At 48.3% G+C, this 72089-nt stretch overlaps 2 protein-coding genes across 2 annotated transcripts; both read right to left on the reverse strand.

Moving 5' to 3' along the window:
• Positions 1–26885: 26885 nt before the first annotated feature.
• Positions 26886–28413, reverse strand: LOC142571263 (uncharacterized). Its single transcript, XM_075679504.1, has one exon. It carries the CDS (start codon positions 28404–28406, stop codon positions 27159–27161), a length of 1248 nt encoding a protein of 415 aa, XP_075535619.1. The 5' UTR covers positions 28407–28413; the 3' UTR covers positions 26886–27158.
• Positions 28414–45069: 16656 nt separating this feature from the next.
• LOC142570786 (uncharacterized) lies at positions 45070–46585 on the reverse strand. The gene is made up of 2 exons (XM_075679117.1): positions 45850–46585; positions 45070–45794 (listed from the first exon to the last, which is right to left on the reverse strand). The coding sequence occupies exons 1-2, from the start codon at positions 46583–46585 to the stop codon at positions 45070–45072; spliced, it is 1461 nt and encodes a 486-aa protein (XP_075535232.1).
• Between the last annotated feature and the right edge of the window lie 25504 nt (positions 46586–72089).

The following is a 72089-nucleotide window of genomic DNA, read 5'->3' on the forward strand; positions in this document are numbered from 1 at the left end:
AAAGATAGGAGGCTCCCGCTGGCGAACGGTGCCAGCGCAAGGGGCGAGTGGCGATGGAAGAGTCTGCTGGTCGGCGTCCGGCATGGCGGAGGGTAGCGTCCGAGAACGGAGTTCCAGGATGATAGAATGGAACGTTACCCAGCACCTCCACCACTTATAAAGGAGGTTTATTGGGGTTCGTAGCGACCGCCGGCCCTGAGATGCATCGAGCAGTTCCCGAGCTCGAGCCTCTGCTGCGCGCTTGATGCTGCCGATGCTGCTGACTCTGTGCGCACGTTCGTCATCTTCCTTACAATATGTGTAAATAAGTACAGTGTACATGCCTTGGGGTTTTCCTTACTAATACTTACTAACAACTAATCACTAAATATAAGGGAGGGAGTATTTTGTATTTAGTTTCGTTATTCATTTCAGTTCTTTATTCCCCAGGGGGCGCTTCTGTTCTTCGATATATAGGTTCGGATTTGGATTTTGTGGCGGATGGACGTGCTTTTCGGGTCTCTGTGGCGACGACGAAATCATAAGTTTTTGTGCATGCTTTGAGCTTGCTTCTGTTTTTTATTTGCTGGTATTTCGTATTTAAATAGTAATTGGGGGGTTTTTCCTTTTATTTCCTTTTTTTGTCTCTCGTATTTCGGGTGTGCGGGTGTGCTTCGTGTACATTTGTTTTGCAGGATGACTAGAGCGTCCTGTCGTGCCACGTGTTCCAGCACGTGCAGCCGGGTGGGACGTTGAGTGTTTGTAGTCTTTACATAGTACCTTGGAAGTGGCAAGACAAATAGCTTTTAGCGGTTTAACTGTGCGTGCTTGGTAGAAAAGTGAGAGCGTGGCCGAGGTCTCCGCGAAATTGATTGTTTTTGAAACAGTGTTGAGAGTTGCTTTGCGGCATTTTGAGGATTTGGATCCTGTACGTATCGTCTTTTTTTTTAATAGGCACGTGCTCTGAATTGGTATAGTATTACAGTAAATTCAAAAAGCCGTGCAATACATGGCGAGAAAGCCGGTAAAGCAGGCAGTACGGGGGGGGGGGGGGGGGTGCCCTCAAGGCAGATGAGGAGACGGGCGAGAAAAGAGAGGGCGTAGAAACAACCGGCACACAATGTGATGTCGATAATAGGCTGCAGAAAATGGAGGCTTGCCTCTCAAACAGGTGCAAGAGCTCAAAAATGAGCTAAACAGGGAGCGTGAGGCACGCAAGGTAGCTGAAAAAAGACGAAGCAGCCGAGAAAAAGCTGAACAGGGCCGCCATTGTGAACGAGAATGTGCGTGACAATGGAACGCAGACACCCGTCGCGACACGCGAAGGAGGGTCAGAGAAATACGTCGAACGCAGGCAGGGTGATGAAGGGTTAGCTGGAAAGAGCAGCACCTACCTTGAGGCTGCTACGCGGAAAAAGCGGGAGCCCAGGGGACAATGCCCCTTGTCGAGTCCGAATCACGCGCAAAATGACAAAGGGAAGCAGGGAGAGGTAGGAGAAAGTGAAAGGGTGATTATCGCTGGCGATTCAAACCTGGCTGGGTGCTCAAAAGCAATTGTGGAGAGGGTGAAAGGCGACAAAAGAGTGGCGGTAGGGACATTTCCAGGGCGCACACTGGGTTCTGTCATGGAGCGAGAAAAGAAAAGCTCGCGGAAAATGCCCACGTGCGCAACCTCGTCATAGTAGCAGGTGGGCTAAATGACGTCCTAAACAGGAAAGGGCCAGGACTAGACCAGCGCTTGGCGAAGGGGGGGGGGGGGGGGTGACGACTTGCGTGAGCTATCCCCTCAGGTGCAGATCGTGGTGTGCACGGTGCCGGAGGTGCCTGTGCGTGACAGTCACGTACAAAGAGCCGTAGTGGCTGCTAATGAGGCAATATGGAAAATGAGCCGAGAGAAAGGCTTCGAAGTTGTCGAAGTAAACAGGGAAGTGAGAAGTTGTGGTGGTTTTAAACGAGACAGGATCCACTTCAATTACAGGTTAGCACGAGAAGTGGGCTGGCGACTTGGTGGTCGCGCTGTTGCTTTATTAGGGGGCCTGCGGGCGCTCAGGAGGTCAGAGTAGATAGTAATGAAGAAGGTCCCCTAGGGGAACATCAGAAGAGCATCGCCGTCGATGAACCTTGGAGTGATTCAGAGAACAAAATTCTAGACCTATGCAAAAATAATCTTGGTTTAACATTGAACGCCAGCGATATTGAGCGTGCACACCGACTTGGAAGATTCTCTGAAACAAAAAAACGCCCTATAGTAGTAAAACTGGCCCACTTCAAGACGAGAGAAAACATAATGGCATGTGGGCGTAAGCTAAAAGGTACATGTTTTGCCGTCAGAGAAGATTTTGCCCCAAGTACGCGCCTTGCACGCTCAAAATTGTTAAAATTTATCAAGCCCCAAAAATGCGCGTTTAAGCTCAGCCCGGACAAGCTGCATGTAGGCAGCAGATGCTATTTTTATGATACTACATCCGATAGAGTCATTGAACATACCACAACACCTAACAGCAATCAAATGCCAGCTCCGACTGATACCTTATATGACCAACCGCAGTGACAAACAAGAAATTCCGTGCCTGCTTCATTCAAAAACCGCCCTGATTCATTTTTTAACATAAGCGTGGTTTTCACTAACATCCGCAGTATAATTCCAAAACGTGACGAACTCGAAAGCTTCATAGACGACACCACAGCCGATATGATTTTACTAACGGAAACGTGGTTAAATAAGGACGTCGGCGACCACGAAGTTTTTCCATCCTACCCTAACTTAACAGTTTACCGACGCGATCGGCATGATAGGTGAGGCGGAGGTGTACTAATCGCCGTTAAAGACAGCTTACCGTCATCCCTGATAAATCACGACGACAACATCGAACTAACATAGGTAAGCCTGCACAGTACAATTGGCAAAATAGTGTTTGGAATCTGTTACCCTCCACCAGATAGTAACCCCTCATTTTGCAATTTCTTACGCCTCTCTTTAGAACAAATAAAAAAAGATATGCCCGCTACACCTATCTTCCTTTTCGGAGACTTTAATCATCCCAGCATCAATTGGCCACTACTTTCAGTACCCAACAGGACACCCTGTAGTGAACCCAAACAGTTTCTTGAATTAACACTAGACTTCAACCTCCACCAAATAATAACATGCCCAACTAGGGGCGACAACACCCTGGATCTCTTATTAACATCTAGCCCGGAAAACATAAAAAATTTGACTTCGCTCCCTGGCATTAGCGACCACAACGTACTTCATATCGGCATTTCATCGCCATTAAAAAAGAAAGGCCCAACGCAAAAATTAATCACTGATTACAAGAAAGCTAACTTCGACGCATTTAACCGCGAACTTGCACACTTCTACGAAGATTTTCGACAGTCATACTCTGCTCGCTCGGTCAACGCCAATTGGGAATTATATAAAAACACTATGCTAAACTTAAAAAACATATATATCCCTACTATCCTTATAAATACCGACAAAAATAACCAGTGGTTCACGCAGCACCTAAAACGTCTACTTAATAAGAAAAAACGCCATTATCGGAAAGCAAAGTTAACTAATAACCACAGAGCTTGGGATAGGTGCGAACTAAGCGTCAAAAAATACATCAAGGAATTGAAAGCTTCCAAAAACAAATTTTTTTCAACTGACCTCTTATCAATCCTTCAGTCGAACCCTCGTAAATTCTTTCAGATTATCTCCCCGCCTAAGCGCCAAACTCAGCTGCAACTATCAGACGACGACAATGTACTAATTGACACTGAAAAATGTGCTACAGCCCTTAACAATTTCTTCACGTCAGTATTTTCTCCTGCTATAAACTTCAGTTCTGACGAATTAGCATGCCACTCGCTGTCCACAATGCCCGATATCCAGATTAACACTGATGGAATAGCTGGGCTAATACAGGCTCTAAAATTATCCTCCTCGGCTGGTTGCGATCAAATCAGCAGCAAATTACTTAAAAACACCAGTTCCCTGTCAAGCGCAATACTTAGCTTACTTTTCCAACAATCAATCAGTACTGGTGAAGTTCCCCACGATTGGAAAAAGGCTCAAATCATTCCCGTCCATAAATCTGGTGATCAAACAAAAGCATGTAACTATCGTCCAATTTCTCTAACCAGTATCCCCTCTAAACTGCTGGAACATATCATAGCAACAATCTAATGCACTACCTTGAATCAATTAACTTCTTCTATTCATATCAGCACGGTTTTAGAAAACTATTATCCTGCGAAACTCAGCTCTCTGAATTCACCGATGAAATCTTACAACACATGGACAATCACCTACAAATTGACGCCATCTTCTTAGACTTTTCGAAGGCCTTCGACCGCGTCCCTCACAATCACCTACTTGCCAAATTATCTACTCTTGGAATCCCCCCATCACTGATTACTTGGATCGAACATTTCTTAAAAGGACGCGTACAATACACATCCGCTAACTCTCATGACTCGCACCTTTCTGATGTTACATCCGGTGTCCCCCAGGGAGCAGGCTTATCCCCGCTGTTATTTTTAATCTATGTCAATGACCTGCCATGTAACACAAAAACTAGACTGCGTCTTTTTGCTGATGACTGCGTCATCTACAACGCCATCCATAACCCTGGTGATTCCATTGACCTACAAGAAGACATAGACACTATCGTTTCATGGTGTGAAAAATGGTTCATGCCTCTTAACCTTAATATGTGCCAATTTATGTCCTTTTCACGTAAGCGCAGTGCTACAAATTACGCGTACCACATAAGCTCAACTACAATACCACGAACAGACTGCTATAAGTATCTAGGTGTTCACTTGACATCATCGTTATCATGGGTTACTCACATTGAAACAATATGCGCAAACGCCTCGCGCACACTTGGTTTCTTGCGTCGCAATCTGAAATCTGCATCGCCCGCTATAAAAAAACTTGCATATCAGACATACGTTCGGCCGAAACTGGAGTACGCATCATCTATCTGGCACCCCTCGCAAGCATATCTCACCTACGAATTAGAAGCCATTCAGAATCGTGCTGCACGCTTTATCATGTCAAACTACTCAAGTAAAACCAGCATAACTGAACTAAAACGCACACTCGGTCTTCCCAGTCTCCAATCACGTCGTATCATATCGCGTCTATGCATGCTTCACTCTTACTACTATCACCCAATAGCCAGACACCCTCGACTACAACCCCCGCCTAGAATCTCTCCCCGCCTCAACCACAGCTGTCCAATCGCGCACATTCAGTGCCGTACGTCTTCGATGAGGGATTCTTTTTTTCCAAATGCAATAGCGCTGTGGAACACTCTGCCCGACAGTATTGTTTCTTCCGCCGACCACACGACTTTCCGTGAGAAACTAACAATCCACTACACCTAGCATGGTTCGTCTCAAATGCATTTGCTTATTGACCCCTTCTAAGTAAATAATTGATAGTGATTCGTTCTCACGCATAATATCTTTTTAATAGTATTTATGTACTATATATTTTGTTGTATATTATGGTTTCCTTTACAGTGATTTTGATGATCTACTGCTTGCTCGGTTCCCTCCTGAGCGTTGTTTCCTTTTCTATTCTTCGTCTATCTTTTCTTCCTCTTTTCCCTCTTTAGCGTGATGAAGAGTACCTGATACTTTGTTTGCCCCCGCCTTATGTAATGCCTCCGGGCCTTTAAGGCTTCAATAAATGAAAAAATGAAATGATAATAGAAAAAGGAGGAAAACAAGAAAGAGAGCTCGCCATGCTACATAAACATGCAGGGCTGCAGAAGAAAGGAAAAGTGGGCAGAGATTGAGGAGCAGTTACACAGAGAACAAATAGGGGTGTATGCGGTTACAGAAACGCACCTTAGAGACTCAGAAGAGCCGCCAGTTCTTGAGAATTATGTTTGGGAAGGGTGCAACAGAACTAAGTCGGGAAAAAGGGAGGGGGAGTCGGAACGCTCATCCATTAAGGAGCCAAATGGAAAAGAGTAGATTCACAATGTCAAGAGCATCTTTGGTTATCAGGTACAATGAGTGTGAAAGAAACTTGGCTGGGCGTTACGTATTTGTGGACCGGAAAAATTGCACAGAGAAGTATAAAGAGTTAGTGGAATGCATAAGCACTGATATTAAGGGTTTCGGGAGTGGTGCTGAAATTGTCCTATTAGGTGACATGAATGCCCCTATACAGGATTTAGATGGCTATACCGACACGGGAAGTCAATGCTGGACCTTTCTGAGCAACATAACCTCGTGCTCGTGAATACAGGGCGTAAGTGTGAAGGACAGATCACGTGAGAAGTAAGAAACCGGTAATCGACCATGGATTACTGTCTGATGACAGAAGGAATTCATGATAAGTTGAGAGAAATGGTCATCGACGAGGAAGGGTTTCACAGCATAGGGAGTGACCATAAACGCATCATATTGAAAATGGGGTATGTAGTTGGGAAAGAGAGCAAGGGGAGCAAAATGGCAAGTCCAAATTTGAACGCTGAACAAATAGCAAATACAGCCACTAGAGTTGAGGAAGAACTTGGCAAATGGCCAAGTAAAGCGTGGGAATATGGTGAGCTTCTAAGTGTAATAACGACAGAAATACGGAAAGAGAAACATGTTCATTGGAAAGGAAAAAAGAAACCGAAAAGCTGGTGGAACAAGGAGATACGAGAAGCGATCGCCTAACGAAATAAAGCATCTCGAGAGCACAGGCAGGCAAAGAAGGCGCAGTTGCCACAGGATGAAGTAACTAGTAAATGGGTAATATAGCAGGAGAAAAAGGCTATGGTTCAAATACTCGTGCAAGCAAAATTAAAAGGTGAAAGTGAACGTTGGTTGTCAGAAATACGTGAGAAAAAGAAGGCCGCACCTAGAATATTTTGGAACCACATAAAATTATAAGGCAGGAAGTCAACAACAATACAACAACATATCCTAGACGAAGATGAAAACAGACGGGAAGGAATTGTAACAGCGCAAACACATGCAACCACAAAGTACCAAGGACGAGACACAAGCGCTGATGTCAGCGCTTTTGTCTCGTCCTTGGTACTTTGTGGTTGCATGTGTTTGCACTGTTACAATTCCTATGTCAAGTATGCACCAACTCGCCCAGAAAGAAGTTTTAACGAAGACTGGGAGGAGAAGCGGCAATGAATTACATCCGAAAAGCAACAGCCGAATCTTTCCAAGGCAATGACGGGGTCATACTTAAGGAAAAAAAGAGCATGAAAGAGACCCAAGGGGGAAAGCAGCTGGTGCTGACCAATTTAAACTGGAAGAAAGCGGAAGAGAAAATTCCTAAGCGCACAGCCACAGGGCTAGACGAGGTTCTCGTTAGGCTGATGAATGAACTAGGACCAAAAAGTAAGGAAGCTCTGGTGTAAGCAATGGAAAAAGCTTTAAAAGATAGACGAATTCCAGACAGTTGGCGACAAAGTAGAATGAATTTAATTTATAAAGGTAAGGGTGAGAAAGACAGAATTCACTCGTATAGACCGTTGACATTACATCGGTAATATACAGGCTAGCAATGCAGGCAATCAAATTAAAGCTTGAAGCATGGACAGAGAATAATGGCATTTTGGGAGAGCTTCAGAATGGCTTCGGAATAGGTAGGCGTTTGGATGATAACTTGTTTGGTCTTACTCAGTGTATTTAAATATCAAAAGCAGAAAGCAGACCGATGTATGTGGCCTTTTTATACATTACAGGAGCCTACGACAACGTAGACCGCAACATTTTGTGGGATATTCTGGAAAGGGAAGGCTTGTGTAACGATTGTATACAGCTATTGAGAGAGTTTTACCTAGAAAATACCGTTTGCTTTGAACGGGAAGGGATGAGGAGCGAGGAGAAAGTTCATATCAACAAGGGACTGAGGCAGGGGTGCCCTTTATCCCCGCTGCTGTTTATGATGTACATGGTAAGGATGGAGAGGGCGCTAGAAGGAAGTAATATCGGGTTTAATCTCTCATACAAACAGGCGGGTACAGTAATAGAGCAGCAACTCCCAGGTTTATTTTATGCGGACGGCATTGTGTTGCTAGCTAACAAGCAAAGTGATTTGCAACGTCTGGCTAATATCTGTGGGCAGGAAGGCACGAATTTAGGTTTGAAATATAGTGTTAGAAAATCAGGTGTTATGGTATTCAATGAAAACAGTGAACAGACAGTGGAGATACAGGACCAAGAAATTCCTCGGGTAACAGAATATAAATACCTTGGTATATAGATAAACGAAGCGAATGGATATATGGAAACACAGTAAAAAACCATAACAGTAAAGAGGAAGAGAAATGCAGCCATAATGAAGCACAGAGAGCTATGGGGATACAATAGGTACGACGTCCTCCGAGGTATGTGGAAAGGTGTAATGGTTCCAGGACTTACTTTTGGAAATGCGGTTGTTTGCTATAAATCGGGGGTACAATCAGGACTCGACGGGAACCAAATGTCATTGGGTCGCCTCGCATTGGGCGCTCACGGGAAGACTACAAATGAAGCTGTGCAGGGTGATATGGGCTGGACTAGTTTTGAAGTGAGGGAAGCTCGCCGTAAAATTGAGTATGAAGTACGGCTGAGGAACGTGGAAGAAAGTAAATGGGCTGAGAGAGTGTTCAGGTATCTGTACAGGAAAAACATTGATTCACAGTGGAGGAAAAGAACTAGGAAGCTTACCAGCAAGTATGCGGCCTGTAGGGTGGACAACACAGCAACAAAGAAGGTCAAGCGGAAAGTCAGAGAGGCTGAATTAATCTCATGGGTGGCGGCAGTGGAAAAGAAACCTGCCATGAGTAACTACTTAAGAGGAAAAAACGAAATCGGGAAAGAAACCATTTATGATACCTGAAAGGGAAGCTCATTAATTTTCGAAGCGAGATCGGGATGCCTTAGAACACGCACCTATAAAGCGAAATATAAGAAGGAAGAAGAAGCATGCGCTTGCTGTGGTAAAGCTAGGAAAACTACGGAGCATGTTTTATTAGATTGTGAAGACGTCTACCCAGCGGTCGATTTAGGCACCACTGGCCTCCTTGAAGCTCTTGGGTTCAGACGGAGCAGTGGTAAAGCAAATAAGTCCGCAGTAGACATTAGTAAGAGGCGACTGGAGGATTGGTGGAAGAAAAGTAGGGAAACGACAAAAGACGGAGACGTACAAAACCGCAGTTCGCAATAGGGGATCAGAAAATTTGGGCGTGGTAGTTCATAGTGTTCTTTTTTTCTTTCTTCCTTGTTTAACCTAGGTAGGATGTTAGGCAGTACAGTAGCAAGAGCTTGGTGGCGCAACCCACCGCCCCGTTCCAGAGGGGACACTCATAATATCCATCGATCCATCCATATATATTGTTGTATATGTTGAATAAACGGCTTTTTACATCGGGACGGCTGGAGCCTGACTTCCACTTTCGGTCACTACCACATACTGGACGGCCGCAATTGTGGAGAACCGACGTGTGCGCACCGTCGATAGGCGCCCCCTCTGTTTTCACTGCGGAGGCGCCGGCCACATTTCGCGTCATTGCTGACATCGTGACACATCATTTCGACCTTTTCGCCCGTGGTCCTGTGGTCGACGTGCAAATGACGACTCCATGCTACGCAGCAACGACGCTGCTTTTCAGGGACCTCCAACCGCGCACCCGAGTGACGAATCCGTGCTTAATGATCGGTCCGATTTCGGCCGTCGGTCGTGGTCTCAGTGGCGTAGCAGGGGTGGGGGGGGGGCGTGGGCCCCTGGTGCAAGGGGCCAGTAGGGGGGGGGGGGTGTCACATACGTCTGAAGACACCCCTCTTTTCACCGGCTACACCCGGGGAAGGGGGGAGTGCCAGAAGACCTATGGGTTCTGGGTGCTAGACGACCTAGCTACGCCCCTGCGCGGTCTCCAACTCCACGTCAGATGCCTTCCCCTACTGGACGTACTTTTGCTGACCTCCGAGGACAAAGGTCGCCAAGCCCACGCCGGGGAAACTGAAAGCGGCGACCTCTGCGGGTAAGGTCGCAGGTCCGCCGCAAGACGATAAAAAGCCCCCAACGTTCTCACCGCAGAACGACGTGCAGCCGATAAACACCGACACCGAAGAAATTGTGAGCGCCGACATCGATGTTTTCGTGGATGGGTGGCCGGTGATACCGTTAGTCGACTCTGGTGCCGACGTCGCTACAATGAGCCAGGAACTCGTCCTCCGCCTGAAGAAAGTAAAGACGCCATGGACGGGACCTCACATAAGGACGGCATCTCATTACTGATGTCCACTGGAAGATGTACTGCTAGAATTAACACCGGGGATTCTTCTTTCGTGACCGCTTTCATCGTTCTTCCTGTGTGCTGTAAAGATTTGATTACTGGAATGGATTTCCTGGAAGAATATGGCGCCGTAATTAACATCCCGGACCGCATGGTGACGTTTGATAACAGCCCTGGTTTAGTCCATTGCTTATCGCCGCAGCGCAACTCTTTTCATCTAGCAGAAGACGTCGTCGTCATCCCACCTCGATCATGTATCCTTGTTTCTGCAGCATGTGACGCACCGTTTCATTGCGAGGGAGTTACCGACCAAATAACCACGTTGTTGCTTACTCACGGTATCTTGGTCGCACAAGGAATAGTAAATCTCACCGACGGGCGCACGAACCTGTTGCTTACCAGTTTTAGCACAGAGCGACGGTACCTTCTGAAGGGCACGGTTGTGGCTTATTTTGATGGTATTTCGGATGTTCGTGGCTGCGGCTGCTTTTCACTACTGGAAGAAGCGCCTACGCAAGACCCAGCTCCTGCACTTGACGTCAGCCCTGCTTTGTCGCAACACGAACGAGAACGGCTGCTCACGCTAGTGTCCAAGTTCAAGGATTCCTTTGCGTCGACATCCAGCGTCAAAGCATCGACGAAGCATCGAATAATTACAGAGAATACGGCAAGACCAATTCACCAAAATTCTTATTGTGTTGCTTCCAGAGAACGTGAAGCCATACAACAAGTGTCAAAAATGCTGGAAGACGACGTGATCCAACCGTCAACGAGTCCCTGAGCACCTCCTGTAGTTCCAGTCAAGAAAAAAGACTGTAGCTTGCGTTTCTGTGTGGACTACCGAAATTTGAATCAGGTAACAAACAAAGACGTGTACCCGCTTCCCCGTAAAGACGATTCCCTGGACAGGCTTCGTCACGCGCGTTACTTCTCCTCAATGGACTTAAAAAGGGGATATTGGCAAATCGAGGTAGATCCGAGAGACCGTGAAAAAAGCTGCTTTTGTGACACCAGATGCCCTATACGAATTTAAAGTCTTGCCTTTTGGATTGTGCTCTGCCCCTGCAACGTTCCAACGCCTCATGGATACTGTGGTTCGGGTCTGAAGTGGAAAACCTGCTTAGTGTACCTAGACGACCTCATCGTGTTCTCCGCCACGTTCGAAGAACACCTCGAACGGCTTGAAGCCATTCTGCAGCCCATACGATCCGCCTGTCCCACCCTTAAGCCGGAGAAGGCCTTGCGGAACTACAGTTTCTTGGTCACGTCGTCAGCCACGCAGGTGTTCGCCCGGATTCTGAGAAAATTGCCGCCGTAGCACAGTTTCCCCTACCATCTGATAAAAGGGCTGTCAGGCGTTTCCTAGGCCTCTGTGCCTATTACCGGAGGTTTATTGCGGACTTTGCTCGCATTGAGTCGCCGTTAACTCGCCTGACGAGAGACGGCATCGATTTCCTATGCGGCGACGAAGAGCAAGATACATTCAACAACTTGCGGGAACGTCTCCAGAAACCTCCAGTGCTTGCTCACTTTGATGAGACCGCTCCTACATTGCTTCACACTGATGCCAGCAATGTTGGCTTAGGAGCTGTTCTTGTGCAGCGGCAGGAGGGCACAGAAAGAGTGCTTGCCTATGCAAGTAGAACACTCTCACGCACAGAGGTTAATCACTCGACAACTGAGAAAGAATGCCTCGCAGTAGTATGGGCGGTTATGACATTTCGCCCATATTTATATGGCCGCCACTTCACAGTTATCAGCGACCACCATTCACTGTGTTGGTTGGCAAATCTTAAAGATCCTTCGGCACGATTGGCGCGTTGGAGCCTACGGCTGCAAGAGATTGACATGACTGTCATGTACAAGTCGGAGAAACGACATGCGGATGCTCACTGCCTGTCTCGATCGGCGATAGAGTCGTCTGCTCCACCCGAAGAAGACTCGGCAATTCATTGTGTTCTGGACACATCCACGATCGCGCAACAACAACGGGAAGAGCTTGAGTTGCTTGAACTCATCAATTACTTAGAGGGCAGATCTGCGAAACCACCTAGAGTTTTCGCAAGAGGACTGTTGTCGTTTTTCTTGAGGGCCAAAGTCAATTCTTCGATCGGATCCCCCCATCTGCTCGTCATCCTGCCGCTCTTCGCACGAAAATACTTCAAGCCTGTCACAACGAAGTGACTTCTCGTCACTTAGGCTACGCGAGAACGTTGGCCAGAGTGCAGCATAGATACTACTGGCCGAGACTTACCACCGCCGTGAAACATTCGCACTTTCCTCGACTGCCCGAGGCGGAAGACGCCTCCGTCGACGCCAACCGGCCTCCTAAAACCCGACCAGATTCCTCGGAGACCATTTGATCAAATCAGAATGGATATATTGAGCCCACTTCCTACTTCTACTGCAGAAAATCGCTTTGTTATCCAACCGGCCTCCTAAAACCCGTCCAGATTCCTCGGAGACCATTTGATCAAATCAGAATGGATATATTGAGCCCACTTCCTACTTCTACTGCAGCAAATCGCTTTGTTATCGTCGCAACCGACTATCTCACACGTTACGCTGAAACAAAGGCAATTCAGAGAAGCACAGCAGCCGAGGCGGCACGCTTTTTCATTGAGCATGTTGTGTTGCGACACGGCGCACCAACCGTCGTAATAACAGACCGAGGAACCGCCTCCACGGCTGCACCTTTACATCACGTCTTGCTGCTAAGTGGAACGGCTCATCGGAAGTCAACCGCCTACCATCCACAAACCAACGGAGTAACAGAACGTGGATGCTGAACATAAGAGTTGGGATAACATCCTACCTTATATCACCTTTGCATACAACATGGCCAAACAAGAGACGACGCGCATGACTCCGTTCACCCTTGTCCACGGACGGGATGTACGAACGATGTTGGATGCGATGCTTCCAAACGACTTTGACGACACTGACATGGACGCCGATGTGTTTACGCAACGTGCAGAAGAGGCTTGGCAGCTCGCACGCTTACGGATCTGCCAGCAGCAAGACTACGACGCAGGGCGCTATGACCTTCACCGTAGAATGGTAACCTATGACGTCGGCGACAGAGTGTGGGTTTGGACACGCATACGAAAACGAGGCGTCTCCGAGAAGCTGTTAAGACGATACTTCGGACCATATCGAGTATTGCGCCGACTCAATGATGTCACGTACGAGGTCGTTCCCGATAGTCCGAGTTGTACGCGGCGCCGCACGCACCGTACTGAACTTGTGCACGTTGTCCGCATGAAGCCATATGTGAACGAATAACTATGCCAGAGGCCCTTAATTCCGCAAGTGACACTTCTGGTCTAGCATCCGCGCGATGCCCTCTTAGGTAAGGACAAGTGACGCCTGTATTCTGTACAGACGACGACGACGACGAGGAAGATATGAACATTAACAGACTTCGTCTAGTGGGTCAGTGGGTTTGGCGAGGACGAAGAAGACGTGTCTCTGTCCTGTTTGTTTTTCAACAGGTTGCCCTGCCGTTATTGAACAACGTCTCGCGGAAACACAAGAAAAAGCAATAACAGTAAATGGGAAGAGAAATGCAGCCATAATGAAGCACAGAGCGCTATGGGGATACAATAGGTACAAGGTGCTCCGGGGTATGTGGAAAGGTCTAAAGATTCCAGGACTTATTTTTGTAAATGCAGTTGTTTGCTTGGAATAAGGGGTACAATCAGGACTCGATGGGAACCAAAGGTCAGTGGGTCGCCTCGCATTGGGCGCTCAGAGGAAGACTACAAATGAAGCTGTGCAGGGTGATATGGGCTGGACTAGTTTTCAAGTGAGGGAAGCCCACAGTAATATTGATTGTGAAGAATGACTGAGGAATATGGAACAAAGTAAATGCGCTGGGAGAGTGTTTAGGTATCTGTACAGGAAAAACATTGATTCACAGTGAAGGAAAAGAACTAGGAAGCTTACCAGTAAGTATGCGGCATGTAAGGTGGGCAACACAGCAGCAAAGAAGGTCTAGCGGAAAGCCGGAGAGGCTGAAATAATGTCGTGGTTGGCGGCAATGGAAAAGAAACCTGCCATGAGTAACTATATACTTAAGTGGAAGAAACGAAATCAGGAAAGAAAGAATTTATGATAACTCAAAGGGAAGCTCATTACTTTTCGAAGCGCGATCGAGATGCCTTAGAACACGCGCCTATAAAGCAAGATATAAGAAGGAAGAAGAAGCATGTGCTTGCTGCGGTAAAGCTAGGGAAACGATGGAGCATGTTTTATTAGAATGTGAAGACATCTGCCCAGCGGTCGATTTAGGCACCACTGGCCTCCTTGAAGCCATTGGGCTCAGCGAAAGCAGTGGAAAAGTAAACATGTCCGCAATAGAGATAACTAGGAGGCGATTGGAAGATGGGTGGAAGAAAAGTAGGGAAACGACAGAAAACGGAGACGTACAAAAGAGTACTTCGCAATAGGTGGTCAGAAAATTTCGTTGTGGGAGTTCATATTGGATTTGTTATTTATTTCTTCTTCAACCTAGGTAGGACATTATAGGCATTAAAGTAATGTTACGGGGATGCTACGGGGAGAGGGAACTTCAATTGGATGGAGTCGTACGACAGGTGGCAGGGGAGTTTTCTTCCAGCGCTGACACAATTCGCAAGTTGCGACATAACGACGCACAGAGCGGTAGAGACCCGGCCAGAAGAACCGGGGCGTCGTACGCAGTCGTATGTACGCAAAACTCCAAGGTATCCTACCGTCGGTGCATCGTGAAGTTGTTCGAGAGCGATGAATCGCAGATGACGAGGAAGTACAAGGAGGAACTCAGGGCCGTCAGCGTTGATATTGCGGCGGTAGAGGGTGCCCTCCTGCAGCACGAACATGCGGCACGTGCCCTCAGTGATGCCAGATTACACTCCGGCGATGAGGGACTGTAAGGAGGCGTCGCGTTGTTGTTCAGCGCGCACGTTGGTCATGTCAGCAAAAACCATCACGCAGGTCACCGGATCATGCGCAGCAGGATCAGGGGGATCCACAACGTAACGAGAGAGGCAGTCGGCGTCCTTGTAGAGGCGTCGTCTTGTGACTGACAATAAATGAAAATTCCTGGAGTCGCAAAGCCCAGTGACCAAACCGTCCTGTCGGGTCCCGCAGAGAAGGCAGCCAGCAGAGTGCGTGGTGGTCTGTAACGACCGAAAACGTGCGGCCGTACAAATATGGCCGCATCTTAGTGACAGCCCAAACTAAAACGAAGCGCTCCCATTCGGTGGTGGAGTAATTTTTCCAGGCAGGTGACAACAGACGGCTGGCGTAAGCTATCACGCAATCGGTGCCATTCTCTTGTTGGACGAGAACAGCGCCGATGCCACGGCCGCTTGCGTCAGTGTGGACTTCGGTCGGTGGAGATGGATCAAAGTGGGCAAGTATGGCAGAGGTGGTCAGAAACCCGATGAGAGCGGCGAACGCGTGAGCTTGCTCAGGGCCCCATGAGAATGGCGTGTTCTTCTTTATAAGATCTGTCAAAGGCCGAGCAACATCGGCGAAGTTTTTGCGAAACGGCGAAAGTAAGAACACAAGCCGACGAAGCAGCGCACGTCAAAAGCAGAACCTGGCATAGGGAAACTGCGTACGGCGCGAACTTTTTCCGGGTCTGGTTGAACACCGGATGCGTCAACCAGGTGTCGCAACACGGTAATCTGATGGCGCCCGACTTGACACTTCGTGGAGTTCAGATGGAGACCAGCTTTTCGGCAAGATCGCAAGAATGGCAGCGAGTCGGGTAATGTGGCTGCCGAACGTGGGAGAAAAAAAATAACGTCGTCAAAGTAACAAAAATAGGTGGTCCATTTGTAGCCTCGAAGAAGGGAGCCCGTCATACGTTCAAATGTTGCTGGGGCATTGCATAGGCCAAATGGCATGACTTTGAACTGATATAAGCCATCAGGCGTGATGAAGGCCGTCTTCTCGCGGTGCATTTCATCAACTGAAATCTGCCAGTAGCGGATCGGAGATCGATGGACGAGAAGTATTTAGCTCTGTGCAAGCAGTCCAAGGCGTCATCTATGTGTGGTAGTGGGTAGACGTCTTTTAGCGTGACCTTGTTTAAGTGGCGATAATCAACACAAAAACGCCAAGTACCATCTTTCTTTTTCACGAGGACGACAGGCGAAGCCCAAGGGCTGGCTGATAGCTCGATGACCCCTTTGCGGAGCATTTTGTCCACTTCTGATTGGATGACTCGATGTTCAGCATGCGATACCCGATAGGGATGCCCACGAATAGGATTCGTGTCTCCAGTGTTTATAGGGCGGTGAACAACAGATGTTTGGCCTAAAAGTCTGTCACCGAAATCAAAGATGTCACTGTACGATACAAGCAGGAGACGTTTGTCCGTGGCCTGTCAATCGTTTGCACAAAGTCATCCATTAAGGAACCAGAACTGTGAGCTGCAATTGGCGCTAATAAGCCATTCTCGGCATTCAGACTCTCAATGTGAAATTCGGACCCACTAGAAACGCTGGCCAAGAACAGGCCGGCCGGAATCACTTGATTGCACATGCTTAAATTCAGAAGTGGTAGAAAGACGTCATTATTAGTAACCCTGACCAATTTATGCAGAACAGCAACGTTCAGGTTCAAAAAACACGTCGTTGATGGGGCGAAGCACGTATTCATCGTCAGGAACCTGTGGCTGGGCGATCAAAGTGACTTGAGTATCGGGTGACAGACCTACATCGTGAAGCAAGCACAAGTGCGGTGGGGCGGTGCTCAGAGCATCGGTAAATTGAGGCAGTTCTAACTGAAGAACGCTGGTCGCGCAGTTCATGAGAGCAGAATAAATAGATAATAAGTCCAATCCAAGGATAACATCGTGAGGGCAATTGTCGATCACAGCAAAGAGAACAGAAGTAGACGGCTGGCTGTACTTAACCACGCAGTACACATTCCAAGAACAACCAGTACGCTGCCGTTGGCCACACGAAACACTCGGGCAGCTGCTGCGGTGAGGAATTTCTTTAAATGTGTACGTAGGCTAGCACTCGTCACATACACGTGGATTCCAGTGTCGATGAGTGCTTGGATAGGTGTGCCGTCTATTTTAACGTCAATTACACTTCTCCTTGTGGGTACAGACAAAGGATTTGCTGCAGTAGTCAGCAATATACAGCCCCACCTCCGAGGGCTGCATTTCCTAGTTTTCCGATAGGGTGCGGCCAAAAGCTACAGGGGACGAAAGGGGACGTGGCTGCGGCGAACGGGAAGATGGGCGACGTGTTTGCGGTGAACAAGACTGGTGTCCGCGAGGTGATGGTGAGCGGCTGTACCACGTGTTCCTAGCAGAGTTGTCGCGCTGTTAGACTCGGCGCGGGCGAAACATTGCGGGCATTTCCACCATTACGGCTTAGGCTGGTCATTGTGTGATGCGTTGAGGGCCACAAGTTGCGGCAGCATCGGGCGACATGACCAATGCGGCTACAGGTGAAACATATCGGCTGGTAATCCGCAGTTCTCCCCTCAGTCGGGTTGCGATAACGTGGAGAGAAGCGTCAGGATGGAGCAAAAATAGTAGAACGGCGTTCGTTAGCTCTGGGATTGGCAACAGCACAGACCGAACGTAAACCGATGTTTTCAAGTTCCTGGTAAACGATGGCTTGTACGAGGGGAACTGAAAATGTGGTAGCATCAGGGCTACGCAAACAGAAAGCTGCGGGCGCCATAGCATCCAGTTCACGTCCAACGATTCGCACCACGTCCTCTGATGGCAACGTATGCTACTGTGCCGGTTGATCTTCACATGTCGACGTAGCGGCAATATTGGGAAGTCGGGCGACTGGTTGCAAGACCTGTTGGCTTTTGGCCTGTTTGGATTGTCAGCACTCTTTAACGATTGCATCAACTGTAGAGCAGCTTGTACACATGAGCAGCTTAAACGCATCGTCAGCAGTGCCCTTAAGTACGTGCCCGACCTTCTCAGCTTCTGTCATGTCGTGATCGGCTTTACGACAAAGTTCCAGCACGTCCTGGATGTACAAGACATAGAACTCCGTGGGGGATTGGGGATTGGGGGATCCTGTGGTTATTCTAGATAACATGTGGTATATCTGGTTTAGTTGTCGGATCGTCTTTCCACCCATACTTCAGCTCTACCGTCATCCTGAAGGATGAAGCCCAGTATTTTGATGTTAGATCGGCGCGGTATTTCAGTGTGTTCGATATGGAGACTGATGCTTTGGCGCTGCTCTTCCGCGCGGCGGCCTATTTGATTAGTTACTACTATGTACTCAGATTTTGTTGGAGAACACTTAAGCCCAATACCGTTAACGTATTCGTGAATGGTATCTAAGCCTGACTGGATGGTGTGCTCCTGTTCACCTAGGGACCCCTTGCAACACCATATAGTAATATCGTCTGCATAAATATTGTGTTCGAGTAGTGCGATGGAAGAGAGCCGGGCAGGCAGATCGAGCAAAGCAATATTGAAGAGAGTGGGTGATAGGATTGAGCCTTGAGGGACTCCTGTACTCAGAGGGTATGGCGCTGACAGCTCTCCATTGATTTGAATTTGTATAGAGCGACCGGTAAGAAAATCTTTAATATAATTGTAGAGGCGGGCGCCGGTTCGTAAGGTCAAGAGGTTCTTGAGGATAGCGGAGTGTTTCACGTGGTCGAACGCCTTGTGTATATCTACACCTGCGATTACTCTGGTTTGTACGAGACTGTGATTTTGATACACATCTTCCGAGATACGAAGCATGGTATCCTGAGTGCTAACATGTGATCTAAAGCCTGTCATTGTGTAAGGAAAAGCACTGCTGTTTTCTAAGTGCCAGTTGAGACGGTTAAGGGTCATGCGTTCCATCAGTTTGCTTACACACGACGCTAAAGATATAGGACGTAGGTTTGTGATACAGTTGGCCGGTTTGCCGGGTTTCGGGATTGGTATTATTATTGCCGTTTTCCATTCCTCTGGAAGGATTCCGGATTCCCAAATATTGTTGATGTATTTTAAAAGTAGTTCTAACTGAGAAGAGGGTAAGTTACGAAGTGTACTATAAGTAATCCCATCTTTGCCAGGCGTTGTGTTTCGTTTCAGCGAAGAGAAAGCCGTATGTAGCTCAGCTAAAGTAAACAGGCTGTTTATGCCTGTTGTACTCTCTTCGAGTGACTCAGTTGGGTAATCCGTAAGTTGTTCTGCATTTTGGTCCAAGGGATAGAACGTCTGACGAATTTCATCAGTTATTTCTTCGCGTGTCTGACCAGAGCTCATCATTATCTTGTCCATGGTGTGTCGTGGTTTTCCTTGGCCCAAAAGTGATCTTAAGATATTCCACACTCTCGCAGTATGTAGGCGGCCGTTGAGCTTGTCACATGTTTCTAACCAGTTCTCGGTGCAAAGTTTTTGCGCGTATTCTTGTGCTTCTACTGTTATTTGCTCAATAAGTTTGCGAAGGCTATGATTCTGTTTATGTTTCTTCCAGTTCTGCACTATCCTGTGTCTTTTATCCCATAAGTTAGGCAGATGAGAGTCTATGTGTGGGTTTTCAGCAGTACGCGCAATCATTTTGGTGTACTTTTTCCTCGTCTCGCTAATATTCTTCACCCATGAATGTAGGTCCGGCTGTTCGTCGGCCCTGTCTAGGTCTGATCGGAATCGGTGCCAGTCAGTAAGTTGTGTACTAGAAGCTGCGTTAGCAAGGCGAGCCTTAGAGCGAGGAATGCTTAGAGTAACTTCAATGATGTAATGGTCACTTCCAAGACTTTCGTGAAGATTCGCCCAAGTTACATTCCCGATTCCGCGGTACCAGCTTAAGTCCGGGTTAGAGTCACGTTCGACACTGTTTCCTTGGCGCGTGGGCTCGGTTGTGTCATTAAGAAACGTATACTTGTTATCTTGCATTTTTCTTTCGAGGCGCTGCCCTGCTTTAGTTGTGCGCTGGTAGCCCCATGATATGTTATGTGTATTGAAATCCCCAGCTATAATGATGTCTTTGTCTTTATGTAGCTTTGTGTACGTGTCCAACCATTTCAGAAAAGAAGGACAGTCGAGCCTTGGGACCCAGTATGCATTGATAATTAGAACGTCACGGCTGCCGAAGCGGCATTGGACAGTAACGTGATCCTGAGTCGAATTGTTTATGGAATCAGTATCGATTTGTATAGCTGGAATATGTTTGGCCACGTATGTTACAGTGGTAATGGGAACAGTCACACCCTGTGGAGCTCTTTTGTCTCGTTTAGTAATACTTCCTTGGGTAAAGTGTTCATATCCCGGTAATGATATAAGTCCGCAAGCTTCTTGAATTAAAATGATATCTGGTTTCTGCGCTTCTCGGCAGATGAATTGTTGTAAGAGAGCCTTCTTCCTTCGAAGGCTCCTGCAATTCCATTGCCATATTACTAAAGGTAGATTAGGGCCTGCCATATTACAGATTTGCCGAGCCGGAGGGCTCATCGACCTTGGACTGCGTGGATGTCTGTGCACGCGCGAATATTTGCGCGTTCGCTACTAGCTGTTGAACGACGACATCAGTGCGTGCAATTTCTTGTTTTAGATATTGCATTTCTGCCTGTATCGTGCGAATCACTGCAACCTCATTCGCGAGGCTGTCTACTTTAGCCGTTAAAACCTGGACCGCTCGTTCAAGGCGCTGCATGCTTGTTTGGTCCGGCATGTGCGATGGTGTTGTAGATGGTGTCATAGGGCGCTGAAGAGCTTGAGTACGAGTAATGAAGGACTGGAGTCCGTAAAATAGAACGGGTTGACTGTGAAGTGTTAGGTGAGGATTGTGAGGAATTAGTAGGTTGGTTTGGACGGACTGGCTCACCGTTATCAGAGGCTAGCTGACTCTTGTCATTTCTGGGACGTTTCGGCTCCGGAGTGGTAGATCGCTTGGCGGCCTTAGACGGCGGGCTTCCATTTGGAGATTTTTTTGTGATGGTTTGGTTGGCACTGCGACTTCGGCTGCGGTTGCGGCCGCGACTGCGGCTGCGACTGCGGTTGCGGCTGCGGCTGCGACTCCGGCTGCGACTGCGACTCCGGCTGCGACTCGTCTGGCGAAGCACAGATAACCGGTTGGAAGTAGCGATGGAGGTGTCTAGGGTCTTGTTACTTATAGTGACTCTTGTGTCCTGTTGACGGGGGCGGTGTGTCCCCTGTGGCAATTCAGGGAAATCTGATGTATACTGGAAGGGCTTCGTGTTGCATATCCGTCGGTGACCGTGCTTGGATGCCCGCGAACGCGCCGCGCGGTCCGCTTCTTTTCTTGCTGGGCAGTCTTTCGAAGTCGGCGAATGTTCACCGCCGCAGGGGAAGCACTCATGGGAGGGTATGCTTTGCGCACTGGGAAATCTTCTACTGCATTGATGGCACATGCAATACGTCGAACGATTTGGGCATACGTCGGTGGCGTGACCGAGCGTGAAGCAGTGCGAGCACAGCGAACTTCTGTGTCGAAATGGGTAGAGGCGCTGGACAACGCGATTAATAAGGGCAAATCTGGGTAAACGTGGGCCTTCCACCGTCACCATCACGGTGTTGGACGTGCCTATTCGGCGGATGGTCTGGAGTTTCGCTTGTTCTACTTCCACAATACTCTGCAGCTCTCTGTCGGAGACCGAGGTGGGTATTCCATGTATCACGCCGCGTGCGTTCATAGGATCAACGGCCACGTAGGTGTTTGTCTCGTAAGCTGCATGGTTGATAGTGATGCTCTTTAGTTCCGCGAGCTTGTCGGCAGCAGATCGACGATAGGTGTCAACGGCCACCAGGTTTTGTGTGGTGCGGATTTTGAAGTATGTGTCGCTGCGTTCCACTGTGTTGAGTCCTGCCGCCGAGCGGATAGCGTTGCCGAGGGTACCGACGTCGATTGCAGCAAGGTTCAGGCATGCCGTGAATTTAACAATCACAGTGGTGGCTTGTTGGTGGCGCGGCGTTGTCCCTACGGTGCGCCAGTGGCCGAGTGTCGAAGCGGACGCCGCTGCTTGCTCGATTTCCATGCTTCAGAAGCCCACGAACGCGCGTGGCGTCGGTGGTGTCGAGGTGGCGTCCAGCCAAGGACTAGGCTTTGTGACCGGCGGCCGGCTAAGCCGGCCAAGTTCTTCCATTAATTGCGGAGAAACGATGAAAAGTTCGTCTCACCGGGAGGTGGGTACCTTAAGACGTCTTCCTAGCACAAGTTTGGAGTCCTATCGAAGAAGGTTCCGTTGATAGGGTGAAAACTTCGAGGAACAGATGTGGATCCGTGCTGACTCGGCGAGCGCGTCTCGGCGTTCCGCTTTCAAGAGTTGTAAAGGAGACACTCGAAGCGGGGAAATTTCGCCACTAAATGAGGACCGCAGCGTACGAGGGAATTGAAACTCGTTTTCAGCTCGCTTCGGCGCTCCCGAAGCAGCCGACGCGGCCGCTATGTCTACGTGATCCCTCCTTGCACGTCACGCCGACGGTGGCGCCAGCTTTTCCACTGGTGGAGCTCGAGGCCAATACCCGAACTCTATGACCCCGAGTGACGTCAAACTTCTCCTCCGCACTTTCGCGCTGGTGCTTGCCATGCTTGATAAATTTCCAGTGTACCGTTTGGCTGCTCTGCTGCTGACGGTCGGGACGAAGGGGCGCGTGAATCGCCAGTAACGCGCTGTCGCGCAGTAGCGGAAGGCCGCAGGCCATCAAACCGCTGCGCTGTGAAGGAACCAGAACCCGATTTTTTTTTCGGACATTTGCAGTAGCGGACACAATGAAATGAAGCATGGCTTCGGTTAAAAAACGCGGACCAGTGCCGACTAGTGAAAAAGGCGCCTGGTGTCGAGACGTCTGCCCTCGCATGCGCGTCCCTTTTAGCTCGCAGCCTCTCCAAACCTTTGGCATCGGCTTAGCGCTATTTAATCGTAGGAAGCAGCGCGAGATGGACAGCTCGGACGCGCGCGCTCCGCAGCAGTACTAGACAGATAGAAACTTTATTGAAATGGAAAAGATTTGATGGAGGGGTGGTTGGAGCCTCTCAGTCCAGGGCCCACTGGTCTCTGCCGCCTGCCTGACCTGGCTAATTAAGGACTTTTGTTCTGCCAGGTCGGAGCGGGCGAGCTGTGCCTCCCACTGCTCCATTGTGTTACCGGTATTTGGCCTATGAGGGTGCTTAGTGCACTCCCAGGTTATATGTATTATACTATACAATCGCGATGTCTCATTGCATTAGCGTTGCCGAAGTCATGCTAAAAGAAGTTCATAATGAAGTTGGCAAATTGGGCCGTGAGGTTGAATCGGCTGCTTTTACCGGTTTTATGAAATTAAACATCCCTTATACGGCCAGCGAACTGAACTGCTCTTATCAGCCGCAGGTACCGACCGCTGCCCAGTTCTTGCGTGTTTTTTATAAAAAGGTCACCTATCGCCGCCTTCTACTTGCTTTTCTCTGCTTGGGCTTCCTGGGGCCCTCAGACGGACTTGCGAGCTAGACGTTTGGCGATACGAAAAAGATGTACGCATTCTCACTGTACTGGAGACACGTACGACACACCGACCCATTTGCGATCCAGTTGGAGTCCATGAGCACAAGCACATTCTCGCTTCAGGAATCGTCGTGCTTTATTAACAAACTTCGGGTGGCAGCGCATCAGTACGCCAGCGCGCCGGCAAGGAGCCAGAATGTCGTTTCAGACACCGCGTTTTCATTCATTGACTGCGGCCTGAGGTCAGTGAGGTGCCTTCTTAATTACCACGGTAAGTGAAGCATCACGGAACCAAAGTTTTGCGATAGGCGGCGCACGGTGCAAAACAGTACGCGCGTAGAACCGGCCTACGTGCGACCACGGAACAGCCGTTTGATGTTTTCCCAGGCGTACGTTCTGTGGAGCCTTGCCGACTCTTGCAGCGCATCCGCTAAACTTCACTTTCCTGCGCTTCTCGCGCGCACAGATAAGATACGCCTGCGGCAGCGACGACTCATTCCTTAAGTCAAAGCAGGCGCTTCTTTGCCATTTTCCACGATGAAGCGTCGGCTGGCAGGCGCACAGTGCCGATGGCAACAAAATGTAACGCTCTATCAGCACGTTTATTTATTTATTTATTTATTTATTTATTTATTTATTTATTTATTTATTTATTTATTTATTGTCATACTCTCAAGGCCCGGAGGCATTACAGAGAGGAGTGGTGATTAGTACAAACATATTCGTTAACAATATTCTTGAAGTTTGTGGCGTCAGAAATGGCAGTGACGGAGGCAGGGAGGCGGTTCCAGTCATTCGTCGTTCTTGGTATAAAGGAATCAAAATAAACGTTCGTGCGAAAAGTTGGGACTTCAACCTTAAAACGATGATCCGTGCGTGACGATATGTATGATGGAGGGGAGATTAGTTCATCCCTAAGTGTTTCGTTAGAGTAATAGATCTTGTGAAAAAGGCATAGGCGAAAGTATTTACGACGTAACTCTAGGTTAGGCAAGTCAAGGGTTAGTTTCATTGATGAGACACTTGCATGACGAGAATAATTCGAAAGAATAAAACGAGCAGCTCGGTTTTGAATGGATTCGATGGTGTTCTTTAGCTTTAGAGTAGAAGGGTCGAAAATGGAGCATGCATATTCAAGTTTAGGCCTCACTAAGGATTTGTACAGAAATAACTTGACAGCTACAGATGCCGATGAAAAATTACGCCGTAAAAACCCAAGCATGCGATTAGCGTTACCGTAAATGTAATTTATATGAATATTCCATGTAAGATTGTGCGTAATGTAGATACCAAGATATTTATATGATGATACATTTTCTACAGGTATGTTGTTAATATTGTACGTAGGAAGGGTGGTATTTCTTACAACACGGGACACACGCATCGCCTTACATTTATTAGAATTGAGCTTCATTTGGGATCTAGCACACCATGATGTTACTATGCCAATGTCTGATTGAAGAGTGTCGCAGTCGCCAGAGTTAGAAATGACACGATAGAGAACACAGTCATCGGCGAATAACTTAATTGATGATTTAATTTGGTCTGGGAGGTCATTAATATAAATTAGAAATAATAATGGTCCTAGAACCGAGCCTTGCGGTACACCGGAGGTTACTCGACCAGTGGAAGAGAAGTATTCGTTAGCATAAACAAATTGGGAACGGTTAGACAAAAAACACTTGATCCAAGCAAGCACGTTAGGATCAATGTTGAGGTTACTTAATTTGGTTAAAAGTAATTCGTGTGAAACAGTATCGAATGCTTTGGCGAAGTCTAAAAAAAATGCAGTCAATAATAATGTTAGCATCCATCGCCTGGAGTAAATCATTAGTGAATGACAAAAGCTGTGTTTCGCAGGAATAGTATTTTCTAAATCCATGTTGGTAGGGGGTAAAAAATAGGTTTGACTCGAGAAATGAAACCAGGTGTGAGTAAATTATGTGCTCCATTAATTTGCAGGGAACGCTGGTTAGGGATATAGGTCTGTAATTAAGTGTGGAGTACCGACTGCCAGACTTATGTACGGGAATCACCATCCCTGCCTTCCAATCATTCGGAAGGATGGTGGTTTGAAGTGACTGAGCAAAGATTTCGCTCAGAATTATAGATGAATAAGGAATAGTTCCCTTAAGAAATTTCGTGTTGATACCATCTACTCCACTGCATGCAGAAACTTTTGAGGTCTGTATCAACTTTACAACGCCATCAAAGTCAATGGTAATAGGAAGCATTGGAAAATAATGCACATCAGGAAAAACAGCGCTTGCGCACAGCACAGAATCCGAAAATAGAGATGAACGCGTCATTCAACACTTCACAACAGACACTCCGATCGACAGGTTCGTTGTTAAGGTCACACAGCTCAATGGCACTAGATTTTTTACCGTTGACCACACTCCAAAATTTCTGTGGGCTGTCTTTCAAAAAAGAAGGCAACGTGTGCTCATAAAATGTTGTTTTGGACTCTGCTACAGCATTCTTGTAGTCGCTCAGTGCTAGTGTGTAAGCATTCCAACGATCATGATTGCCAGTTAATTTTGCTCGTCGGAAAAGCCTTTTCTTTTTGTTCAGTAAACGTTTAAGACGCGAGTTGAACCAGGGTGCGCGAGAATTAGAATAAATACGTTTTTGCGGGATGTACCGGTTAATTAAGGAGTTGGCTTTCTCTTTGAATATTGACCAGTTTTCTTCAACCGATCGAGTGTGGAAACTTGGAATGTAGTCAGCGATGAAAGTTTCTAGTTCGTTATTAATTGCGGCAAAATCAGCATTTTTGTAATCACGTATAACTTTCCACGAATTAACAGATGGGATGGTTAACATCAAATTACACTGGATTATACAATGATCGCTAATACCCGGTAGGTAATTTAGGGGCGAAACAAATTCCGGGGATGTAGTAAGGATTAAATCTAGGATATTAGCCGAGTGTGCAGAACATCGAGTAGGCTTCAGGACAAGCTGGTGCAGGTTAAAATCGAGGCAAAGGCTGATGAATTCGGAATATTCAGAACAACACTCTTGGGTTGAAGGGGGATCAGTATGCCAGTTAATGCCAGGAAAGTTAAAGTCCCCAAGGAGTATTAGTGGCGTGGAAGGGAACCGTAAAATTAAACTATTTAAGGCATCGTGAAGGTCTGAACAAAATGTGTTAGGTGAGGAAGGGGGCCTGTAAACGACGCAAATGATAAAATTTTTGCGTTCGAAGCCTACGCGCGTGCACACTAGTTCTAATGGCGACGCAAGCTCAATTGCAGCAGCGGTAATCGAATCACGAACACCGATAAGTACACCGCCACCACACCGCACATCACGATCATGTCGATAGAAACGGTAAACACCCTGGCATTCCAAAATTTCACGGTCTTCAATTTTGCTAGAAAGCCATGTCTCTGTCAGGATAACAATATCTGCACTGCACGTGTCGACGACAGAAGATAAAGCATCCCGCTTGTTGCATACGCTGCGAATATTTGAATACAGAAGAGAAATATTTTTTGCCACCGGACCATGACTCCGCTATGTTTGTGAATTGCTAGGGCCATCAGAAGGTGCATTTGGGACAGAATTTGTCGAACGAAGCTCGTTTGTGTGGATTTCGCAGACTCGATCAGTTACCGGACAGTAAACGTAAGTTTTTTTGTCGATTTGTAGACGGTGAAGCCGTAACACATATTTCTGTCCGCTAGCCTTTCCGAATTCAATCAATTTTTTCTGTGACAAGCGTGTGGCGCGGCAGAAGTCTTCGCTAACAGAAATGCCAGAACCTTTGAATTTTTTTCGCTCAGTGAAAACCTTTTGCTTAAGTTTTGAGGACGAGAATTTTACGATTATGGGCCGGTGCTTATTTACTGCATAGGTACCCAGCCTGTGGGCGCGGGAAATGGCTTCATCTATTAAAGTTATCTGTAGTAAATTGGTAAGGCAGTTTCGAATTTTAGTTTCCGATTCGGACCAGTTCTCAGCTGGGACGTCAGGAATCCCGTAGAATATAAGGTTGTCACGGCGAGAGCGGTCTTCCAGCTCGTCCAACCGAGAAGTTATTGCTGCAGTTTGGTCTCGCAGAGCTTCATCGACTACTCTCGGTAGATCAACACCATTCCGATTTGCTTCATATGATTCCACCAGGGATTCAACTGTTGCGAGCCTACTGGCTAAGCTGGAAACTTTTTCCTCAAGTTTTTGCTGATTAGCTCGGACCTCTGATAGCATCCCTATTACCTCGGTATGGCGTGCGTCACTTTTAGCCGACAAGGCCGCAATGGCGTCTAGAATCTCCTTTTGAGGACCAGGGTTCTGTTCCACATCCCCAGTTAACATAAGCAATTTAACAACATATATACACTCAAAAAAATCACAAAGAATCACCAGTGGGCCTGGGAAGAGCAGCAGACAGATATTACTGGATCGCTTAGCGTGCAACGACGGGTGTTTACCAACCTGTACAACAAACAAGAACGGGTTTTGAAGCGGTTGCATGGCTGCCGCTCCGTCCAGCCCACTGAAGTGGCCCGATGAAAGCGTCGCTCTTAAGTACATCCGGCTGACTGGTGTCGTAGGCGATGGGAATGGCCAGCCAAGTCGGGGCACGATGTACACCGCGTCAAGGGTTGATGATGTGGCGTTTCCGCCATAGTGTTGATCTCTGACGTAACATGGTGATAGAGGCAGGACGATAGCCTCGCAAAAGGAATCCAAGGGCTGCCATGTGCCGAGGAACGCCAGAATCTGTACAACAAACAAGAACGGGTTTTGAAGCGGTTGCATGGCTGCCGCTCCGTCCAGCCCACTCCTGTCATCAATTGTATTCATCACGTGTCATCACGTGTATTCTGGTACACCTGTGCAGGTGTGCATGAACCTCGAATGCGCTCTGCTTAAAAGACTTCGTGCTGTCGCGAGTACTACGAGGAACAAGCAACAGTTAAGCAACGTGTTTTATTATGTACAAAAGCAAGTTGTTACACACAAACTATGCATTCATAACGTACGTTCTACGTGCCGCAAATGCACCATATGCGCTGTCAAAAGCAGGAATCACTGACCTGCAAGGCGTTCATTGTACATATTCCGAAACGCATCGGTTTCGGCCAGCGATGGCACGTTAGCAGGATTCCGCCAAAGAGGGCAAAATTTCCCGCGGTCATTCCTTCGTCCGTTGCCATTGCCGTGGCACGGTACATTGCGTACAGCGTTGCATGCGCGTTCATTTCACGCATTTTAGTTCGTTCTGTCCCACCTGGCCACAGCAACATGCGGGAGAGCACGGCACAGAGAACGCAGCGCAACAAAACACGGAGACCAACGCAAACCTACCCGCACGGCGCCTTTGCCACGGTACGAAACCTACGAAGCAACACGTGTGAGCGCACAGAACCACAACAAAGCCGCCATGGACACCCGCACGCCAAGTTTCATCCTAGACGCCAGCGCTCGTTTCTCCCCTGTCGGAACGATTTCACCTCCTACGGGTGTAGGTTTCCGCCGCCGCATCACTTCACGATCGCGCCCGCGTTCAGTTCGCGCTGCACTCGAAACATCTCGTTTGCGACGCGTCGCCTCTTCGGATGACAGGAAATTATGATTGTGTTGTTAACTCTCACGACAGCAATGTAAACACGAAAGGGTTGACGCCACCAGTGAAATTCTGCCGATTCACAAGAAAATGGTACGAAAACATCAGAGGACAGACATGGATTACTGCGGTGCGCCGAACGAATTAAACAACTGCCAAACGAAGCGAGCTCGTTCATTGATCACTCCTGAGTGTATGACGGTTTTTATATGCAACCCACATGGATTTAATAATTACTTGGTATATAATCCTTTTATTCATATTGTTACGCATGAAGAAAACGAAGACCAGTGAACGTGCTTGTGGTCCCGAGTGGAGGAAGGAAGAAGAGAACGACGCTGAGTTGATTAACCAGCTGGCCGCTCTTGCGCTCACCGTCGATCGCGACCTAAAGTAAACGGTCCCCTTCATCCGTAAGGGTTAAAAACGGTCTCCTTCGCACGTAACAAAGTGGTGGAGGTGCGGGGTATCGCTGACAACAACGGAACCGTCACTGCCACAGCTTCGTCGAAGCCGTCGACTTGCCGGCCTCCCGCCATCAGCCGTGATCGTCTTCGACATGCCAGAAGAAGGAGCCGCTCCTAGGGCAGCGCCTAGCAGTCCACTGCCATACTACCGAGTTCCACCCACCTTCGGAGGCAAAGCGGGGGAAGATGCCGACGAGTGGCTCGTCCACTACAAACGAGTGAGCAAGTCCAACGGGTGGGATGCTACCGCTCAGCTCACCAATGTGGTGTTCTCCCTGACCGATACCGCCCTCGTGTGGTACGAGAACCACGAGGATGCGCTTACGACGTGGGAACATTTTGTTGACGAGCTAAAGGCGTGTTTTGGGGACTCAGTCGCCAAAAAGAAGCGTGCGGAGCAGACACTGTCTCAACGGGCGCAGCTACCAGGTGAGACATGCACAACATATATCGAAGAAGTATTAAAGCTGTGCAAGGTGGTCAGTGCTCGCATGTCGGAAGAAGATAAAGTTGGACATTTGCTGAAAGGAGTGGCTGAGGATGTGTATAATTTTCTAATTGGAAAGGAGAGCCTCAGTTCTGTGTCTGACGTCATTCGGCACTGCAGAACTTTTGAAACGCTCAAGATGCGTCGGATTGCGCCAAAGTTTGGTCGATTGGCAAACGTTACGACGGTTGCCAGTGTGGACACGAGTCCTTGCCTCGACCTTCCTTCCACCATCCGACAGATTGTCCGCGAGGAACTTTCCCGCCGCGAGGAGTTTCATTCAACTGCTGACCACCATGGCGTGTACACGTCACGTGAGGCTATGACGACGCCACATTCGGCCCCTTGGCAGCCGATGGTTACCGCAGCGGCCGTAGAGTACAGCGCAGCCCCACAGTCGAGGATGACAACACGCCCTCCGACTCCGCGCTATGACCAACGCGCTCAACGCACGCCTACTCGACGCCCGATGTATCGTCGTGACACACGCCACGAACCAACCCACTACACGCGGGAAAATGATAATATCCGCTTCATTGACGAACAACCAAGGTTTCGACCTCTCCCGGTGTGTTATTCCTGCGGTGTCCCGGGTCATATATCGCGGTTTTGCAACCAGCGTATGACCACGTGGTATGGCCAGCCCTCAGAGTTTTCTCGGCCCTCCGAACGGTCACACGGTGCCCCGTGGCCACCACACGTATCATCTGGCGACGAGTATTGGCTCAGCAGCTCCCGGAATCGCTCCCCGGCATCTGACAGGAGTTTGACACCCCCACCGCAACGTCGTGCTCCCCGTTCTCCCTCACCGCGGCATCGCACCACGTCCCCTTCGTCACCGGAAAACTAGCTAGCGCGGCCGATGGAGGTGAGGTCGCTGGAGACATGCTACTGACAGAAATACCTCCTGTGTTGATGCTGAAAAACAAAGTGCGCGTTCTTGTAGATAATGTCCCTGTGATGGCTCTGGTGGACACAGGCGCAACAATTTCTGTTATGAGTGTCTCTTTTAAACACGTGTTAGGACGAAAGGTTTTGTTTAAATGGGACGAAGGTTCAAAGTTCTGTGGAGTGAGTGGCGAGCCGTTGCGACCTATTGGTGTGTGTAGTGCTGACGTATTTTTGGGAGGCCATGTTATTACGACAGAGTTTGTAATTATTCCTCGGTCGACCCATGATGTTATTCTCGGCATGGACTTCTTGCGGGAGTGTGGTGCCACTGTCGACTGCCGCACAGGGAAAGTATTCATAAGTGGTGCGATTCTATCAGGACTCCTGGAGAACCCTGTAGATCGCGAAACTACACTGTGTGTTTGTGGTGATACGGTCATACCTGCGTCATCTACCGTTTGCGTTCCCGTTGTCTGTTGCGGCGCCGATTCCGACAGCTTCGAAGCTACCGTAGAACCGATGCACTTTAACTGTCTGAAGAAGAATGTGTTGGTGCCGCATTGTGTGGTGTCAATCAAAGGCGGACGCACTGGCTTATGGACAGTAAACTGTTCTAAGGAGCCCGTTATACTCCCAGACGGCATGAAATTAGCCTTCGCCAGGGAACACGCGTCCTTATCAGTGGCTGAACTTACAGATGTGCCGGAAGAACCGGATGGCCACAGTTCGGAAACAGCCCTTATGTCGATGGTAAATAAATCGCTCAGCACGAGTGAACGCCGAAAGTTAGTGCGTGTGCTTTCGAAGCACGTTTCAGTATTCGACTTTGCGCAGGAAGACAAAATGCCTGCGATCCCTGCGTCTCGAACGCGCCATACCATCAACACGGGTTCGGCAAATCCGATTAGACAAAAGCCATATCGTGTTTCACCATCAGAGCGCCAGATTATCAACGAACAAGTGCACGAAATGATGAAAAAGGGAGTCGTACAAGAGTCAGCGAGTCCGTGGGCAGCTCCAGTGATTCTTGTTAAAAAAAAAGATGGATCTTGGAGATTTTGCGTCGACTATCGCCGTTTGAATGCTATAACAAAAAAGGACGTGTACCCACTTCCACGGATTGATGACGCAATAGACTGCCTTCATTCCGCCTCTTACTTTTCCTCAGTAGATTTACGATCTGGCTATTGGCAAATTCCGATGCATCCTGACGACAAGGAGAAGACTGCCTTTGTAACCCCTGACGGCCTCTTCGAATTTAATGTGATGCCATTTGGATTGTGCAACGCTCCGGCAACTTTCGAGAGATTTATGGACACTGTTCTGCGCGGCTTGAAGTGGAACATCTGCATGTGCTACCTCGACGACGTCGTCATCTTTGGCCGCACCTTCAGTGAACACAACTCGCGCCTGGATATTGTCCTGAACTGCATCAGAAACGCTGGTCTAGTTTTAAACTCTAAGAAATGCCACTTCGGTGAACGCCAAACTCTTGTGCTTGGGCACCTTGTCGACAAGGATGGCATCCGCCCTGATCCCCAGAAAACAGCAGCCGTTGAAGCGTTCAGTGCACCGCGCTCTGTCAAGGAGCTCCGTAGTTTTCTGGGGCTTTGTTCCTATTTCCGCCGATTTATTCCTAAATTCGCCGACGTCGCGTATCCGCTGACATGCCTGCTACGAAAGGACACCCCCTTTGAGTGGACTCCGGAGTGCGACTCTTCTTTTCGTCAGTTGAAGTTTCTGCTGACGTCACGACCGGTTCTTCAACACTTCAGTCCTTCAGCTCCGACGGAACTCCATACGGATGCCAGTGGCATAGGTATTGGTGCCGTCCTAGTTCAACGCTACGGTGACCGCGAACACGTGATCGCATATGCAAGCCGCTCATTAAGTAGGCCCGAGCAGAATTACACTCTCACGGAACAAGAATGCCTCGCGGTAATATTTGCGGTTCAGCGGTTTCGTTCTTACCTGTATGGACGCCCCTTTACAGTGGTCACCGACCACCACTCATTGTGTTGGCTTGTGAATCTTCGTGACCCTTGTGGCCGTCTTGCGCGCTGGGCGCTCCGACTGCAAGAATACAGCTTCACCGTATCTTATAAGAGCGGTCGACGACACGCTGACGCGGACTGCCTCTCGCGTATGCCACTTAGCATCACGGACTGTGACGCCGACGACTTCGATCACCTCGTGGCTTCTGTGTCGCAGCGTTTTCCAGACTTCGACTGCTTCAAAGCCGAACAGCGAAAAGACGATAAATTAACACCGCTCTTCGCCTCGACGACAGCAAACCATTTCTGTGTACGTGATGGACTCCTGTATAAGAAGAACTTTTCCAGCACTGGCGCACGTTTCCTCCTAGTGGTACCGGAGAGCCTTCGCACAGCGATTCTGAGTGCTATGCATGATGACCCTACGTCTGGCCATTTAGGTTCGGCGAGGACGCTCTACCGGATTCAGGAGCGCTTTTATTGGCCTGGAATGCGACAGTCTGTTGAGACGTATGTGGCCAGTTGCTTGCAGTGTCAGCGCCACAAACGGCCATCTACTGCTCCAGCTGGTCTCCTGCAGCCGATCCCGCCTCCAAGCACGCCTTTCCAACAAGTGGGCATTGACTTCGTAGGTCCATTTCCAAAATCAGCCAAGGGAAATCGTTGGATAGTTGTTTGCGTCGACTACCTCACGCGCTACTGCGAGACGGCGGCCGTGCCCTCCGCAACTGCCACTGACGTTTCAACATTCCTGCTGCAGTATGCGATCCTGCGACATGGTCCGCCTCGCCTGATCATCAGCGACCGTGGACGACAATTCACAGCGGACGTCGTAGAGGAGCTGCTTCGTTTGTGTGGATCCCACTTGCGTCACTCGACACCATACCATCCACAAACGAATGGGCTTACGGAGCGCACCAACCGCACAATTGTAAACATGCTATCCATGTATGTTTCATCCGACCACAAGAACTGGGATGACGTACTGCTTTTTATCACGTACGCGTTCAACACCGCCAAGCACGAGACTACCGGCTATAGCCCTTTCTTCCTGCTGTACGCACGGCCACCCCGGTACACAATCGACACTGTTTTCCCTTTCTGTAGTCATGAAAATCCCACTGTCGCCGAGACTCTCTGCCTTGCCGAAGAAGCTCGTCGTATTGCTCGTTTGCGCACTTTGGCATCGCAGGACAGATCAAAAGAACGCTACGACATTCGCCACCGTCCGGTAACCTATCGCCCTGGTGATTTAGTTTGGCTGTGGACTCCAGTACGGAAACGCGGGTTATGCCAAAAGCTTTTGGCCACCTACGATGGACCATTTGTTATTCTTAACAGACTCACGGAAGTAACGTATAACATAGCTCGCCTCACGGCGAGTGGTAGAAGAGCTGCCAAGACACAAGTGGTCCATGTCGCCCGCTTGAAATTGTTCACGTCCAGGCAAATGGATTAACTCACCCGGCGGGCTTCGTCTGTGACGAGGGGAATGTTACGCATGAAGAAAACGAAGACCAGTGAACGTGCTTGTGGTCCCGAGTGGAGGAAGGAAGAAGAGAACGACGCTGAGTTGATTAACCAGCTGGCCGCTCTTGCGCTCACCGTCGATCGCGACCTAAAGTAAACGGTCCCCTTCATCCGTAAGGGTTAAAAACGGTCTCCTTCGCACGTAACAATATAAAGACTTTCAGTTGTTCGACCAGCGCTTGTCCTGTCTTCTTTCTCGTGTTTCGTTTGTGTGTGCGCTGCCCAATAATGGAAACCAATTCTGTTGTATGCGCTAACAGTGGCCGAGGTTCACGCGTGCCGAGAAATTGAATATGTGCACGATGCATTGAACATGACGGGAGTTCATTCCTGCATCACCACTGCACCGATCGTTCGAGTTACTGGACGATACACGCCCGCGTCTTGGTCGCGCCGGCATTGCTGAAGCAGCAAAGATTACTATCCTTTCAAGAGCGTAGGTTAGGGCGTGTTGGTATTCCATAACTGAGGTTTTTTAGCGCACGAGAAGGGACGAAAGACAGTGGCGAGACGAGGACACAGCGCTAACTTCCAACAATGGTTTTATTCCACAAAGCGGTACACACATATATATAGGTAACACACACAACCGTACGCATGCGCATATGCACTGATTTCTAGTCAAATGAGACTGCAACGAGACATGTGTTATGGAAAGTTAAGATCTTATCAAAGATGAAAGAACGACCATGCATAGCCAAAACAATTTATTTGTAATTGCAAGATTAAAATGTAATCTCCATCAGGCCACCCTCTGTGTCACGTTTAAAAAAGCGAATTCTTTACTTGAAAGATCTATTGAAGTCGCGCTAACACAAGCGCTCCCTAAACTAGCAATCTTCGCCGCTTCAATAATCTCACGTGTTGTTTGCGCTGGGCTTCTTCCTATCACCGTGCACTGTTTATAAATGGGAGTGCACCCATGCTTTCTGCAGTGAAAAGCCAGATGCCCCACTCCTCCACTTCGCACATTATTTGCGTGTTCACGCAACCTGTCATTTAGGCACCTTCCCGTTTGGCCGATGTATTTTTTGCCGCACGACAGGGGTAGTTCGTACACGATATTGTTCTCGCAATGAACGTAGCGTTCCTTGTGATTTGTCCGGCAACTGGGCTTCTCTGAACCACAGTAGCTGGGCTTGCACAAATTGGACAGCTTGATTGGCGCTGAAAAGATGACGCTTACGTTTGCGTCACTGCCAATCTTCTTCAATCTGTGCGAGATATCGTGGATGTACGGTATGATTGCGCGTTTCTGCTTCACTCTCGCATTTTCCGGTGAAGTAGACTCCTCATCCTGTCGTCCGCGTTTTGTCGTCTTAAGAAGACCTTCGGCCACAGCTGTGATTATGTGCTGCGGGAAACCGGCCTGTTTCAGGCGATCTACTTGCGCCATAAAACTGGACAAACACTTGTGAGGACACGAGCGGCGAAGAGCATTCATTAGGGTTGACTTTGCAATCCCCCTCTTAACAAACTTAGAGTGGCCTGATGTAAATGGCAGTAGCGGTTTTTTCTCCCTTGGTTCATATGCCCAGCACAGCTGGTGTCCCTCAAAAAACATTCTTAGATCGAGAAATCGCAAAGTATCATCCTGTGGCATTTCATGCGTGACAGTGAGCGGTTGCAAACACTTGCTGAAAATATCTAGCACTTGCGTGACATCAAGACAAACCTCCCCGCTAGGGCTTGGATCGAGAAGAACAAGGTAGTCGTCAACGTACCTATACACCTTTTTTACATTTGAGTTTTCTAATTTGGCATCCAGTATCCTGTTTACACGAGCAAGGTAAAGGTCACTTAATATTGGCGCAATACAGGAACCAATGCAAATCCCTTGTTGGAGTGTTTATCTTCAAAAACAAGGGATTTGCATTGGTTCCTGTTCCAGGATGGTACTTTGCGATTTCTCTATCTAAGAATGTTTTTTGAGGGACACCAGCTGTGCTGGGCATATGAACCAAGGGAGAAAAAACCGCTACTGCCATTTACATCAGGCCACTCTAAGTTGGTTAAGAGGGGGATTGCAAAGTCAACCCTAATGAATGCTCTTTGCCGCTCGTGTCCTAACAAGTGTTTGTCCAGTTTTATGGCGCAAGTAGATCGCCTGAAACAGGCCGGTTTCACGCAGCACATAATCACAGCTGTGGCCGAAGGTCTCCTTAAGACGACAAAACGCGGACGACAGGATCACGAGTCTACTTCACCGGAAAATGCGAGAGTGAAGCAGAAACGCGCAATCATACCGTACATCCACGATATCTCGCACAGATTGAAGAAGATTGGCAGTAACGCAAACGTAAGCGTCATCTTTTCAGCGCCAATCAAGCTGTCCAACTTGTGCAAGCCCAGCTACTGTGGTTCAGAGAAGCCCAGTTGCCGGACAAATCACAAGGAACGCTACGTTCATTGCGAGAACAATATCGTGTACGAACTACCCCTGTCGTGCGGCAAAAAAATACATCGGCCAAACGGGAAGGTGCCTAAATGACAGGTTGCGTGAACACGCAAATAATGTGCGAAGTGGAGGAGTGGGGCATCTGGCTTTTCACTGCAGAAAGCATGGGTGCACTCCCATTTATAAACAGTGCACGGTGATAGGAAGAAGCCCAGCGCAAGCAACACGTGAGATTATTGAAGCGGCGAAGATTGCTAGTTTAGGGAGCGCTTGTGTTAGCGCGCCTTCAATAGATCTTTCAAGTAAAGAATTCGCTTTTTTAAACGTGACACAGAGGGTGGCCTGATGGAGATTACATTTTAATCTTGCAATTACAAATAAATTGTTTTGGCTATGCATGGTCGTTCTTTCATCTTTGATAAGATCTTAACTTTCCATAACACATGTCTCGTTGCAGTCTCATTTGACTAGAAATCAGTGCATATGCGCATGCGTACGGTTGTGTGTGTTACCTATATATATGTGTGTACCGCTTTGTGGAATAAAACCATTGTTGGAAGTTAGCGCTGTGTCCTCGTCTCGCCACTGTCTTTCGTCCCTTCTCGTGCGCTAAAAAACCTCAGTTTTCCTTTCAACTTCCGTCCCTTGAGCACTGTTAAAAAATGGCCAGGCTATTTACATTGCTGCCTCTATTCTATATTGTAGGGGACGTACTAGTTAAAGTTGTGTGCGCATGTCGTACTTGTGCTATGCAGCGATATATTGACACAAAGATGTGGGGTTCCCGCACCGCAGAGCGGCGCGCGCAAAGGTCGGCACCATGAAAGACGATGGAGTGCGTAAGCTGCACGCTCTTCTTCTGGCCCACCATTAAAGAGAAACGTCTCTTTTGTAACACTCCGTCTCCAATCTACGTTACATTTTTCTGGTGGAGGTGCGGGGTACATGCTACCACTCCCAGATCGAACACCGTCTACAAGCCCAGTACGAAGTCCGGTCGAGCTGACTCCTGTGCACGTACGGACAAGCCGCCGACTTCAAGGACTGCCACTTGAGCACGAGCCGCTACCCAACCAAGTCAGAAGGATGAGTACGTCGGTTCCATCATCTTCCTCGACCGCGCCGACCGAGCTCGTCCTCAACCAGCCGCGAATCCCCACGTCTTTCCATGGGGACACCTTCGAGGCTGTAGAGGACTGGCTCGATCACTTTGAGCGTGTCGCAGAATACAACGACTGGACTTCAGAGCGCAAGCTACGCAAAGCCTACTTTTCCCTCGAGGTCTATGCGCGGACATTGTTCGAGAACCGTGAGGCGGCCCTATCGACATGGGACGAATTCCGACGGCAGCTAATCAGCACATACGCCAGCCTCGATCGCAAGGAGCGAGCTGAGTCTGCAATTCAGTCGAGAGTACACCGGCCGAGCGAAAGCGTCGCAATGTTTGTTGAAGATATGTGCCGACTTTTCCGACGTGCGGATCCCTCCATGCCGGAAGAAAAGAAGCTCAGGAACTTGATGCGCGATGTCAAGCAAAAGTTATTCGGTGGCCTAATACGCAATCCACCAAAGACCATTGCAGATTTTCTTGCGGAAGCCATATCTATAAAAAAGGCACTGCAGCAGCGAACACGGGAGTACAACCGCGACGTGTCGACCCTATCGCGTGACCCTCTCGCTATGCCCTTAGACAATACCGACGCCTTGCGGGAGCTCACTAGTCTTGTTCGGGAAGAGCTCCAAAAGCTTCAGGTGGCTCCAGCATCGGTACAGCGACTCGCTCCGGCTGAGGTCGTCCGGGAAGAAATCAGGCAGGCAGTACAAATCCCGGAGCGTAGCGAGAAACCACAGTACGAGGTACGGCAGCCACAGCCTCGCATGTCGTATACGGAAGCTGCGCGAAGTTCGTTGTCTCCGACATTTCACGATGCGCGCGACGTCCCGGACTATCATGGTGTGCGCGCCGTTGAACGAGCAACTGGCAACTTCAGGTCCCGACGCACGCCATTCATTGCTGAAACACGAGCACCCCGCAAGAGCGACGTATGGCGCACCGCAGACCGGAGGCCCTTGTGTCTTCATTGCGGTGACGCCGATCACCTCTACAGGGCGTGTCCTTACCGCCGAGCTGGGCTCCGTGGATTTTCACTGAATGCGCCTTGCCCGCGCAATGGTAAACGCCCCCTGGAGATGGAAGCATACCTCGTGGACGCCAGCACCTCGTTTCCCCACGATTCCGTGAAGCCCGGTCACCGTCACCCGCCCGAAACTGATCTTCCAGCCCCCTCTTCACGTCGAGAGCAACGAGGCGTCGATCACCCAGCCCTGCCTCCCGGGAAAACTGAGTCCAACGACCTGCGGAGGTGAGGTCGCTGACGTTGCGAACACTGAAGATACTCCAATACGACGACCGCGATATGACGTAATTGAGACGCAGAGAAAGCAGTGTAATTCCGTGTCAGTATCTGTCAGTAGTTACCATAGATGACCATGAAGTGACGGTGTTAATCGACACGTGTGCGGACACGTCTGTTATGAGCCAGAATCTTGCTCGTATACAGAATAATGTTTCAACGCAAAGGACCGGAACTCAGATTCGTACCGCAGGAGATCATCTCATAACTCCAATGGGCCGGTGCACGGCGCGAGTCAACATTCGGGGCTTCACGCACATCGGCGACTTCGTCATTCTTCCTGAATGTTCAAGGGACCTTATACTAGGCATGGATTTCCTTCAGGCTAACGGTGCCATCATCGACCTGCAAGAGTCCAGAGTTAGCTTTGCTACTACGCAAGCTATAGCGAACAGTAAAGACAACGACCATGACGTCGCGCTTCGCGTAGCTGACGATCACGTCACGTTGCCACCCAAGAGCAGCGTGCTTACCCTTGTCCGATGCGACATGGAGGACGACGCCGAAGGAATTGCTGAGGCGAACATGCCCCTGCTTCTTGAGCGCCACATCTGTATAGCCAGAGGGCTTGCTTCTTAAGGTGCGAAACAAATGTTCAGTCGTTTTGGTAACGAACTTTAGCAACGAATATCGGCATGTACCGCGAGGAACGACAATCGCATTCCTTCACGAAATCACTGATGTAAATGACATTGCTACATTTGAAACCGCATCTTGTCACCACACTGGGTTACCCAGCCTAAAAGAACGGATTCATGTTAACGCCGCACTGTCAGACCACCAGAAAGATCGTCTACTGAGCCTTGCGAATGAATTTGCGGACTGTTTTTCAACATCATCCAAAGTGCGGCGCACGTCCATCACAAAGCACCGCATCATTACGGACGAGTCCGCACGTCCTGTCCGTGAGCATCCCTACAGAGTGACTCCAGTGGAAAGGGAAGCGATCCAGCATCAAGTGAAAGAGATGCTCCAAGACGACGTGATCCAGCAGTCCACTAGCCCGTGGGCTTCCCCTACAGTGTTAGTCAGAAAGAAAGACAACACACTACGCTTCTATGTAGATTACAGAAAGTTGAACCGTGTCACCAAGCGCGATGTTTATCCATTGCCACGCATCGACGACGTACTGGATCGTCTACAACATGCCAAGTTTTTTTCATCGTTGGATCTTAAATCAGGGTATTGGAAAATCGAAGTTGATGAACAGGATCGTGAAAAAAACAGCGTTTGTGACACCTGACGGGCTCTATGAGTTCAAAGTTCTGCCCTTCGGTCGCTGTTCCGCACCTGCCGCTCTTCAGCGGATGATGGATACCGTGCTTGCTGAACTCAAGTGGCAAACCTGCCTCGTATACTTGGACGACGTCGTCGTGTTCTCGAGCACGTTTGACGAACATCTCGCACGACTCGAGAGTGTCCTCGCTGCGATCCATGCTGCCGGCCTCACCATCAAGCCTGAAAAATGCTACTTCGGGTTCCAAGAGCTCAAATTTCTTGGCCATGTCGTTGCTCCTGGAGGCGTCCGACCAGACCCCGACAAGTTAGCCGCCGTAGTTGAGTTTTCACCACCCACAGACAAGAAGGCTGTCCAACACTTCCTTGGTTTGTGCGCATATTACAGGCGCTTCTTCGAGGGATTCTCGAGAATTGCTGAACCTCTGACACGGCCCACACGCGACGATGTGCCTTCCATTTGGGCGGACGAGCAGCAGCAGTCGTTCAATGAATTGCGCAAGCGTTTGCAAGAGGCCCCAATACTTGCTCATTTCGACGAACACGCTGACACTGAAATTCATACTGACGCCAGCAGTGCGGGTCTCGGCGCAGTTCTTGTGCAGTGCTGGTGCGGAACGCACCATTGCTTATGCAAGCCGCAGTCTCACCAAGGCTGAGAAAAACTACTCAGCCACTGAAAAAGAATGCTTAGCGGTTGTGTGGGCCATTAGTAAATTCCAACCCTACTTGTACGGTAGACCCTTTTAGGCAGTCAGTGACCACCACGCGATGTGCTGGCTTGCCAACCTCAAGGATCCTTCAGGCAGACTAGCACGTTGGAGCCTGCGCCTACAAGAGTACGACATTACAGTTGTCTACCGATCTGGAAGGAAGCACAGTCACGCTGACTGTTTGTCACGCGCACCACTCCCTACGACGTCATCTGACCCTGACCATGACTTGCCATTTCTCATCGTTATCGACGCCATAAAAATGGCTGAGCACCAGCGCGCTGACCCTGAGATGCTGCCGCTGATCGAGCACTTTCAAGGAGTTGAAGGTGTTTTACCCCGCTCGTTCGTGCGCGGCTTATCATCGTACTACTTGCACAACAACGTCTTTTTCAGGAAAAACTGCGGAAGCGGTCCCAATACGTACCTCCTTGTCGTGCCGTCGGCAGTGCGCCAAGACATTTTGCAAGCCTGCCATGATGAGCCATGCGCGGGACACCTGGGATTTAGTAAACCATTAGCAAGAATACGACAGAAGTATTACTGACCCCGGCTTTATTCTTCTGTAAAACGGTACGTGAAGACCTGCAGCGATTGTCAGTGTCGCAAGAAACCACCAGTTAAACCGGCTGGCTTTCTCCACCCTGTGGACCCTCCTCAAGCACCATTCCAACAAATAGGAATGGATCTACTTGGGCCATTCCCAGTGACCTCTTCGCACAACAAATGGATAGTCGTCACTACCGACTACTTAACTCGGTACGACGAAACCGAAGCTATTCCGCAAGCAAACTCGTATGAAATGGCCAAGTTCTTTGTACGCCTCATCGTCCTACGACATGGTGCACCGTCTGTTGTCAACATCGACCGCGGTACAGCATTTACAGTCGAACTTATGCAGGACGTTCTCCAGCTGACGCATTGCTCTCACTACAAGACCACTGCGTATCACCCTCAGACCAACAGATTAACAGAACGGCTGAACAGAACGCTGGCTGATATGCTCTCCATGTATATCGACGTAGAGCACAAGACTTGGGACGAGATTTTACCCTATGTGACCTTCGCGTATAACACTGCTGTACAGGAGACTACGCAGTATACGCCTTTCGAGCTTGTATACGGCTGTCACGTCACGTCCACACTTGACGCCATGTTACCTCAAGCTGATAATAGCCCGGCCAGCGAACACGCGGAAGAGTTTGTACAAAGAGCCGAAAAGGCACACCAGCTTCCTCGGCATCGTATCCGGAGCCAACAGCATACAGACACCCTTCGTTACAACCAGGCTCGACGTGACGTCCATTACAATACCGGCGCCTGCGTGTGGGTCTGGACGCCCGTCCGTCGCTGTGGACTCTCGGGAAAGTTGATCCGCCGGTATTTTGGTCCCTACAAGGTTTTGCGCTGCCTCAGTGGCGTGACCTACGAAGTTGTCCCCTGCATTTCTGTCCCCGGTTCTCTCCGTCGTCGTCCTCGCGCTGAAGTTGTTCATGTAGTGCGCATGAAACCATACTATGCGCGACGTGAACGCCGAGATGCACCCGAGGGGCTCCACTTCTGATGTCGCTGAAAGAACTTTGTGACGCGACCGAGACGGTCGCTTTTCGCATGGGGGCAATTGACACAAAGATGTGGGGCTCCCGCACCGCAGGACGGCGCGCGCAAAGGTCGGCGCCATGAAAGACGATGAAGTGCGTAAGCTGCACGCTCTTCTTCTGGCCCACCATTAAAGAGAAACGACTCTTTTGTAACACTCCGTCTCCAACCTACGGTACAATATTTTGTTTATTTCCGCACAGTGTCGATGGAAGTCCGTTGTCGCCATCAGAGACAACACGGATTTGTAGCAAACATTTTGTGAGAAACTGCAAAAATGACTTTAGCTCGTATGTGCCGCATCATATGTGCCGACGATTTTTCCGGCGGCACATACGATGTCGTTTCCAATTACCTGCTCGGCGTCACTTACATGGCTATGCAGCCGCTGCCCTTTCGCCGCCTTGCAGTCATAAAAATAATCGTCAAGCCTACCGATCTTCTTAAAGGCAAATAGAAGCGTGCACAGTCTGTTTCACATTTAGGGGAAAACTCGGAATGTATTGCTTATTGCGATGCGGTAAGCAATGGAGTCGTGCGGCAGCAGCATCTCGAGCAGGCGCAGACGCTCGAGGAGCGGAGTCGTGATCTGCGTCGTCTGCTACGGTGGCGCGCGATGGCCGCATTGTCGGGAAGCATGCTACTGTCAGGGGCAGTGCATCGATTTCATCGGTACTGCGGGAACTGAGCTGATATTCTTTAGTAAACTTTGTGCGACGCCAAACTCTGAGCCTTCATTGGCGATAATGGAGTTCCACAAGCTTCTTTTGACAGCATGCTTCGTTTGTTCTTTCGAAAGGCCGGGGTACTGAGCGCGAGCATGTATATTTCTTCACTGTGCGTGCTACCGTAATAAGCAGCGACAAGACGCACCAAGGTGTGTGCGCAACGTGCTCGCTCTTTATTTGACTCGAAAGGAAAACAAAGCACTCAACAATGATAATAATGGGGGTCGAATACGATGAAACAAACAGATATGATTAAAGGAATGTTTTAGGTTAAGACAATGAGCTCGAAGTGATTTTTCTCGATAATCAATCACTACACCCGACAGACCCTGCCCACCGGCGGGGAATTGGACACGTCACGCTCCGAACTTCAGTTAGTATCTCGTCATGTCCCCAGCGGCAGCGATGACAGCGCTCATCCTGGAAGGCAGTGAAGTGTAGAGTGACTTGATCACGGATTTGTTCATTCGCAGCACGTCTCAGTCGCTGACGATGGTGGATCGAAGCCTATCCTCGGGCGACTGATAAAGGGCATCGTGCGCCAGCGATACTTTCAACGAGCCCCAGACATTTTCAATGATGTCGGCGCCCGGGGGTTGAGGCGGCTACTCCAAGAGATCGACGGCGTGCTCTTCCAGCAGTTCTTGCGCGACACGAGCAGTGTGGATCGGCAGCCTATGGTGTTAGAATATAAAGTCGCCTTCCAGGAACAGGCCGTCAAGAATGTATGGACTCAGTACGTCGTCTGTGACTGCCCTGCACCTTTCAGCGATGAACTTACCTTCGAGGCGTACCAGTGGGCGTCACACAACGCTTAGTAAAGAATACCGGCTCATTTCACGCAGTAACGATGAGATCGGCGCACTGCAACTGATAGCCGAACGCTTCCCGACGATGCGGCCAGCGCGCGCCGCCGTAGCAGACGACGCCGTTCAAGATCCCGCCCCTCGAGCACCTGCGCCTGCGCGAGCAGCTGCCGCCGCCTGACTCAAGCGCTCGCCGCATCGCGATGCAATGCGCTCCGAGTTTTCCCATAAATGTGAAACAGACTGTACATCGTCCTTCGAATAAAACGTCCACGCACACACACATAGACACACACCGCGCGCGGTACGAAACGTGCCCAAACACGTGCAGTGCAAGAGGCAGTCAAGGCGGTGCGAACTAAAACCCCTACATCCACGCGCCACCGCCGCTTTCTTAAGTGATGATAGCGATTTAAGGAAAGGAAGGACGCTGGATTCTGCAACCCGTGAGGGAGCACGGCGAAGCGTCGTCAGGGGAGAGGGAGTGGGAAGTGAAAGATTACAGAGAAATAGGGAGGATGTGGCCTTATAGAATCCACTGTGCGCGACAGGTGGCAGTCCTCAGTAAAGTTGCCAGCGTTGTAGCGGGCGCTTATAGGGTGTCTCTTCCCGTGGAACTTATAAACTCCAGCAGGCTTCGCAGCGCAGGGAGCTGTGGACACACTGGGAACAGCAGGTCAGTCTCTGTGGCCGCTGGAAGGCCTTGGCGTCTGTAGGTGTTCATCACTGTGGAGCGTTCCTGCGCCAAGGATGGGCAAGCACAGAGAAGGTGCTCCAGAGTCTCGGGGTCCCCGCACCTCTTGCAGGCAGGTGACGTGGAGCGGCCCTTGGCGTACAGCCGGGCTGCAGTCCAGGTGCAGCCAGTCCACAAGCGCAGGAGTGTGGAACGGTCTCTTCTGGTGAGGCCGTTCTCTGGAAGCGGCTTGGGGGCCCTGCCACTAGCCACTCGGGTGTCCGGCTGAATGGAGGTGAGCAGGCACTGTAGCCGATGTCTCGTGTAATCCGAAGCCGCTACCGCTCTGGTAACCGGGACTGCATCATGATGGGCAGCTTTGGCGTAGGTATCCGCCTCCTCGTTACCGGCTACCCCGACATGTGAGGGCAGCCAGTGGAAGGATATTGGGATTCCGGCGGTGGCTAGAGCCGTTAACTTGGCAAGCAGCAGCACCACTGCAAGTCCTGCCCGCCGTGGCTTGACGAGGGCCTGGAGCGCTGGCTTGGTCTCGCACACCACAGCCACCGGCTGCTGGGGAAGGTGCTCAGCAAGGAGGTCGGCAGCCAGGTGCAGCCCTGCGAGCTCAGCTGCAGTAGAGCTTGCTGTAAACGGGAGTCTACACTGCCTGTGACAGGCGAGAGTTGGAACTGTGCATGCCGCTGCTGCCGACCCGCTGGGGAGGACTGAACCATTCGTGAACACCAGCAGGTGTCCTTCCAACTCCTCCTGGAGCTTGCAGGCTGCCGCCTGCTGCAGGGCTGCGGCTGGTGCTCTCCACTTGTGCTCTCCGGATGTGCACCTCTCCCTTGAGGGAGAGGTGCACATCCGGAGGTCCGTGATGGGGAGGAGGAAGAGTCACTGCCACGGGTAGTTGGGGAACTGTCTCCTCATAGAGGCGACACAGGTTGCCCATACGTGAAGCCGGCAGGCTCCGGAGCCGGTCTAGGAGAGCCTGGCCGTCTGGTGCGCGATGTAGCCTGTCAATATGCCCCAGTCCCCGTTGCAACATGAGCAGTGACAGTGGCCATTCGCCGGCCTCAGCCAGTGTTGCGGCGATCTTGGAGTGCCTTGGAAGCCCCAGGACATTTCTGATGGCCGTCCTGTGCAGAACCTCTAGTTGTGCTTTCCTGGCATGCGTCAGGGAAACCAGCGGTAGGGCATACAACAAGGACGATGTTGCTGCAGCCTTGTTCAGGCGCAGAGCCCACTTGGTGGAGCATCCTCGGCCTCGTTGAAGGAGTCGGCGCACGGCTGCATGTACACGGCGCACCTTGGCACTGAGGGCTTTAGCAGCCGAGATCCACGTCAGCCGGTGGTCTATGGTGAGGTCAAGGTGCGTCACTGTCTGCTTCCACGAAAAGGGGTCCAATTCACGTAAGCTACAAATTGACATACCAAAGTTGTCCGCTTTGACTGTTATAATAGATGTCCTTTGCAGAACAGCGATATCTGTTCTTGAAGCAACGCTATTAGTTTGTAAACGTCGTGCTTATATTTTTTTTTTAACTTTCGTATCTTTCGAGATATTTTAAACAAAATTCAAGCCCTAAATCGAAATTCCGCTTCCAATAGACACTAGAATTTATCTTTCTCTCTCAAATACAACAAATTTCATTAAAAGCGATCCAGGGGTTATCACAGAAAAACGTTTCTGCATTTTACATGTATATGAATAAGCCGCGCCGGAGTTGAGCCCGAGCTAACGCTTCCTCTTAAACAATTTGTCAAGGGATGAAATACAAGAATAATAATTGCACTGCCATTGCCAAAGATGTAGCAAACGAATTCTTGAATGTTACGTACTGTCAAAACAAGTAAAATATGTATTTTTCCTAAAACATATTAGTATGTGCCAAAAATTGTGCACAAGATAACTGATATAACTGATTCCATGTTTTTTGTGTATATAATAATTAAAGAAAATATCACACGAACTTTAGAATTGTATCAGTCTTAAACCAGAAAAGTGCTGCATGCTGCTGATAGGAAAAATGTGAAGGCCATGAAATGAACAAGTTTAGGGCAAATATGTTAATGAAACTTTGTCATTCAAGAAGTGTGTTTACATTCTTGTGCATATTGAACGGCCAGTGAAAAATCTCGATGACGCTCTCATTTGTTCCAATGTATTAAACAGGAGCAGCTGTCATCGGTCGTGTATTGTGAGAAAATGCACCGAAATTATAGTCTCAGCAGAGAGCACGTATAAAAAGCAGTTCTGCAGAACATACGAGGGCGAGTCAAACGAAAGTGGACCAATACGAATATATGAGAAATGGGGTACTTTATTTAAAAGTAGTCTCCATGAGCATTTAGACATTTGTCCCATTGACTAACGAGTCACGTGATTCCCGTCTCATAAAAGTCCTTGGGTTGCTGTTTCAAAAAGTCAGCAACTGACTATTTCACGTTATCGTCCGACATGAATCTGGTTCCCTTGAGCTGTTTTTTTTCGGTTGCCCCAAAATGTGGAAGTCGCAAGGCGACAAGTCTGAGCGGTATGACGGATGTTTCAGCGTTTCCCACTTGAACTTTGCCAGTTTTATATTAACCACATCAGCGACTTGAATTACGAAGAAACAGCGCCAACGAAGACGATCACAAGTGGGGAGAACGACACAGGACACCCCACTTGTGATCGTCTTCGTTGGCGCTGTTCCTTCGTAATTCAAGTATGCACCATCTAGCCCAAATGAATGTTGTCCTGAACATCAGCGACGTAGGGGCGGGCATTGTCGTGGAACAAGATGACCCCATTCGTCAATTTTCCCTGTCGTTCGTTCTTGATTGCGACACGCAGCCGTTCCGGCGTTTCACAATATCCGAAAAAATTGATAGTCTCTCAAGAGTTAGCAAATTCTGTCAGTAATGGCCCCTGACGATCGAAAAAAAAAAGTCAACACCACCTTTCCAGCAGAAATGACGGCCTTTGCTTTCTTTGGGCGTGACGAATTCGAATGTATCCACTGTAAGCTTAGCCGTTTTGTCCCAGGCTCGTAATAGTGGCACCATGGTTCGTCCCTGATCACAATTGCAGACAAGTCGTCACCCTTATTGTGATACCGGATCAGATGAGTCAAGGCAGCGCCGAGCTTCTCCGTCAACTGGCAGTGGTTGAAAATCCTTGGGCGTCCATTGCGCACACAAGAGCCGATAACCGAGATGTTTATGCATTATGGTGTGATCCGGACCGTGACTGATGTTCACACGCTCTGCCAGTTCATTGATGCTTATCCTCCGTGCTTGTCTCAACAGCTCATCAACCTTTGCAATTTTGTTAGGGGTGATTGCAGGATGGCTTTGGCCCGGTCTTGGACCGTCTTTGTAACTTTCATGTCCTTCTTTGAACCGTTTGCTACAACGCTTCACAGTGGCCAATGAAATGCAATGTTCAGCGTACACGGCAGCCACGTGGCGACTAATTTCTTTTTGTAAAATGCCCTCAGCTGTGAAAAATTTCATGGCACGACGCTGTTAAACTTTTGGAGCGTCCGTTATGTCACGCAACTATGTTTAACCCAGTGTATGAAACATTAAAGAGCATTTATCCTCACACCTGCGTGTCACTTTTGTAAATGAGAGATGCCTGTGTGTCACGCGCATGCCTCGCAGATAATGAACCGACCGTTATTGCGCGGAGTGGGTTGGCTCACTTTCATTTGACTCGCCCTCGTACATTAGGAAAACGAAGCTACAATGAAATACGCAAATGCGAAGATACGGCTTGATAAAGGCCAAAAAAGTATCACTGTAAACAAAGTTCACTGCACGTATACACAAAACATCGCAACAAAATATTTAAATACACATATAAGTCTCCAATAAATCTACGTATCTAAGAAAACGTAACCGTATATAATTCGTCAAACAAGGCAAACAAACATGTTGCACAATCACAGATCACAGAATCCTAAGGCCCGACCCTCTTCCCTTCACTCCCCCTGATGTATCGCGCGCGAAGGAAGGCGGCGCGCTTGCTCCCCGCTTTTCTCCTTTGCGCACCCAAGATTGAGTCACCATCGTCAGCTCACCCATTACACACCCCCCCCCCGCTTTCACTCGCACATACAGCATACGGCGCTAGGTCACGATGTTATCGCCCTCGGACTTTATACAAAACATGAGGGCGACGGCGACGGCAACGGCAGTAATGCACCTGGAGTATCCATATAATTGCTATCGCAATAATATAATAAGAGTAGCCGGCAACTGAAGCGTCCCGTGGCACAAAACTTTCCGCAAAAGAAGAGGTAAGAAAATCGAACTTTCGCCATGGGACAATTCGCTGCCCCGCAACAATGTCTTGTTTTCTATTGTGGGGCGGGGTCACGGGAATGAGGAAACGCAAAGGAAAGCATGTTGGTCACAATCGAATGCTCACTTTGGGCACGTAATGGGACTACCGAAAGAATATCGAAGAAAACGTGAAACGCTTGGTCCTGAAAGAACCATACGCATACTGCTCGGCATCCTACGCGGGCGAGACAAAATATTCCGGAGAGGTTGCGCTCAAGCGAACGTGGTGCAATCCGTCGAGTCCCCATAGTGACATCGGCGAGCGACCATTGTTTCTTTTTGTTGTATGCTAGCCAAAAAGTGTCGAAAACTCTGCCAGGCGAAAATACACTCCGCCAGAACAAACCGAACGCGCACCAAAGTGCGCCGCGCGGTGGTCGGAGTAACACGAGAAAAACGTATGCGCTCTGGCTAGCTCTGGCAGCCCATGGTTAGGGCAGCGACAACAAAAAAATTGAAGAGGCTCAATGTGCTTGCGAATAAAAGTCAAAGTAGAAAAAATAAATAAGGACGTAGTTACCTTGGCTGGTATTAGTGTCTTGACATGGATGCTATGGCGTAGGTGAAAAAAAATTTTTATATTTTTTATGTGACATGACGCCACAAAAGAACCACCACAAGGCTTCGTCTTATCGGACCTCGCTGTGTGCTTTGTCGACTTGTCTGATAGTGTGTTGATTTGGCTTGTCTCGTTGTATGTTGCAATGTAAGACTTTAGAAAATCAGTGTACTTTTAGCGTCAAATGTTTATAAGAGCATTAATCCCACAAAGCTCCGCAATTGAAAATCTGAAGCACAACGTTGGAAATGTCAATGCACCTTTCACATCAAAAGTTTATGGGAACCTTATACCCGTAAAGTTTCGGAATTGAAATCCATGCGCTCCATAGCTTCCGCGGCCTCCGCGAGATGCCGCGGGTAGCCCTTTCGCCATCAAAATGCCCTTGAAATTTTGTGCTCGGATGGGGCTGCTTGCGTATTGTGACTCCCGGTACATGGACGAACCGTGAAATCCAGCCCCAGTTCGCAATGTTTGCGGTGAAATGTCTTTTCGAGCGTGAAAAAGACATTCTAGATAAAATCCAGAATGATTTCTGGTGCCGAGGGTAGCTTTGGTAGGCGGTGCATGGACAGCACGAAAAAGTTTCGGAGGAGCTGTAGCCCCATAAGCACCCCCCCCCCCTGGCTACGCCTCTGGGGTCAGAGAAAGCGTCGCGAACTGGTCCGAGCAAGATACAGCACACGCGAAAAGACTGCGCCACACAGCCGAGCTGCTTCTCGCTAACTGCCTCACAAGGCCAGGCACTGGGCTTGAAAAGTACCGCAACAAGTAACGAAATTATAGTTACAATAATGTTGGCCGTCAGGGAAAGCGCAGAAGTACACGAAAAACTGTGTCATAGCACCCTGTGTGACTAGCGTGCCCAAAAACTACCGAAATAAGTTAAAATAATACTGGGGTTCATAGAAAGCGTCGCAAACATCTCCCGGTACGATTCATTAATTCAAATTAACTGCGCTTTTCGTTAACTGCGTCTAGCCTAGGTGCCGTGCCGTGCGCCTAATTGCTTGAAATGCGTTGCATGCTGTCGAACAAGATTTCTCGCCTTGCCGTAGTCCAATAGTGCAGGGGTGCCATGTAGAAGTTCAGAACGAACGCAAGAGTTCACCGGAAGCCCACTAAACCAGGCGAAATGCAAAAATAGAAAACGGGCAGACGGGTGAACGAATGCGCTCGCTTCGGCGCTGTGTCTGACGAATGACGCATGCTCCTGGCTCGTCATTCGCCGATTCGCCTGTCACTAGGCAACGGAAGTAAGCCACAAAGTTTAATTTATACGCACATATTTTTGATTTTGCCGGGAAAGAATAAAAGAATGAAACAATTTCTGTTAATCTCATTTCACATTCTCTTTTTTGTCGATGCTCGTGGCAGCAAACGGTCGGCGTTAATACTAGCATGACGTATTTCATGTTGCCAGTTTTCGCCGAGTGTCCTCTCTTGTTATATTTTTTTCTCTATGCCGCAACCTTACACATTCGCGCAGAAACGCCGCAGTGACCTAGTCACCTCGGAGGATGTGGGCAAAGGGTCATCATTGCTTTCCTCATTGTGCCCGCTCTCACTTGTGTTCGGTACGATGCCGGCAATGTAGTCTTAGTTTTCGGGCTCTCCCGTGGTCAGGACACCTCCATCCGCACTCAAACTCTTCGACCGTTGTATCATCACTGGCTTCCGGCAATTGTGACAGCTCGCTCCAAACTTCAGCGACACTGCCAATGGCTTCGTCGCACTCATAAGCATTTTCACTCATCACAGGGCACGCGGAAGAATGCACGTCTGAAGCAGTTTAGGATTAACCACTTGTACACGGCCACCTCAACGTCATGGCCGCGCGTACGCCTCGGGCGCCACGGGCGCCGGGTCGTTATAGTTGTGGTTAGCCCTAACCTCCCCCTTACGCGAGGTCGTGCTGAGCGCACCTCGGAATGTTGTACGGTGCTGCGACAACCGAAATGTCACCGCGTTCAACGCGATTTATGATTTCAAGCTTCACGGCGAAAAGGAAATTCAGTGCACTTCGCGATAGCCATCACGGCATATAGACGGTGCAGTTACAGTATATGCTACCAAAGGTAGCATATCTTTGGCAGCATATACAGCTAACTCTACTATGGATGAATGGATGTTATGAGCGTCCCCTTTGGAACGGTGCGGTGGATTTCGCCACCAAGCTCTTGCTATTCTTACGGAAGGATGGAAGAAGAAGATCGGTGGACGCTCGCTGCTGCGTGTTGTTAGTGGTCAGCCACCTAGTCTACGCTGACTCATACTGTATATATATATTGTAAATACAGTCTTCATATACTCCTAAGATAACCGCCAATGTATGAAAGCATCTAACCCTACAGCTAGAATAGAGCTGGCAGAACTTTCGAAGTTAATCAACAAGCGTAAGGCATCTGACACAAGAAAGTATAATATGGATAGAATTGAACATGCTCTCAGGAACGGAGGAAGCCTAAAAACAGTGAAGAAGAAACTAGGAATTGACAAGAATCAGATGCATGCGTTAAGAGACAAAGCCGGCAATATCATTACTAATATGGATGAGATAGTTCAAGTGGCTGAGGATTTCTATAGAGATTTATACAGTACCAGTGGCACCCTAGACGATAATGGAAGAGAAATTAGTCCAGAGGAATTCGAAATCCCAAAGGTAACGCCGGAAGAAGTAAAGAAAGCCTTGGGAGATATGCAAAGGGGGAAGGCAGCTGGGGAGGATCAGGTAACAACAGATTTGTTGAAGGATGGTGGACAGATTGTTCTAGAGAAACTGGCCGCCCTGTATACGCAATGCCCCATGACCTCGAGCGTACCGGAATCTTGGAAGAACGCTAACATAATCCTAATCCATAAGAAAGGGGACGCCAAAGACTTGAAAAATTATAGACCGATCAGCTTACTGTCCGTTGCCTACAAACTATTTACTAAGGTAATCGCAAATAGAATCAGGAACACCTTAGACTTCTGTCAAGCAAAGGACCAGGCAGGATTCCGTAAAGGCTACTCAACAATAGATCATATTCACACTATCAATCAGGTGATAGAGAAATGTGCGGAATATAACCAACTCTTATATATAGCTTTCATTGATTACGAGAAAGCGTTTGATTGTGTCGAAACCTCAGCAGTCATAGACGCATTACGGAATCAGGGTGTAGACGAGCCGTATGTAAAAATACTGGAAGATATCTATAGCGGCTCCACAGCCACCGTAGTCCTCCATAAAGCAAGCAACAAAATCCCAATAAAGAAAGGCGTCAGGCAGGCAGATACGATATATCCAATGCTATTCACAGCGTGTTTACAGGAGGTATTCAGAGACCTGGATTGGGAAGAATTGGGGATAAAAGTTAATGGAGAATACCTTAGTAACTTGCGATTCGCTGATGATATTGCCTTGCTTAGTAACTCAGGGGACCAATTGCAATGCATGCTCACTGACCTGGAGAGGGAAAGCAGAAGAGTGGGTCTAAAATTAATCTGCAGAAAACTAAAGTAATGCTTAACAGTCTCGGAAGAGAACAGGACTTTACAATAGGCAGCGAGGCACTGGAAGTCGTAAGGGAATACATCTACTTATGGCAGTTAGTGACGGCGGATCCGGATCATGAGACGGAAATAATCAGAAGAATAAGAATGGTCTGGGGTGCACTTGGCAGGCATTCTCGGATCATGAACAGCAGGTTGCCATTATCCCTCAAGAGAAAAGTATATAATAGCTGTGTCTTACCAGTACTCACCTGCGGGGCAGAAACCTGGAGGCTTACGAAAAGGGTTCTACTCAAATTGAGGACGACGTAACGAGCTATGGAAAGAAGAATGATAGGTGTAACGTTAAGGGATAAGAAAGAGCAGATTGGGTGAGGGAACAAACGCGAGTTAATGACATCTTAGTTGAAATCAAGAAAAAGAAATGGGCATGGGCAGGACATGTAATGAGCAGGGAAGATAACCGATGGTCATTAAGGGTTACGGACTGGATCCCAAGGGAAGGGAAGCGTAGCAGGGGGCGGCAGAAAGTTAGGTGGGCGGATGAGATTAGGAAGTTTGCAGACATGGCATGGCCACAATTAGTACATGACCGGGGTGGTTGGAGAAGTATGGGAGAGGCCTTTGCCCTGCAGTGGGCGTAACCAGGCTGATGATGATGATGATGATGATGATGATGATGATGATGATGATCTAGAATAACACGTAAACACAGAGGACTAAAGGAGCAAGAACTTCGAAGGATTATTGAAGCGCTTGTCTACTCCCGTGTGCTCTACCAACTTCCATGTCAATCTCTCACTAAGACCCAGCACTCCAAATTAGAAACGGCACTCCGCAAATATACGAGATTAGCTTTAGGAGTACCCCGATTCGCCGCAAACGACCTTGTGGCCGCCACTGGGCTTTTCAACACACTTGATGAACGCATTACAATTTGCAGACAAGCGCAAATTCAAAGGCTTCAAACATCCCCACAAGGGCGCAAACTGCTCAATATCAAGGATACCAGACAGGTGCCCTACCACCTTTTCCACCGTTATATTCACCACCATGGGACTCACTACCAAGATTCACGGTCCTACCCATACCACAACATATGCAGCCGCACAAACACGAAGCTCGCCGCTCCCAGTTAGTCAAACGAATAAATAGGGAAAACCCACTAACAGACACTACGTATTATTATACGGACGCTAGTCACTCGGAGGGTAGATGTCTAACTGCAGTAGTCGGCCCTGACTACGAGCATGTAAACGCACACATAGGAGTCCCCGACCCATCCGACGCAGAGGCTCTTGCTATTCTCGAAGCAGTCACCCGGCCTCATCATCCTACCCAACGCATCTTAATTCGCACCGATAGCCAAGATGCACGCCGCATGTTTCGCGACAACTTGCTACCTGAGCATATACACAGTGTTACGTTTCGCCTACGACGCGCGGTTTAGCCGGCGCGACTGCAACAAAGCGGCAGACATTTTGGCCCGTTCGGCGTCGCCGCTACGCTCCCCGCCAAGCGCGTCCAGGCATGTTCCGATGCCACGTGTCTTCATGTGCGTGTGTGAGTGTATGTGCCATTGTGCCCGACCGGAGGCGATACGACAGTAGAAGTCACCTTCTCCTCCCAGCCATTGTGCCCGACCGGAGGCGATACGACAGTAGAAGTCACCTTCTCCTCCCAGCCATTGTGCCCGACCGGAGGCGATACGACAGTAGAAGTCACCTTCTCCTCCCAGCCATTGTGCCCGACCGGAGGCGCTACGACAGTAGGCGTCACCTTCTCCTCCCAGTCTTTGTGCCCGACCGGCGGCGCCACGAGAGTATGCGTCACCTTATCTCATTGTACACTCACGTGCTCGTCTATTGAGGGGTTCCTTCTTGCCCTCAACTGCGAGAGTATAAAAACAGCTGCCCCCGGACGCAAAAAGGGGGGCTCCGATTTCTTCTGTTGAGTAAAGTGCTCTCCCGTCTCTCTACTTCGGTCGTCCTGACCGCCAACTCTTTGCGATGTTAAAATAAACAAGTTGTTTTGTTGTTACCAGTCGTCTCATGCTTTGCCGGGACCTTCGGATGCTTCCAGTTGTACCCCAGGCCGCCAGGCCAACGCTACCCTTGGGGCTTGCGACCCAGGTGCAACAACGGGCGTCAGCGCCGAGTTCCCAACAGGTCGTACCATCGGTGCGACCACAACAACCGTTGCCATCGGTGGGATACAACAACAGCCTACTTCAATGTCACTTGGATGCACACCCTTCACTCTGTGTTACCCTGCAGTGGATACCTGGGCACCAAGGCATGGGGGGGAACTCCCGAGCTCATGAGCTCACCCGCGTAGTTAGTTTTCCGGGTCCCCCGTGCCTATGGCCATCCGAATTTAACCCAAGGGAACACAGAAAGACTCTGCACAAGGAGCGCACATCACTTTTAAAGCAACTTCGCGCCAATGCCGTCGCCTTTATTACTCCCCCTTCTAACCTCTCGCGAGAAGACAGCGCTATTCTCCGAAGATTTCAAACAAACTCGATAGTGACTCCTCTTTTCCGTCACTATATTCAAGGCCTACCTGGGCCACCGAAATGCCCGAACTGCACGGAATATCCGTCCCTAGAGGATTGTCTATGGCATTGCCCTCACACTCAACCCAAACTGCAGTCAGCCCTCTCTAACATTACCACTAACATCAAGCCACGGTCATGGACGGACTGGCTCACTCCACCACCCCATGCAACTAACATTCTCCTGCCGGTGCTTATCCAGCACGTCAGAGGCGTGTTGGGTGAGGACTGGTAGCAGACCGACCAGGGTTGAGCGCCGGACGCTGGCGTAAAAAAAGCTTTTTCTCTCTCTCTTGAAAGCACTACAATAGGTATTGGCTGCCTTTGAAGGCGCGCAACATGGTAGGCTACTGCTCGGTGCCGCAGGGCCGGACGTACGTAACGGAGGCCGGTGTCAGCCTTATTCACACGTAGCCGCAGGACACTAAGCTGCGTGAAGCTTGGCTCGCGAAACATAAAACCGGCAAACAGTCATCGGCTACAACTCGGGTATGCAGCAAGCACAGACGCGAGGGAGATTTCTGCTACGGCGCCGGGTCTGCGATGTTCGGAAAACGCGCACTGAGACGCTTGCCCGAGTCCGCTGCCCGACTAACGTCATGACGGTTTGGTCTATGAACTTGTTGATGCTATAGATACTGGCAAGTTCAGTGGAGTGGAAAGGGAGCGGTAAGAAGCACATTTAAAAAAAGCATGGCATATGGTCATGTTTGTGTTATAAATTATTGCCCTGAATTACAAAAAAGGAGCAGCGGGAAATCGCACGCTGAGAACACCGATAAACATACAGTGCGACGCAACTCGATAAATAATATTGAAAGGTCAAAGAATTTAAAAGAAAAAAAAGATTGAATCATCGCGACGGCACATCCCAGTCCCCGTAGGCGTCGAAGTCTCTAAAATGAAATTATTTTTTAACAGCTCTGACAGCGCCCACGCAACAATGGTTGCTTGTATACTGTCAAATGCTCATATTCTGCGGCCTAAATCTCATGGCACGGTGCGAATACGTGCACGCGGCGAAAGCGAAACAGTGCGCGGACAAGCATGCAGACGCGCAGTCGGTCGCTGCGAATCTGTGCGATCGCTGCATTGAGGCTTCGTTCTATTACGCTCCATTTAGTTATACAAGCACTATAAGAACATATTTCACATAGTTTGCTTTCAGCGTTTATCTACCTTTCACGCAAGAAGCCGGTTCGGGAGACTCCATCGCGGCGACCGCGCGCAGTGGTATTGACTGTACGTATTCGGTAAAGAGATAGTGTCTGTAAACGATTCTGTGCTTTCAGTTTGCCCAAGATTATTATTTAGACAGTAAAAAACTTATCTCGTTTCGAAAGTACTTACAGAAATGTGCTGGAGAGCTCGCGCGGGATGTTTTCAGTGAGCGCTGACAGCGAAACCTATGAGGAGCGCGCCGCATGATCCCTCATACTACGCCAGCGAGGCGCTTCCGATAGATGGCGACTCCGTAACTCCTCGCCGCCAATAATGCCTAGAATATACTGCTAGTGTGTCGTACGGAGCGCTCTCCCAATGGGACAGGGTAGCATCGCGCGCGCTGCCTTCCAACTTTGGCCGCGAGAGGCGCTGCTCGTCGTAAAGGTGCATGGCGCAGTCGCTGCAGTTGCATTGGTCGTGCGCGGTGTGTATTATAGTATTTTAGTCGGATCTGCGCTTTTTCCTGCGTTTTTCTTCGTGCTGTTCCGTGTAAGGGAAGACCACAGCGACTAATGATGCTAAACTCGAAGCATCAAGGCCGGGAAAAAACGTGTTTCGTGCCGCTCTGTCGGAGTGGCTACCGGTCGAATCCGGACAAAGCTTCCATGTTCGGTGTGCCCTCGGACCCAACACGGCTTGGGGAGTGGGAGCGGCTGATCAGAAGACAGGACCGCAAGTTGACTCCAACGTGTGTTGTCTGCGAAAAATATTTTGAAGACCGCTATATCGAAAGAACGTTCAAATTGACGGTGAACGGTGTTGTCAACGAGCTCGCCCGAGACGGACCACGTCTCATGCCCGACGCAATGCCAACGGTATTCGACAACTATCCGAAATACCTTCTGCCTAAGAAGACATCGAAACGAAAAGTAAGGAACTTGTGTGACCAACCTGCCGCTAAACGGCAAAAGCGCAGTGCCGGTGCAGGCGTCAGCAATGGAGCGTCAAGCACGCTCGACGATGTCTCCGACGAGCCACCAGCAACAGAAGAGCCGTGTGAGAACTCGTGCCCGCAGCAGCAGATGGGTTGTATTGCTGTTAAAGATCACCATTTGTATTCCTGAAACCTGGGCCAAGCTATCTGAAGCACCTGCTGGCTCTGTAGCCTACGCACGTCATCGAGCGGAAAAAAAATAACTTTCCCACTTTGTATATAGAAAGAATGCTAACATTTGGAAGCTTGATGCATGTAAGCAGCTCTGTGGTCGCTACAGTGTATTTTCGTGGAAAAGAACATAGCAAGCACGTGCTTACAACAAAAGTTGAAGCTGAAGAACTAATTAGGCGCAGTGCATTGGAGGTTCTTTGTGGCGGATGTGGCCTGAAACCTGATTCAGCAAAGCACATATCATTCATGGGGAAGTATTTTGCAGAAAAGTGTCGCTTGACCGCCGAGTCTGAAGGAGAGAGCTGTGCTCAATGCAAATACAGCGGAGACTTACCCAGAACAAGCTGCGCAGAAAGAGGAAGCAAGCATGCAGTCAGCCAAACAAAAGCAGTAACATTTCTCGTGCTCTGCAAAGAGCGAAGAGAAAACTGGCAGGTGCGCAGCAGCAAGTGGCTCTAATGAAGGCGCAGAATGAGACGCTAAGTGAGTCTGCAGTCGAAGCTAAAATTAAGTCCCTCCCCCAAAAGCAGCAACTCGCTGTAAGGACTTGTTTTCATGCTGCTCGACGGAGGTCTGTGAAGGGAATGGCATATGACGACAACTGGATTATCGAATGCATCTTGATGAGAATGCGAAGCCCGAAATTGTATGAGCACCTGCGCAGAGAGAAGATATTTGTTTTGCCCGGACGAACTTGCCTGCAGAAATACATGCAGCAGTTTAAAGTCAAAATATCTTCCAAATATCCAAAATCCAAATATATTCAGCGCTTTAAAGGAGAAGACAAAGCACGTGGATGCCATTAGCTGTCGCGGCGGCCTGCTCATTGATGAAATCAAGCTCTCGAAGCACCTGACTGTGATGTCAACAGGTAAATTTCATTATTATCTTCAACATTACCTTCCTTTGAGCCTGCACTTTACTAGAAGGTTATCCCTGTTTATTTGAAAAGGATTACACAACCAAATACTGCTTTGATACTTATTCTGTTGTTTTCCATTCAGGCAACTTAGAAGGCTCGTAGACCTTGGTAAACACACGACAGGTGACCAAAAAGGCGTCCTGGCCGACCATGGCATGGTAGTGCTATTCCAACCTTTCACAGGTAAGGTTAATCATTGCGCAATGTATTGTCAAAGCAGCTCATTTTTAAATACTTTAATCCCCAGGGAACTGGACACAAGTCCTGGGTGTGTTTGCTTCTCGGGGCAATTTGAAAGCGCCCACACTGGCAGAGATAATCGTTGAGAGCACTGTTCTCGCAGAACAGGCAGGCCTCTATGTGGACACTATCACCTGTGACGGGGCCACCTGGAACAGAAGCATGTGGCGTATTTTCGGAATACAAGGTAAGCAAATCGCTCCACACAAGTATAAGCACAAATCAGGTCACCATTTATGAGTTCCTATGATGTGAATTTACTTGTGACTGAATAGCGCAGAGCGCGACTCCAAATTACATTATGATGTTTGGGGGTTCACTTAAATATTCTCTTACATATAATGCCTAGTAGAGGTGTACGCTTTAGATCGGTTGCTAATAATTAAGTGAAATGCATGATTTGCTTTTATAGTGATAGCTCTGCTTCCTGTATCAGGGTCACCACTTTTCCGCTTTGACCTTGAAGTTAAGCCAAGGTCAAATTAGCACAGCCTGTCTAGCAACAAGCCTCGCCCGGTGTGTTATGCTATGGTAGAGTGATGCAAGACCACATGACTGATGACCACTCGACCATGACCTTTGACCTTGAAAGGCGGCTGTTAATACTGTCAGATATGATAGGAGCGTGATGACTTCAGTTGAACGCACGGTATTAGCAAAACAGAGCTAGCGCTCGTTAATGTTTGTTTAACTGCTTACAACCACTGCTAAATTTTTCTCTAAATGATGAAACACACTACAATGTTTTCTCGACAGGCTCTTCTCATCGGCTGAGGAGCAGTGCGCAGCATCCAGTCGACCATCGAAGACAACTTTATTTTGTATGAGATTTCCCTCACCTAATCAAAAATGTGAGGAATGGTATTGTGAGCAAGGGCTACATGACGCCCTCTGGACATGTCCACTGCGGCATTATTGAGCTTGCATGGAAAGCGGATTGTGAACATGTAACGCTCAAGGCAATGCCAAGCATTACGCTTGCGCATGTCAAACCAAAATCGTTCGAAAAAATGAAGGTAGACCTTGCCTTCCAACTTTTCGGGGATGAGGTAATCAGAGGAATTGCCCTCCATAAAGACAAAATAGAATCCGTATATCATAAAATATCTCCTACAGAGGACTTTTTGATGCGTTTCAACAGGCTTATTCGTATAATGACATCAAGGACAAATGCAAATCCACTAAGGCTCAAGAGTGGCAACCAAGCGTTCTTGGAAGAATTCTTGAAATATTTGGACAAATGGGAAGCATGCACGAAGCCTGTTGGCGGGGGGTTTCTTTCTGGAAACACAGCTGCAGGATTAAGGGTAACAATCAAAAGCACGCTAGACTTGCTGGCTTACCTTAGCTCAAGTGAAGGCTTCAAGTACCTGTTGACAAGCCGTTTAAGCCAGGACAAGCTTGAAAACTTCTTTGGCATAATCAGGCAGTCGTCGGGCTGCAATGATCACCCGACCGTGACGCAGTTTTTAGTGACCGTAAAGCTGATGGCATTTTACGACCTCGCCAAATCGCCAAGAGAAGGAAACTGTGCATCAGACGTGGCCAAATCATTGCTGAACCGAAACTCAGTGACGCATACACCCCCCAAAACTCATTTGTCATCAATAGATGACCTGTTAGAGAAAGGAAAGGTTGATGAGGCTGAGGACATGATTGACTCGGTTGTGGCTCAAAATGAACATTGCAGCTATGCAGAAAAGAAGAGCCACAGTGCTCTGACATATTACGTAGCTGGCTACGTTGCTAGAAAGACTGTCACCAAGAATTGTTGCCCTAGTTGCGCAGCTTGTCTCTGTACAACACAAAACGAGGCAACCACGGATGTTAACCACTGGTACACGGCACATTTTGACAACGGCTGTCTTGTGTACCCAAGCCATGCTCTTTCAGAAGCAATAATGTGCATGGGGGAAGCATTTACTACTTTCTTCAGTAAGCACGCTCTGCACGAAGAGAGCTTGGCTGATTTTGGCAGTGAACTCCGCTCGATCACCTTGCCAAAACTTGGCTGCCCAAAGCACGAGGCAGCAACTAGGCTTTCAGTTGTGAAGTTTTATGTTTTGTTAAGGATGAGATTCTATGTTAAAGGGCTAAATAAGGACAGTGAGGCACAAAGGCAACGGAAAAAACTGCTGAAGTTAAGACACTGCAACTAGGTCGCTATCATCAAGGACAGTGTTTTCCCTTCCTGAATATTGAAAGTTTCTTGCCTTAACAGTGCGGCCAGGGCACTGGTTTAGCCATTTGTATAAACCATTCTTCTTGCTGTCACTGCATATGGCCATATTCGCAAATTTCTTGAAGCATGAAAGCAGTGCAGTTTTTCTATATATTGCGAGTATGGTGTAATTTCATGGCCATGAGCCGTTTGTGTGTGCGGGTGCATGTTCCTGAATTCGCGTTGATGAGCAACTTGTTTAGACGTCTGTCAGAGCGGCCCTGTGGCGCCACTTGTGTCCAGTTCTGAGTGGGGTTTGCGTGTGCTTCGTTTCATGCCCTTTCGTTTTGTTTGATAATAAAATTGTAGACCAGGTAAATCTTTATCAACCAGCCGCAAATGATTTATTTGCACTTAATCATCAATGATTCCAGTGTAATGTCTTATTTGACGAAGACTTTTAGCTAAATAATGTCAAAATTTCGCTTGTTTTTTGTTGCTGTGTATTTTTCGATCTGTTTTTACTGTATTCTATATTTGTAAATAATAATCAATTGTACGATCACCATTTTCTTTTGTTCCGTTACAAAGGGAAGCGCAAGCTCATACACACCTGCGTAAGTATTTATGTATTAAGCAAGCTAGCTGTGACTTGCAAATAAAATACACCAATAGTGTGTCCTATTCCAACTGCTTGTGTTGATCGTCACATGCGATCTTTGAAGACGGAAGCCGTGGTGGGAAAGAGCGGTAGTGCCCTGCTTTTGTCTTTTACCTATATGCGACGCCATTCCGGGTTAGATTTTCTGCTCGCCATTGACAATGGGGGCCACTACTCGGTCTTTCCACCTGCACAGAGCTGGCTGAGCGCTCACTCAGCATGAAGGTGTATACGATATCCTTCACCCGCGATCGCGATGCCTGATCGCAATCGACTGACCCCTAGTCGAATAAAATATCGATCAGAATTAAGTTTCCATGTAGCAACAATGAGTCCGGACCATACTCGATCGTTCTATCACAACAACGTAATGCGGCCAACGCATCAAATTTCGTTGCTGATTTCAAGTTGGGTACCTCGCTGAACATTAGCCGGTCAATATGACTTCTGCTTAAGTCCTCTCGGGGTTCACCACAAAGAATAAACGAATAGAAATTTAGCAAACTGGACCTGGTTGTACGTGTCAAACGTTTCGCCGAGCGCTGTTTCAGTCCAGGATTTTTTCCGGATAATACCAGGGTGGTAAGATTGTCTCCAGCCAGTAGAGTTTTTAAGCAAATACTGCTCTCAAAGCCTTCAGAGACAGGCTTTCGCAGTGTAAAGCGCAGCGCACCAATGTCAGAGTTGCCACACCTACGCTGCCTCGGCAGCGAACGAGGCGTGGTGGCACCTTAGTGATTGGCAGCGCCACCACGCGGTGGCTGCGAGAAGGCACTGCCTCGGCGGCCACGCGAGCTCGCACCCTCGGCACACTAGCAAGCATATTCTAGGCACTATAGTTCGGGGCATAGAGCTTTTCACTACATTACCTAGAGGGAAATCTGGCGCTGCTGCGCTGTGGTATGCATGGGAATGCCGGTATATTGTGACTTCGGATTGGCATTGTTCTCGGAGAGACAGGACATCTTGAAGAAAAGCTTGGCAACATAGAGTTACTATACTGACTCTAGAGGACAAGCTACACATAGGGCCCATGCATTGAAATCGGGAACCGCAAGAGCGCCGCCATGTTGCTGCGCGCCGAGGTTGCCAGCTCCTGAGACGCTTGCTAGACTTGGTGACAGTAGTCAGTTTTAATCCGGCAACCGTAGCAGCGTAGCAGCATGGCGTCTCGCTTGTAGTGTCGTGATGTGTGCGTGCAGCCGTGTGGTTGGGCTTTATAACTTGGTTTTTTATTCTATGTTGCGGGACGGTGTGGGTGTGGTCCATGTTGGCCGTAGAGGTGGCAGTTATGCAACCGAAGGATGATCCTGTTGAAGTTTCCGGCGGTATGCGGTTTTCAGCGGTCACGCCTGTTGCAGGAGTGTCACTCGACGAGGTTACGAGCTCGAAGCTGTGGTCAAATTCCTCGTTGGCGTTCCGTAATTCTCTTCGCACGGGTGCGGTATGTTGCAAAAGCCGCTTTCGCGATCTATCGTCGCGACGATAGATCGGGTTTTTTTATTATGATAAGTACTGATCCAGCTGTAGGGCACATGTAACCGACAAACGGAAGTCTCAGGACAGCACCTGAGATTATAACAAAGCAGGCGGCGCAGGAACTCCAGGGCACCCAAGGGACAGTGGGGGGATGAAAGCTCGAAGCAGAACGGTACGTAGGTTGGGGCCGCCGAGGCAGGTGTGTGCCAGGAAGTGTTCGCACGGACAGCTCCCCTGGCATGCGCAGCAGTGCCTCGCAAGGTCGAGATACTTTAAAGGCACCTGCGCCCATGATCTTTCTTTTGCCTCAGTGCAGTGAGCACGATTAACGAGAATAATATGGAGGGCATCCGGTGCAGTCGCGGCTGCATCATGGCAAATGTAGCTCGCGTCGCCTGGCGTGTATAGTAATATCAGAGTTGGTTGTATGAACTTTATGCATAATACGCTTTGTTACGGTACCTTAACGGAATAGGTCTAGAGGACGGTGTTGGCACATTTTTTCGTACCGCCCTAATCCTATACCCCCCACTACAAACACACTCTAAGAACAGTTTACACCCTTTGGCTTGCCCCTTCTGCCACACAAAAATAATCTTCATCTGCCTTGATGCGTTTCCTTTCTTTATCGCTGCGAGCCCGGAACTTTCCAGTAACGAATGGCACGCGCATTATCAGCATAGAACAGTTTACACCCTTCGGAGTGCCCCTTCTGATAACGCGCGTGCCGTTCGTCTCTGGAAAGTTCCGGGCTTGCAGCGATAAAGAAAGGAAACGCATCAAGGCAGATGACGATTATTTTTGTGTGGCAGAAGGGGCAAGCCAAATGGTGCAAACTGTTCTTAGAGTGCACACACACATACCCCCTTTTTTTGTGTATACATCGATTCCTTGCCATAACGGATCATAGCCGCCTTTATTTCTGAAAAATAGAGGAGGCTGTGGACGGATTGACCAGTTCAAGTTGTCAACTTGTCAGTAACTGCCATAGGAATCACTGTAATAAACACAATTCCACGATTTGATTGTTTACATTCATTTTTTTTGTAACACTGAGGACTATACATAGAACATTATTTTGTATATGTGAGAGAAGTATGTGGATATCACGAGCTTAAGCCAATGTGCGATACACAGACAAAGCAGCTGCTACTACATGAACTGCATTGAGGACCACACAACACATACGTAATTAAAGGTGCAAAATATGGGGGGAAGCTTCAAAATACGCTGTGTAGTACTGCAAAATATAACATATATTGTATGTGTACAATAAATGTTCAAGAAAACAATGCATGAATGTCCCATTTGCCTTCAAGTTTATTATCAAGTTCAAGTTTGCTGAAGTTTATTGTGAGCATATGTACAGCAGAAATCTACTGACACACCTGCAGTCAAGGTGGCTGTTCGAGGTGTGCTGGCTGCGTCAGTGTAAGAAAAAGAAATTGGGTGAATGTCGGCACCAGTGCCACTGCTTCTTGCCTCTGACGTGCACGTGCCTCGGCGGCATCTTTGTTGGTGGAGTTTGCACAGATGAGCTGGCGTGGCGAGACGTAGGAGTCATCCGAGAGAAAGAGTATCATTTACATGGAGAAGTGGCTGTTCACATTGCCTGTCGCTTTCCCTCAAATGTTTCCTTGGCGACTAGGGTGACACACCCGCAGTCAAGGTGGCTGTTCGAGGTGAGCTGGCTGCCTAAACGAAAGAAAAAGAAAGAAATTAGATGAATGTCGATACCAGTGCTATTGCTTCTTGCCTCTTACCTGCATTTGCCTCCACTGCCTCTTGGTTTGCGGAGTCAGTATGAGGGAGCTGCTGTGGCTAGGCGTAGGCATTGTCTAAGCAAAAAGAAAAGGCCATTAAAATGGGGAATTATGGAAATAAATGCAGTTGTTATGTCTGCTTCTTGCACTCTCCTTACCTAAAAGTTTTCAAACATAGTGTCCAGTACACACCAGCACTCTGACTGCTTCTGCTTTTTACCTGCAGGTGTTGCTGCGAGATCCTTAGTATGGCTGCGTGCAGCATTGTAACACTTGGTGGAGGCATTTGAAGTGGTAGCCAAAAATATAAAGAATCATCCTTGTCTGCATGAATGCTTTCAATTTCTAAATGCAGTGGTAACTATCACTATTAGTGCAAGGCCCTCCACATCTATGCGGCAAGTGCCATAGCTCGAAACTGAATTTTTCCTTTAGTGTTTCACAAGGCGTCTGATATGTCCACATTAGATGTGATGTGTTTGTTTTTATTTATCCCAGTGTGGAGACAGCATCATTAAATTGTTTTTTTTATTTTTGTGTGTCTTGTTTCTTGGTTTATTTCTGAATTTATCAAGCAGCAGTCTCATGATGCTAAAGTGACTTATGTAATGGTAATCAGCTTTTGTTTTGCAGAAAAACAACGCATTTCCTGACCCATTGTTTGCCATCCCATCACTCGCATAATCTTGCAGTGTATTCTACGTATATTGACTTGCTTGACCTCCACTAAAGAGTCTTGCATTTTCAAATACAACTCTTTCCTTTAGATCATTCGACACTTCTCATAATTTCTGTACCCTGGGCTTCTGATACTCTGCATTCACCATTTTTGCTTGTTTCTGACTAGAAATGTCTTCTTTAATTTAGAGCTTAAATTTTACCTTTGGAACTCACGTAAGGGCTTGCCATTGCATATCTGCATAAAAGGGAAACATGTCTCATTAAACATTTGCAAAATCCAATTGAAGATTGATGAATGCAGCTTGCAGTGTGATATGACTGAATGAGCCATAAACGTAACTCATCGCACTTGGTAAATTAAAGCACATATTAGTGTGATGTACAAGATACGTTACACTAACGTGGTGGGTTCTCTTGCTTATACAGCAAAATAATCGGTGCGCGATAAAAAAAAAATTATTTTTGCATTTAAGGAAAATGAGCTGGAGCTGTCCACATGATCTACTTATTTTACCTGCGAGTATGGTCAACAAAAATGTGTCCCAGCTGCTTAGTGGTACTTGAGATTATGTCAGTATTGCATATGTGCCTGTTGTTTAATATAATTGAATTTTGAAAATGCTCGCAGGGATCTGATGTGCATATCTGCAGTTTATGGATACATGTAAAAGACTCGGCATCAAGTGCAAGTGAACGGTCCCACAGGCCCGGAGTCAATCATGCAAATAGATTCGCTGCACAAATTTGTGACCAGAAATGATATTCCTCATGAAATGACATGCAAGGAAGTGTTGAAAATATTGCACAGTTAATAAAACGCCTAAACTATTAATATGTGGGTTGATGCACTCGTTATGCAAGACGGAGGTGAGGCGTGCAGACAGGACACAAGAGTAGAGTATTTACAAGCAAACAACACGAGCGCCGCCCACTTCTCTACTCTTGTGTCCTGTCTGCACGCCTCACCTCTGTTTTGCATGATGAATCTTTACCAACTAGCTCAGCTTTCTGTCGTTCTAAGTCTCGATGCACTCGATTTCGTCCGCATTAGGCACTCGCCTCTTGATTACTTCGTGGAACAGAAATAGTCGGCATCAGGCTGTTTTTCTGGAGTGGCCTTTGTAGAAGCACGTTTGTTCAAAGTGCAACAATTAAACAGATTCTTTGAGTTGCTTGTGGCTTCGCCAGTACAATTCCGGTGTGCTGGTCCGCCTGTCCAGCAATTTCCTACTGAAGGGAAACCTGCAAATAAAAACACCGCTCCGCATGTAGAAAAATACTCTACTGTGACGCTTCTCAAACGATTGTGATGCACCACAAGAGCTGCCTACTCGCGTGATATTCTCAACAAGAAGATACATTCGTTTACTTACATGTGAAGCTATATGCCAGAGCACTTCGGGACTTCGGTGGCACATAAGGCACGAGTGTGCCATAGCGTCATATGTCAACGCGCGATCGCATGTCAAACCTAAACTGTACGAAACTACTACGCATCCAAAAAACAGATTCGAAACCGAAATTCGCGTCATCCTTTATTGCATGAATGCGTACATCGTGATTTACATAAGTCACGGACTTAGCGATCGCTTTCTGTAAACTTAATATTAACGCACCACCTTCATAAAGCCATCAGGCATGCGTTTTTAGATGACAAAGCATAGAGTGACCTCTACTTGTTTTCAGCGCTTTCAATAGTAATTGCGCTGGCCACAATGACCAGTAGCAACAGGGCGGCGCCCTAGAGGTTTCCACTTTTCCGGCCCAGCTTTTCCTCTAGAGTTGTTCTACTAACTCTATGCTTGGCAAGCACCGTTCCGTCTGTCACAATGATTCATTTTCTACTAAAACAGCACGTGAAAAGCTGTTTTGGCTTTATCATTACGCAAAAACATGTTTTGTTTCACTATGAGAACTTGTTATTGCGTGTATGATTATATGTTACGTAAAAAGTATCAGCTGGCCGCTAAAGTTGGAGCACAGACGACGATGTTTGCGCTCGCTTTGAAACAGTTTGTCGTCTGTTCTTGCTTTTCTTCGCTTGGTCATGCATTATGTGTGAGTAAATATGTGATATGCGTGAATGGAAACATTTTATGAAGATTTTACTTTGAGAACGCGGTATTTGTGTAGCCATATCCACGTTTTAGGCGAAGCCTCTTACAACAACAGCCAACACAAGCCTCGCAGACACATATGCCGTCAGCGTGCGTCTATTTGTCGTACAAAAATCCCTCACGTGACCTGATCCTAGGTGCCTAGGGACAGCATCGTTTAGGGATTTTTGAGAAGGCGCGATGCTGGCGCCGAGCGACGCCGTGGCGTGTTCGTCCTCGGCGTGATCGCTCTCTGCACCGCGCGTTGTTCAACATTGCTCATGTGTTTGTGCGTGCGTTGCTTGTGTGTTTGTTGTAGGTTCTGTGTTACTTGGCGGAAAGCCGTCAGTAGTGGCGGTGCGGCAACGCGGCTTTGGCCTCGGTGAGCTCTGGCAGTACAGAATCTGCGTTGTGTGACCTGTGCTTTCTTGAGAACCCGGCGGTGGTGACAATTGAAATATCGAAGTGGCCTAGCGCCTCGGCAGCGAAGTTCTGCGAACCGCGATGTGGCGTCGCCGTGTCCGACTTTGCTTAACGGACATCGAGGGATGTCCTGCTCGCTGCAAGTCATGTAAATGCGACTGCGTCGACCGCCCACTGTTCAGCGCTGAATGTGTGTTTGGTGTGCTGTGCTTGAAACGAGTGGTGCAGCCGTGCAGCTGGGGTGGCGGAGGAGCAGAGTGGTTTAGGGGCTCCGTTTGCGCGTTCACAGACATGTGTTCCCGTCTTGGTCTCATTAGCGGCTGTCGCGGGATTGTGGTGTGCTAGCTCCTTGCCTAGTATGAAGTTTACGACGCTAACACACAGCATGTTTCCGCGCTATATGTCATTTGCATGACGGCCGAGTTCAAAACGAGACATATGTCTGTGTTCTTTGCGTTTGTGTGTTGTAAATATCTTTCTGTTGTGGAAGTTCTGGGAGTCTTACTACGCAAGGAGGGCGAACGTAAACATAAACACGTGTGTCTGAAATTTTGAATTACCCATAATACCCTTTACGACTGATAAGTGGGCTACACGTCCTACGTGAATCAGCTACCGTATGTTGCGACGCTCTTCCGTGTGGTAGACTGATGCATGGTGCGCGTTTATTTCTGTACGGTTGTAAAAACCGTTTGCTTATTCACTCAATACAAATGTACGGCTTCTTCGCCGCAGTACATTTTAGTTACGCGGTGAAGCATACTAAAACTGCGAGGGGGACCGCTATCAGCCAGCATAGTATGTCCACTTAGGCGACCTGAGAGGCGGCAGGTGCGCGAGTGTATAATTAAAGAACTCTTATTATGTCCAGTGACAGTGACCCCTTTTCACTTTTAGTATGCTTCACCGCAGTACATTGCCTAGGCTTCACCGCGAAATATTAGTGTATTGCGAGAAAGATAATCTTAAAAATCCCAATTATGCAGCGCTTCTTTTGTAGCTTGCTACACCGCAATACAGGAATGTAAATACGCATCGTGCAGTAAAGCATACTAAGAGTGGAAAGGGCACATAGGTTTACACTGTGCTCATTATTTTCGATTGTGACATAATTTGGAAGTACATCTGTGCTCGTGGTAAGCTTCATTGACAATTCTTTGTAAACTATAAATTCATATTGCAGGGAAGCTTACTAAAGCACATTCGCCATTATGGTACGTGTTAGTCACCTTCAATGCAGGAGCACAATGCGGATTCTTGCCCCTGCTTTTGGCTGGACTGCACACGCTCTTTGAGAATTCATTCATTTCATTAATTCATTCTTTGATTAAGCACGAGACCTAGAAATGGGTAGACCAAATATATATTTGAGAAAACCAAAACGAATTCAGCAGTAATAAGCTAAAGGGTTGTTTTGGTGTAGACCAGTGGCCAAGTCAGGATATAAAGAGGAGGAAGAAAAGCCGAGTCTTTCCACTTCAACACTGGGAGGCACAACTCCCACAAATAAATACGACTCTTACTTAATTGACTTCTTTAAGGAGATTACTGTCTTGCATCGGCAAGTGTTCACTTCAACAAACACTGCATGAAGTAAGCTTCCTGCGCATATTTCACCAGCTACTGCATCATTGTTTCATATTATGAGTGAAACTGCAATTTTCTTTATGCCACAACTCGCCCAATTTAGTGTTTAGTATGTTAGCAGTGCTATTAAGGTACTTAAATACTCATGAATAGTAGAGAGAAAAAAATAATAGTAAGAAAGCAGTGGCTTTTTGTGCGTAAACTATGCATACACCTGGTGTTCTTATGGTCATTTTTCCCTATCCGCTAAACCATTCTAAACAAGAAAAGTTTCTACACACACAAGTGTACCACGGGTATCGTTGGTAAGCAAAGTATATTTATTCGGTGACATTTTCTGCAGCCCTGCAATTGGGCTTTCCTTCCTTCCTTTTCAGCTGTGAAGAAGTGATGAGACAGTTTTAATCGTTGAAAGACTGAGCGAAACCTTTTTCGGGTTTTTTCTTGGTTTCAGACCCTGCACATTGCATTTTAAGACGTGTTTTCTGTGTTAGTTGCTTTTTCTTTATGGGTAGGGCATGTCAACATTTTTTACACCATGTAAAGTATGTGGTGCCACAGACTCTTCTTAGATGGAGTCTTGCCCTTTCATTCTGTACAATATGATGTCGGTTGTTTGTGTCTAAGGCCGTTATACAGCGTGATTGTAGCATTTTGCCAAGTTTTGCCTCTGCCACTCAAGCTTGAAAGATTGCTACCCACTGCTGGAGGCATGACACATGTGACATTTCTTTTTCAATAGAAGAAGTTTGTCACTTATCCTGTGCACTGGTTGTCTTTTGTCTCTCTGAATTGCAATTTGTTGCCTATATTTGCTCTTTTGTTGCATTTCAGATTAGGAATGGCTATCATAATTAACATTTAACCATATTGCACACAATGTGGATGATATGTAATTACAATATATGGCCACCATAAATATAATAGAAGTTAATAATTCAAGAATAGTGCATTTGCATGGTGGTGCAGAATATAGTTCAACTCTACTATTTTCAAACATCATTGTTTATATATGCATTTGTACAGCTCCAGTTTCTGTGAACAACACACACCTTGTGGTAAAGTGGCTTGCACCTGCAGTTGGGTCCATTGAATAGCCAAATTTCTGCCTGTTTTCATGTTATTAGCATATTAATAAAGGCAATCGTTTTTATAGTAGCCTGTTTGCCCAGTGTAGAAGCCGCTGCAGGGTGTCAGGATCTCATACACATCTTCAGCTTTGCAGGGGACACAGCATCTGGCACATAGTTTGTCACAGGCCATGCATTCGGGGCAAGTTGAGTTTACTCACTAGCAAAGGGAGAACCAAGCTTGTTGGATATGAAGTGAACCGCCTTCTTCATTTCCTGTGACATATGTGGTTATAGCGACGCTTGTTTTAAGCACTTCTTGTCCAGCAGCGGTCGTTTGCTTTTGAAACACTCAAGGTAGCTTTCAGCAAGCTGGACAGGAATAACACTGAAAAACCAGCAGATGTTAATTGTTGCACTTATCATGCGAAGCTTCGTACAGTATGATGAGGGCGTAAATAAATGAGGGTGTTCCTCAAGGCCTTGTGGCACATGTCACGAGTTTGCAGCAATATGATGTATAGTACTTTTCTGATCGCATCCTATAGGTTTAGCAGGTGACGTAGTATTTC

The sequence above is a fragment of the Dermacentor variabilis genome, chromosome 2 (assembly GCF_050947875.1).
Source record: "Dermacentor variabilis isolate Ectoservices chromosome 2, ASM5094787v1, whole genome shotgun sequence".
In the NCBI taxonomy this organism is placed as follows: Eukaryota; Metazoa; Arthropoda; class Arachnida; order Ixodida; family Ixodidae; genus Dermacentor; species Dermacentor variabilis.

What these genes read in the sequence shown, in the direction of transcription:
- LOC142571263 (XM_075679504.1), bottom strand. Translation starts at nt 28,406, where the DNA reads ATGCAACCGCTTCAAAACCCGTTCTTGTTTGTTGTACAGATTCTGGCG.
- LOC142570786 (XM_075679117.1), bottom strand. Translation starts at nt 46,585, where the DNA reads ATGTCAATTTGTAGCTTACGTGAATTGGACCCCTTTTCGTGGAAGCAG. An exon ending in CCAGCGGGTCGGCAGCAGCG is followed by an intron (nt 45,795 to 45,849) that starts GCATGCACAGTT and finishes TCCCGTTTACAG; the next exon opens with CAAGCTCTACTGCAGCTGAG.